The following is a 62,622-nucleotide window of genomic DNA, read 5'->3' as shown; positions in this document are numbered from 1 at the left end:
ATTAGAAATTAATGTATTTATTTATTTAATGAAGTGCTATGAGGGACACTCTTTCAATGCACTATCTTACATGGTAACTTACAACCTAACACTTTAGTACACTTTGACTTAGAAAAACCTGTTGCCAATTTTAAGGTTCGATAACTGTACAGTATATATGTTAAGTTATCTGTGATACTAACATACAGTGGCTCTCAACTTATTTCATCCAACACCAATTTAAAATTTTTTTACAATATTACTGAAAAACTATATCATCGATTGGAAATATTCAAATACCATTTTTAAGAAAAAATGTTTATTATTTAATTTAGAATATTTAAAAATACCGAAAATATTGTTTTAATAAATAATGATCATAAACTATAAAAATACTCCTATTTTAATGCCTCAGCTTATTTCATCCACAAAAAGTAATATCATTTGAGGCCAAAGTTAATACTTGGTATGATACCCTTTCGCTTTTATCACTTCGTCAAGTCTCTTTATCATTTCGTCAAATCTCTTCGGCATTGAACTTACAAGTTTTTGGGTTGTTTCTGGAGTCATCATCCACGCTTGTAAAATAGCCTTTTTAAATCTTCTTTGTTAGAAATAGTATATTGCCGAATATTTGTTCCAATATTTGTTCCAATAAATTTTCAATAACATTCTTGTCCGGGCTCTGGCACGGTGGTGTCATCAGATGTGTGCAGTTCCAAATCAATTAAGACTGTACGATACCGGTGTTATATTTTGGATCGTTGTCTTGGTAGAAGCGAAATGTTTTAGGAATTCCAAGTTTTACTGCCCTCTGGCGTAATTTTTTTTTCAAAACGTTAAGGTACATTGTTTTGTCCATGTTACCATCAATCAACTCCAGATTCCCAAAGCCGGCGGCTGACATATAGACTCAAACCATAACACTTCTGCCGCCATGCTTTACTGTAGCTTTTAAATGTTCTTTTTTGAGCTCAGTATTAGGTTTCCGCCACACGTAAGTAATGCCATCTAAGCTAGAAATATTGAATTTAGACTCGTCTGAGAATATGACGCTGTTCCAGAAGTCTAATTTTTTGTGGTTAAGCCGATTGCTCTGATTTTTTTTTGCTTATGAAGGGTTTTTTTTTAGCTGCTCGACCATTAAAGTGGGAGTGTCTAGTTCTAATTTTGGATTCCTCTTTGGCGATGAAATAAGCTGTGAACTATAATTCAGTTACACGATCGGGGTTTTCTCCTTTGAGCGAAACAAAAACAAATTGTATGTACTTTGTTTTATTTATTATGTTCAATAGGCGTGCCTTTCCTTACTTACATTAAAAACTTAATTGTTTTCTAATTCATTTTCAAGATACAGTGTTTTAAAAATTTAAATGAATGTGAAAAGAGGATGAATTAAACTGAGAGCCTCTGTATATTCTGTAAAAGTGAAGTAAGCCAACATCAGACCATTGCTTAGGGTGATTTCATAGCGCTGAATTTTGCAACTATTAAATATTTTTTGTTCTAACTTTATTTTTTGGGGGAAATGGAGTGAGCATACAAGGTAGAGTGTTTGATTGCATTTAATTTGGAAATGCCAGTACGATCCTTGTCATTCGTATCTCCAAGTTGATACACAGCCTCCACGTGGCACTCTCTAATTAGTTGCAGTTGTCCGTGCGTAGTGAACTAATATGTGAAGTGAAAGCTTCGTCATAGATATATGAGGCTTTGCGTTGGACTTGAAACTGGCTATGTAATAACTGCCTTTAGTCTAAAGACATGCCTTTTTATTTCCACTTATAAACGATAATGTCGACTTAGGGCTATATGCATACGTCTAGCAAGTTGCAAAACTTGTTATTTACAGTCCAGGAGATCCAGGAGATAACCAGGAGATCCTTTTCTTGAAGCTTCATTAGTTTTTTCATTTTACTCAATACGATGCTGGGGCGCAAATAAGGAAATAAAAATTTCGAAAACCAAAAAGTATGTTCTCTTAAACTATTCAGTAATGTTATTAATAAATGTTAAAAAGCCTTAATATAAAAAATATCTATTAAATAATGAATTTGCCACTAATGCTTGCAGATAGTTTATGAGAGAGGAGCATTTGCTAACTGATTTTATATTCTCGAATCGCAAATCGCAAATCGAAGTATCTTTACAAGATAAAATTTCAATTATTTTTAAAGTAACTTTAAGATACATTTATTTTGTTTACTTACAAGCTAATGATTTAATATTACATATTGTGTTTATTTTAAAAGCATCGCTTTTCATTAAATATTCTGTAACACTTAAATGTATTTTATCAAAAATTAGAAAAAAAAATTAAGTGAAAAATTTCAAAATATATGTTAGTAAATCATACACAAGATCAGACTCGTATATATGTAACTATACTTTGTATTTTATGCTTTAGTTAATGATTTTCTCTTATTTTCACTCTTTATAAAAAGGTTGACAAACAAATTTTATTTTTAATAGAGATTTTTTTTATAAATATTTCTGGTACTATCTTTTGTTGTTTAGTATTGTAGTATGTATTTAGTATAAAAGTGATTTATATTTCGTAGGAAAGAATTTTATATTTTTTATTCTTTAAAATAAATATTTTCTAAGTCGCCAGTGTAAAAACGACATCTAAAACTCAAAGCCATTTTTAGCGCATTCAAACAATTTCTAATATATTTTTCAACTAATGCAGAAATTTCAATACCTTATCATAAAAAGTCGCTCATCTCAACAAGATTAGATTATAACTTTTAAATTTTATTGTTAACAGAAATGAAATAAATATAATTATAAGTATAACTTTAATTTTGTTGGCATTATTTACATTGAATTTAAATTATCTTGAAATTTTATTTACTTAGAATTTTAGGTTTTTAGTACGTTGCATGGTTTGCTTTTTGGTTTAGATAAAGATATGTCGCTACAGAATTTAGTTTTATAATATTGAACATGTGCTATATCTCTTAATTTTAACAATAATATTTGTATTACATATTTGAGTAGCCGTATTATTAAATAAAAACAATGCTACTTATAACTTAAGATACTTTTAGCAGTTAAAAATATATTGAAATTGTTGATCGATTTTATACTTGAAATGAAATGCATAGTAACCAAAAATTTAGAATTAACTTATATAGTAATAATTAGATGAACTGAAAATAGTTTTAATTTAAGTGGAATCCTTTTTCTTTAGTAGCCGTTAATAAACGTTCTTTCATAATTTCTTCGGTTGGATAATCTGGTAACTTCAAATAATGTACACAAGTGTTTACTGAAGGATAACTGCCTTCGCCTGCGTCCACTTTTCGTACCACCGTTAGACGGGGATGCAAATTTACTAAACCACCTGGTGGTAAACTACTACAACCTGTAGTAAATTGTAAGAATGCCTTTCGTTCTGGACCAGTCATACTCATTAATACATTAACAAAACGTAAAAATCCAGGGCTGAAAAAGGTAAAAATAAGTTATTAAATTTTAACTCCATTCAAATTATACAAGTTAAATTAATAATAAAACTTAAAACAATAAACACATTTATATAAATATTATTATATATATAAGAAAAATTCTTTTTTTATATAAGAAAAATCTTACTCATATATAAGAAAAATCCAACTTATATATAAGAAAAATCCAATTCATATATAAGAAAAGTCCAACTCATATATGAGAAACATCCAATTAATATATAAGAAAAATCCAACTAATATATAAGAAAAATCTTCCCATATATACGAAAAATCTTCCTTATATATATATACATCCAGGCATAAAAAATGCTAATTAATTTTTTAATGGAATCAGAAAGATTTTTTTTCGCAATTTTTTTTTCTATTTTAATTTTTAATATTTCCTCGTTTATTTTGAGGTATTAAGATTATCTTGAAAAGTTGCAATTATACAAATGATAAATTTAATTAATCTTTTTCAAATGATTCTCATAAAAAAAAAGATATCAGTTATCCTTAATAAATTAATTTATGTAATTTTTTTATAATCAAAAATTGATTCGGTGTGCAATTCTATATTACCATGTCAATTAAGTCAAAAAAACACTAGTCTATTATCTATTATATTGTGTTAACTATCATACAATTTAAAAAATTTAAAAAAAAAAAAAAAAGACAATTTGTACCTGTCTTTATTGTACCCAAGTTTAGGTTCTGTATAATTCAGTAAATCATCTCGTGTCCATTGTGGATGTTGTTCACCACAAATCATCAAACGTGCCTCCGTAGGACTAAATGCCGCTAACTTATTTAATGGAAAAACTTCACAAAAACCACGATGAAACGCATCTAACTGCTTTGCAATGCCATCTTGAAGAATAAAACTGATCAAAGTATCGCAGTATTCCTCTAAATTGTCTATGTTCACATCAATATTAGCTCCATTCGGAATTAGTTCCATACTATTTAAACCATATATGTGTGAACCGGGTAAATATGTAAATGTCAAGGCAAGATCTTCTAAATCAACTTCAGCATTAAGTTTGGTACGCAACTTAAGTGCATGAATTTGTTCATTCTTTTCTTCGTTAGTTAAATTAACTTCACATTCAATAGCTTGTTTGCGGGATAATAGTTCTTGTAGTTCCTTAATAAACTCATATCGTAATGGATCAATTTCTAATAAATTTTCGTACGTTAGCACGCCATCGTACCAGCTTCTTTGATTATAATCAATACTAAGTAATTTTGAGCAAGTATCTGCTAATTCAGAGTCTTCTGATATTACAGAAGTTGCCATAAGGTCTTCAGTTGCAGTAGTACTTTGTATTTGGTGTACTCCATTTGACAGGACTTTATTATGACAAAGCAGCTTTAGGAACGCATTAGATAAAGGTAAGTCAACTAGTCGCATGTCTTGCAAAACTTTGGCAATAAACACGCCAAGGAACCAAAAATATTTAGATACATGATCACATATTTCAGACTGCTGAGGAAGTGGTGCTGGAAACAATCCATGTTCTCTGCGATTAACATAATAACCAACAGGCTTGACTTCGCTCTGATAATCGGGCGATTCTCCGCTTCCAACTTCAGGCATTATTAAAAATTCTTCGCCATTTTCATCGTCACACAGCCACATACACAAGTCTTTGCGTTGAATTTCAGAGGCAACCTAAACCAATGACAAGACAAGAAAAAAAAAATATATATACATATATTATCTATTTCTAAATAAAGAATGAGTTACTTACAAGTGCATAAAACTCAAGAGTTGGTCCTAAGCCGGTACCCTCCTCACCAACAAACTCAACTTCAAGCACGGATTTACGGTTACAATGAACCTTCATCACTTGTATTGCCCATTCAAGCAATTTATCAGTGCGTGGTACTTTAACGCGTTCGTGTTTCAATCGACCAACACGGAACTCATGGTGTTCTTCACGTCGTGGGCTTAAACCAGGCATACGTGTGCGTTCTATTGTAACATCACGTTGAGATTGCAAACAGACAATACTGCGTGATGCACCAAAAGCTGTAAAATTAAAATAGGCTTGGCGAGTTTCGAACGGAAATAGGAAGGGGCATGATTGATTGAGATCTTCGCACCAATTAGGTAATGCGTTGCTTGCGAGAACCAAAGGATCCTGTATTTGTTGTTGTAGCTTATTAGTGAGCTTTTTACTCATAAATGCTTCTGGCGGCAGCACAGCTTCGATACCCAATAAGTCGTTACTGTCTCTTTGGTTAAGTGCATTTAGTTGACTTAATAATTGCAGTACATCATCTACAGTACACGTCACGTTTTCAGATGTTGTAAATTCACCACGCATTGGTGAGTTAGGAGATAAAGTGGAAGCACCACTCTTAGAAGAAATTATCGGTGTATTAGGTCCATCATCGGCATCAGTATTAGCTGTTTCCTGGGGTAAAATTTCACGATATACAATAGTGTATGTTGGTTCCCAAGCTTTACGGAATTTCTCAGTTTTGGTTAATTGAGATGACTGAAGCAATTCCTGGACTGCTCGAAATATGGTCCAATCATTTTGTGACAGTTCAATTTCAACTTCTGGTACTCCTCCAATACCAGGACCACGTAAAGTTAACGCAAGAATTGGTTGCTGAATTGTGGTTTGCTCATTTGCACGTGGCGCAGTTGCGCTGGTGCCTGGGACAGGTATTTCTAAATCAGATGTTTGATTAACATTTGTACGTCCAGGTCGAGGATCAAACGCAGGAATTAAAGCTGAAAACTGTCGTTTTAAAACGAACTCATCATCCCAAGACTTACGTTTTCCCACATTTGCTAAACGATTTTCAAGAGTTTCATCATCCATAAATGTAAGTAAATTCCGTGATACCATTACTTGTAACAAAGTATTCTGTAAAAATATTATTGTTAGAATATACGAGATATTATGATATGTATTTTCTCTTTGTTAAAAAAGTACGAATTGTGAAAAGGAGTTATGGACGAGTTAGCTCTAAAATTATTAGTTTTTTCTGTATTGTTTTGTCGAAGCAACATATATTTTTTTCAATATTGAATTGATTGGTAGCTTCACTAATCAAATGTTAGTGATCAAACATGAAATAATAAGGTCACCTACCACCAATGTTTTTCCATCGATGGTACCTTTTTATAATTCATGATTTTACAAAATATGTCTTTGTTTTTTTTTTTTTGGTTTTATCAACTTATAATTATATATTTTTCAACGTGCTAATTGGTCAATTGTTTTAACAAAATATATAAAGAATATATTTCATTGCCACCAATATTTCGATTATAGCCTATAGACATTTTAAGTGTACTGATACAATACAAATCTCTATAATATAGCAACAAATTCTATACATAGAACAATAACAATCAAATTGCAAACACTTATATGCAGGAATTATATATTTATCCGGAAAAATATTTATTTATGGAAAAATATTTCCATTTATTTGCCTGTCGAAAGTTTATCGATTATTTTATTTTGTTGTTTTTACCGACTTAAATTTTTTTTATTATATCCGTTTGCCTTAATATATTTTATTAACACGCCTGAGTGAGATAAAGTATACGATATGAACTTACACCAACTTCTTCATATTCATCTTCATTTTCCTCATCGTCGTTGTCTTCATCCATGTCGTCGTCATCATCCATATCACCAAGTAGTGTCGGAGCACGACAACTCTCAAGAAAATCTTCCAATGAAACTTGTTCACTATCGCTTGAAGTAGATGTCAAACTCATGGTGAGAGCAGGATTAATTGAAGCATGAACTTGCTGGCTAGTCGCACTTGCTCCGGTGTTCGAACCACCTGCCGCTACGGTTGTATTTGCTAAAAGAAAAAAATACATATTCACATATGCCTATATAATCCTCTCTACTATAATAGCTCTACTTACATGAATTGTTAGACGATAAACTTGGATAACTTTGAGCAGTGCTTAGTAATCCCGAATGAAAATTGCTAGATAATGCTAATTTCACTAAGCTCGTCACTGAATTTGGTCCACGTGGAAAGAATGAACACGTTCCAGAATTTTGATTATTTCGTTCGTTACTATTCATGTTGCTATTAATCATTTGGTTGTTTTGTATAGTTGTGCCTTGCGAAGTACGTCTTCGAGCCATTGCTGCAAATGTTTCTAAAAGTCCGCTATGTGCAGACGGTTCTGTTTGTGATGGTGTTTCTGAAGCTGAGCTAGTTGTAAGATTTGGTACACTTACACTCATTTGATTGGAGACGGAAACACTGACATTAGTACCAGAAAGTGAAGTTGCTGTCGATACAGCAATATCTGAATTACTTTGTTGTGGTGTGTCTGCTGAATGCACTAAAGTTGTTGGAGCCAAAATAACGTTTGTAGCTAAAGATTGTTTTTTACGAGATTCTGTTTGTTCACGCATTGCATCGGAGCAAGAAGGTACTCCGTCTTTGTAGTCATCATGAGAATTTAATTTATTCATATTTGTTCTTTTTATTGACTGATGTACAGATGCACTTATACTTCTCAATGTATCAGTCGACACACTTTCCAATGAAGTAAGGCTATCAGTTTCAGATAGAGTACTCGTTTGCTCTACTTCAGCTTTTGGTGCTGATAATTTTACACTTGGCAATGGTAAAATTTCAGATGAAAGTAAATTGTTGGTTGTGTTGCGTATCATGTCTACACCATCCCGCATTTTATCGATCATATCTATGGTATCTGAAGAGAATTGGTTTACACGTTGACTTGCAGAATTTGATCTTAAATTCACAAGCAATCCTTTACTCAAACTATTGACACTGTTATTAGCGTTCATTTTATTGTTAGCTTCTATGTTTGTTGACTTAGTTTCATCACCTTGTGAAACTTTCCGTATTAAACTAGCGGTCGAAGTGGTTGTAGTAGTTGGTACAGTGGAAGTTGCCGAAATACTTGAGGCTAACGAGCCAAATATAAAGCTTAAACCGTTTTTAGAATTGTTTGAACTGCTAATAGAAATGTCGGATGATATGCTTACATTAGAAGAAGATGTTGCAATATCGTTTAGAGTTTGATTTTCAGTAATTGTAGCCAAATCCGGAGCATTAGTATTGATGGCTTGCATTGAATTGTTAATTGCTGACAAGTCAGATATATTTTCCCGATCACGTACCAAAGTTGAAGACATTACGCAACCTGTTGAATGGCCACCCTTGACATTCGTTTGGCTATCTTCTTTGATGCCTGATGAAGAAGTATTTGTTAGGATTTGGGACTTTGCAGATGAGAAGACATTTTCGGTAATAGCTTCAACAGCTTGTTTCCATGCTAAATTATCAGCTGAGGCTGCTTGATCTGTTGGTCCATCAGTATTACGATTTATTTCAGTTGCTTCCGGTAATGAGGGAGTGGAACTAGATTTTCGTGATGTTAACGTAACTGATTTTTCTTTTTTATTGATACTTATGCCAGAGCTACTGCTGTTTGCAGAAGTAGATGTAGTGATTGAAGTGGTGGATGGAGTTATAGAATTACCACCCTCTAAAACTGATAAATTGTCACAATTGGCTAATTTTATATCATATTTTCCTTCAGCGCCCATACGATAAGAATTACGAACACCATGATCCCATTTCACATCAATCCAACCATTGTGAATGTCACCAGTAACAGTACCTTCACATAATCCATCTTGGTCATCCCAACGCCAATCAACACCTCGTACGACACGAGCTCCTGTAGTTATGTGTTTAAGTTGTGCTCGAATTTGACGGCGTTCTCTTCGTATTTTGGCTTCAGCTTCTTTAGCACCTTTACCAATATCTTCGCAAACACTGACAATTCGTCCATAAATTTCTAAACCACTTAAACTAAGGTAGTGTGTTTGACCAGATGCGTTTCGTCCATTTTGTTGTATGCGTATATGGCGAAAGCCTTGATTTTCATCTGGTGCGCAAACAATTGGCCATGTAGATGTGCTACCAGGTTCAACCAAACTCTTATCATCAGTATGAGTTACCAGTGTTGTCCAAGTAACACCATCCTTAGATCCTTGAAGCATCCAATTTCGAAGTGCTGAACGACCATATCCTCGTGCATGTCGCAGGGTATAAGCGTTTGGAATAATGTAAACTCCTAAATCAATAGCAAACCATGCTTTTTTGTTGTCCTTAGTGTGACAATTTACAGAAATCGAATCACGTGATAAAATATCTTCCAACTTGCCATAAGGTAATGTTTTGCCTTCTGAACTTGTAATTTGTACGAGACCGTATTGTGCCGGATTGACCCAATCGCTTGTTTTGCCATTGGATCCAATAAAATATATTAATCCATCTTCATCAAAATCAAAGTGATGCTTAAATACCATACCTTGTTTATGCTCACGTAGTTTCTTTAAATATAGGAAAGTAGATCTATCCATATCGTACCATTGTTTTGCTACCATTTTCAGCAAATATTTTGACAACTGTCCAATGGTGGCTAATGGTTCCATTTTTAATGTACGACCAGTGCGATCAAAAAGTGATGTTTCACATGCTGCTCTTTCAAGTCGAAAACGTAAACGCTTAGTTAGTATCTGGAGACCGTAACCAGTACCAGGCGCATCATAAACATAAACAGGCAACTTTTCAGTACTTTCTAAAACGGCTACCAGTTTTTGTACCAAAATGTTTGCGGTTGTCTTATTAATATCTTCCTCATCTCTATCCTTAAGCATACATTGCTTAAATATTGAAATTCGTTGTTTTTGCAATTTATTTATTTTACTACGTGACAATCCATTATCCCAATAGTTTTTGGATAGTACAGCTACCAAAGCTTGTACTAATCCAGAAGAGTGCATTTCAAATGCACTAACCACGCCATCTTCTCGTAACAATTGACCCAGTTGATTTAATGAACTACGTAATTTTTCCTGCCAATTCGTTTGGTTACCCATTCGTTGCTCTTCGAGTGCAATTTCGATTTCTTTCACAATCGATGTCAATTTCGCCACAGCACCCCGTGGTACTAATTGAGCAGCCTTAAAGTACTTATTGTATATTTCCCGTGCAATTGTTTTAACTTGTGAACGTTGAACTTCAGTTTTGGTTTTGATTTTTTTCTTCTTATTGATCGACCAACCGGAAGCAAAATCTGGACCAAGTGTAGTTTCAGCTGTAAATGTATGCTTCGTGCCTCGATTGCTTTCGAAAATGAAACCTGGCAAGTCATCTTGCAATATAGTTACCTGATGACCTTCGGTATTATGTATTTGTAATTGATTTGGTTTTTGAGATTGGAGAACCCAATTGCCAACAACCAACCGCAAAACGCTAACTGTTGGTAGTATAGGTTGTGATGATGTGCCCGCGCGTACCGCTGAACGTGCACGAATTAATTTTTCCAAAAACTCACCACGATTTTCTAAATAAATATAAAAACGTTTACTCTACTTAAAAAATCAACATATCACATATTGTTTGTTTTTATGTTTTGGTTTATTTAATATCCATATGTAGACCGGTTTTTTATTTTCAATATAGTGCACAAAAAAAAATTGTCTTTTATATATATTACGACTTGTATTATTTTAAAAAAATTTCATTTTTTTAATTCTTTTTGAAATACCTTACCCTACTTATTTTTTACCATGTACTGAGATTAACGCTTCAAAGTGCTTAAACAGTATTATGTCTTAATATAAATAATATAATAGAATTCAATCGTTTAGATCAAACCTTTTTCAAAGCTACAGCTAATCAACCTGTTCGTACCGCTAATCAACCTATTTGTACCGTTAATCAACCTATTTGTACCGCTAATCAACCTATTTGTACAGCTAATCAACCTGTTCGTACAGCTAATCAACCTGTTCGTACAACTAATCAACTTGTTCGTACAGCTAATCAACCTGTTCGTACAGCTAATCAACCTGTTCGAACAGCTAATCAACCTGTTCGTACCGCTTTGTAAGAAACTTTAAGAGAAAAATTGAAGTACAAGTGATCAAAAACTACAAAGATGGTTTTTAAGAATTCTACTTTAACGGAACACTAAAAGTGTTATGATATACAGTCATACTTCCATAACTCGAAGTCCAATTTTGCAAAGAAAAGGTTCGAATTATGAAGACTTCGAGTTAGAGAATTTTTTTATTCTTTTTTTATTTTTGAAAGAAACTAGAATTACATTTTAAGATATTTATTTATTTGCAATCAAATAAAGAACGAAGTTATAGTCAGGTAAAATATTTAGATATTAAGGTTTGGGACTTTAATTTTTTTTCTTATATTCGGTAAAATGAGATTCCACTTTATTCATACTCTTATAGTGATCATCAGTTGTAGTATGATTCGTTTGCAAATATAAATTCAGAATATTAAAAGAGTCTTCTACTTCATTCTTGGAAGGCTGATAAACAATTACATCCACCGAACCATCATCACTTTCCGTTGCGCTTAGAATTGGATTCAGTAATCTAGAGCTATAGTGCTCAATAATATCGTTATCTGTAGGAAAGCTTGATTTACAAATTTCATTGTCACGCTCAATACAATCGTTAAGAGTAACATTGGAAGTTATTTTATTTACTTTAAATAGCGCTACCAGCGACTGGCATTTGCGCAAAGAAGCAACATAAGAAAGAAAAAATTAAACATGTGGTTTGGAAAAAGGGACTTCACCTAACAGCAAAATGTATTCATACTTAAAACAAAAATTCGACTAATAGAATGCACTTTCCCATATTCCTATCGGCACGAAACAAAATTTTTGTTCAAGTTATGGAAGTTTGACTGTATATAATTTACAAGGGTTCTTTTATATTTATTTTGTTATAACTATGTGTGTAAGAAAGGGCTGAACATGCATAGAACATTTCAGACAAGAAATAAAAAGAAAAGTTCTCAGGTATGGACTAAGGCAAGTAAAGAAAATGTTTCCATTACTTAATATGCTTACTAGTAGATAATTTAATATATTAATAAATCAATTATTAGTTCCTTTAATTGAAAAGAAACCAATAGGACCTCAATGCAATATTGCATAATTTATGGCACTTAAAAGATTATGATGTTCTCACGAAATGGTCTCATGCATCTCTATAATTAACCCTGCTCTATTATACAAACTGCTGCAGTAAAAAATGAAACTTTATTAAACAAATATGTTATAATTAGTATATATACATATAATAAATATGTATATATATTTTACTTAATATATTACACATGTGTTGTCAGTCAACCGGTCTACATTTTTATATTGCAAAGTTAGTGAAATTTTGAATGTTAAGAGCAGACAAACTATATACAATTTAATATAAATATAAAGATAAAATGCTTATATAGTACCTTTCCAAGGATGTACATGTATCTCAAAAAAAATTTCTAATTGTCCTAAGCATTTACGTTTATGTACAACATTTGTTATGTTTCTTAAAAATTGCTTTATTTTAAAGTCAAGATATGCATTAAAGGTAATGATTATAGATGATAACTACATGAAAGTCATAAATTTATGTATCTACAATAGACAGTGAAAGCTCTTTACAGTGGATAACAATGAAACTAGCAATTCTGGGCGCTTTAAGTAGATGAATTGCACGATTAAGAGACATGTCCATTTATGAGAAACTCTTTTTTTTTTTAATTTTTTTCAAATTTTACATTTTTCTGGCTATCCATATTTAAAGTTTTCACTGTATATAAAAAAGTCAACAATAATATATCAACAAAATTATATTAAATCTTAGCACTAATAATTCTGTTGCTTGACTTTTTTCAGAACTATTTCAGTTTTGTAATAAATTTTAGAATGCATTTCTTGACTTGGAAAATTGCAAATTAATTATGAATTGCTAATTTATTATTTATATGCAAAATAAGTTGTATTCTATAACTTATTGCTTCAACTAATTGTCCCTTGTGTGCACATGTGATATAGCATTGCCAAAAATATTGTTAATATGCGAAAAGTTTGTGTGAAAAAAATTTTTTAAATTTTTTAATACTAAAAATTTAGTGTTTAAACAGCGTTGTTACTTATTTAGACGATAAATGAAAATAATTTATTTAAAAAAAAATTCTTATACTAACAGAAATGCTGAGGTGATACTTTGTTTCAAAAAAAAAAAAGTTTTTTTTTTAAAAATTGCAAAATGTTAAATAATATAAGTTTATTTGGCAAATTTTTGAACTTGAAGTTAATTTGTATTTTAATAAAAAAAACAAAAAAACTGAAACAATATTTAAAAAAAAACTAATTAATTAAATAACAAATCAATTTATTTCTTTGCAATTCATTTGAATGTGATTTTAATAATCTTGTATACACCAAGTATTAATGTTTGACTGCTACTCGTATTGCTAATATTTACCAAAAATATAATAGAGGTAAGCAAAATTTTGAACTCTTGGTAACCGTCAAGTTTTTACTCTTTTAAGCACCTATTGTTATTCGACAAAGTTATCATTACCTACCGGAAAACTGGATCGATGTTTGATGTTGAACACAATAAAATGTATATAAACTATTTTATCACTTTGTTAATGTAATTTTTTAAATTCTTTCAATAATTACAATTTTTTTTTTTGTTAATATACACTTACACTTATCGTTCTACTAATAACGAACACTAAAAAATTAAAATAATTTTCCATCGAGCAACTACTATGGGTACTACTACAACACAATGTTTGAATCTATCTTAAATTTCAGTGTAATCCCTATCAGAAAGTCTCGAAAATTTAACATATGTTAAAGATAATCTTAGTTTATTGAAAAATTCATATTGTGAAAGTACAATATTACATGTAATTTAATGTAAGCCATATAGTATAAGCTAAGTCTGTATAAAGTGATCTATAAATGTATCTCCATTTCATTAGGCAAAATATTACCATAAAAACCTTCTAAAATTTATTAAAATGAAGACAATCTTATTTTTTGAAAATCTCCATAATGTAAAAGTGCAAAATATGATTTACCACGAACACTAATTAAGAATTATTTATATATAAAAATTATCCATTTTATGGTTTTGATTTGGCTATTTTATTTTAGTGACAGACGTCAAACATAACTGTCATCCACGTCATTATCTATTTAGTGAAGGGTTTGCAATTTACAATTTGGGTCATTTAATAACACGAAACACGTTAAAATTATAAAATCTTACTACAAAAATGGTGATTCCTTAGTAGTCGTTTGTCGTTTAGTACATATGCCAGTAAAATAAATTTTCCTGTGTGGAGCAGTTTTAACGACTATTATCTCCATATATACTATATCACTATATGATTTGTCATTTAGTGCAGAGGGGTTATATGTCCGTACTTTTTAAAAAATAAGAAATGTGTTACACAATACGCTAATTCGGATAGCTATTGTAAAATATAAACGTGGAAGATGTGTAACTTAATAGGGTGCTTTTACAAGACACACAATACTTCTTGTTCTGACTTTGTTGGTCGAGAAAATTCCCGAAAATGTAATATTACGCGTGTATCGTATTATCGTAATCGTATCGTGTAATCGATTATAATCGCATCGTGTAATGTTGTTGTTGTTGTTGTTGTAATCCGCCATGTCAACAAACACATACCTGTTTGTGAAGTCCCTTTGGGGGTGGTTGAACGGCGCTTAGTCGTCTTCGACGAGTGGCTCTGGGACGTAGACCCAGCCGTTCTTGGAACCGCATCGTGTAATCGATTATAATCGTATCGTATAATCGTTTTTAATTGTATCGTATAAGCGATTATAATCGTATCGCATAATCGATTATATTCATATCGTATAATTGTTTTTAATCGTATCGTATAAGCGATTATAATCGTATCGTATAACCGTTTTAAATCGTATCGTACAATTTATATAATTGTATCATATAATCTAATCGATTTGTTGTCACTGGATTTTTTTTTTCTTTAGAGTTAGTCAAAGCACCATGCTGATGCGAAAGATCTTGTCTAAGATCGAAAATTACCTCGGAAAAAATTCAGTACTTAAAGATATGACATGGTGAACATTTGAATGATATTATATTTTCTTAATAGAAATGGAAATATATTTCTTAATGGAAATGTCAGTGAAACACAAATTCAAACGAGATCACAATTAGGACTATATTTTATTTACGTTTACTGTCAGAACCACAAAATGGATACCTTCGAATAAATCAAAAACTTTTGTGTCTTTCTGTTAATTTGAATTCTAAATGTTTAAACTATAAACTTTAACTTGACCTATTTTAAATAAAATTTTAAAGGTTTTTTCCAAATCTCCAAATATCCAAATCTCTAAATGAATCCTTGTTGTGCATGTTTAATAAATGATAAATGTGTGTGTTTTATATTTTATAGATTTGTTTTATTAGTAAAGTTAAGATACATAGAATTCATAAACTTAACAGTTTAAAAAACATTATTCAAATAAATACAATCAAAACAACATTAACCATCAAAAATAAATTAAAAAACTACAATACAAAGAATAAACAATTAAACAAAAGGTTAAACACATAAACATGATATGAAATTAATGAAAAGCGTTTAAACAAAAAAAAAAAACTTACTCTCACCTTCTGTTGAGCTTGTATCCACGGGTGGACTTTTTCCTATGGCGTAAAAATATGTGTAATGGTTATGAATTAAAACAAAATTAAAATAAAAAATAAATACAAATATTTTTAAATAAATTAACCCAATAATTTACTTCTCTGCTAAGCAGTTATAAAATACCAATCAGTTTAGTAATGCAATTTTCGCATATTGCCATCGTTATCGTTATATACCCAATTATTAAAATCTTATATTAGATTACAAGAAAAGTAACATATACATATTTGAACTCGGACCGTTTAGTTTAGTACAAAAAAAAAAAAAAAAGAAAAATTATAATATAGTAGAACATGCACCGTATTTCCCACATTAACATTATAATATTATAATATTGTATTGCATTTACCGGAAGTAAAATGCATTTGCATCACAAAGTGGAGATTATTAATCATAACAAAAAATGGTACAAGGAATTAGTTTTGTTACTTTTCTTGTGTAATAACTACAATAAATATGTACGGCTCTCCTATACCCTTAAGGGAGTAATTATCTTAAGAAATTATATTTACAATAGTAAGTAGTATTATGAAAGATATAAGTTATAGAAATTTCCAATATTTTATGATTAAAAGCTAGTATCTATAGAAAAAATTTATAATTATGTTAATATTTTATCATTATTTTTACCTGAGCTATCATTTCCATTTTCAGGACTACCGCTTGAATACATGGTAGCCAATTTTCCATCCAGTATAAATCGAAACCAGCCATTGGAACCATTTGATAATTCCAATGCTGCAGCATCTGACCAAACATATAAACAATCACGGCCACGACATATGCTCCACTCACGCCAATGGTAAGCTTTGCCTTGTAGGATTTCTTTAGCATCATCCATTGGATCATCTAGTGGTAAAATATATATATCAAAAAAAGAGAAATATATGTGGTGCATACCTGTACTTTGTTGTGGTTGTTCACTTGAGGAACTAGTAGTAGCATGTTCTTCATTCGTTGTATTCGTAATAGTATTCGCGCTATGTAATGATGTTATTGTTGAAGATAAATCAATTTCCACATTAGAGTCCATTAGACTTTGGACCTTCGAAAATACTCCTAAGCGCGCAAATTGATCAAGAAATTCATCCTGAGTTTTTAACATAAGTTCTTCAATAATAGTTAAGACAACAAGATGACCGTCGTCATCATCCTAAATAAAAAACAAAAACAAAAAAAGAAAAACATATCATTAAATCATCTTCTCCGAGCTTACGTGGTAAGTAAAGATACCACCAATAGAAATCTTAGTCGTACTATATTTAATTAAAAAAAAAATAATAATGCTTACTAATCATATAGATAGTATGGTTTTAGATTTTTAAGATTAATATATGTATTTTGTTAATGATATTAATACAAATTATCATCTAGTCATATAGATACTTAACACACAATTAAATTAAATAATTTAAATTTAATTATTTTATTTGAATTTAAAAAATTATTGGTTGTTATTATTCATCAAGTGAAATATATAAGCGGCGAGACCAGATGGAATAATATATTACTAACACTAATCTACAGACCTGCAAAAAGTAGAATGAATTCATAATTCATTAATTCTATTATATCGCTGATAATAGAATAGAAAAAACAAGGAATTAACTATTTTCTTCACTTTTAGTTACTTAAATAAGGTGTTCAATTAAATTAATTATAAACCATTGTATTATTTCTTATCATAAAAAATTAAAATACTTGCATTGGTGTTATTATTTTGCACACGTCTATATATATATATATATAATGTAATAAACATTTATCTTATAAATTTTATTTCTTCTGGCGCTAAATTGTAACAAGCCTATCCATCCCTAATGTGTAACTATAATTTTTTTTCAAATTTTAAGACATTAAAACATTTAAGTATACAAGTAATACTAACTATATTATAATTAGTGAATATTAAACAGTTTCTATTTTAAATTTTTTAAACATTTTTTTAAACAAATTCAGTTTATTTTCCATCTGTATCTGCATACATAATACTAGTATGAAAAAGCTAAAAATCAACATACTACTCAAAAACCCAGCCTTGTATATATCTAATTATTATATATATATATACATAATAATTACATACAGAACTATATAAATAAACTCTATTAGTATTAATTATAAATATATTTACACAGACTATATTTATATTATTATATTCTTACCTCATTATCTAGGACACTGGCAACTACCTCGACTAACAGTGTACCTAAGTTTTGTCCATTTTGTCCATTTTTATTTACGCAAATTACGTCCAATTTAGGTTGTTCACATAATCCTTTTAATATAGATGCGTGTGCATATTGGACTAACTTTTTTATGAGACCCAAACTTGCACGACGTACACTGCTTAGCATTGTGCTTTGAAAAGTACGACAAAATACTGGTAAAAAGAATTTAAGATATACCGGTGCCATTTCAGGGTCACCACGAGGTTCAACTGGTGTTCCATCATCATTGCGATTTTTATTGACAAGAGAATGACCTGCTGCCATCCATTCGCCTGGTGATTGCAATATAGCTGCAACTTCTCTGTGACCATCATCAGAACGCTCTCGAGCTTTATCCAATGGTGTTTTGCCATCCTCATCTCTAAGATCTGGGTAAGCACCGTATTTAAGTAAAACTTTTGCGATACCCGGACGTCCAAAACAAGCAGCATAATGTAATGAAGAACTGCGTTGGCCTTTGTTAACGTCAGCTCCTTTCTCGCATAAGTACTCAACCATTTCAAGTGTGCCGAATGCTGATGCCCAATTTAATAATGTTTGTCCAACATCATCCATACAATTAACATCTATATTACCAGACTCAATTGCTTCTTGTAATGCATCAGTATCTTTTGATCGTATGCAGTCAATTAACTGACGATGTGTACGTTCTACAGCATTATCTGCTCTACGCACACGTGATGTTAATTGACCCTGTGCGTTTGTAGTACTCGAACGTGTCAACGCTTGACGTCCTTCAAACAAAAGTAACAATAGTAAATCAGCGAATCGCATACAGTCTAGTATGCAACGCTCATCGCCTTTAAGTGCTCGCTCTAAAGCGTCTGGTAATTGAGAACGTAATACTTCATGTGTAATAGTAGCTGAGCCACGGCATAGTGTAGATAACAAAGAAATAGTTGTAGAAATCGATTGGGAAGAGCGTTGGGTATCTGATGTTTGAGATTTTCCAGGTGTGGAAATTGCTATATTCTCACTTATTCCAGTAGAAGTGGTAGGACCTGTATTTGTAGGAGTAGTGCCTCCAACAGTGCTCGTTGTGTTATTATTTTGACCAGCTGCATTCCCCAAACGCTTTAATAGTTCCGTCACAAGACCATATTCAGCAAGCGGAGCTGGATCAACCCATTTGCGCGTAAAACGATCAGCTACTGACGCAAAGCATTTTAAGGCACCATCTGAGACCATGGGATCTTCATGTTGTAGTAAAGTACTGAGACTTTCAACGCAGTCTTGTATGCAGGGTGTATTAGGTTCAACTTTTGTGCAAAGGCGTGATACAACTGCCATAGCTGAATGCAGTGTGTCTTTATGTACTTGTGATCCACAGTCACGTATAAACGACAAAACACAATTGAGGCCACCCCCTTCAAAAACTGCACCTGCTTCTCGGGTGCACACCAATTCTAATACTTTAATACACTGTTCGGCCAAATCGCGAGAAGTACGTGATGTTAGATCTGCAACTACTAATCGATTGCATATTGCTTTAATGGCACCATCAATTGCAACAATACGACGTGTGCATTCTGCTGAGACATCCAAATAATAAGTTATCGCTCGCGCTGTTACTTCCAAAACATTTTCTGGCGCTAATTCATCTAGAAAAATTTTGCACAAAGCAGGCAAAAAGCTGCGAGGAGGACAACTAAAAAAGTATATGGATGTTAAATAATTTTATTAAAAAAATATAACAAGAAACTATATTTAATATATTATTACTTACCTTTCGAAACAGCGATCAACATTATCAGACATTAGCAACAACATACATAGCTGTTCGAGAGCAATCAACTGCATATCGCGTTCATCTCCTTGTCCCATAGAGAGCCACTCTAAGAGTGTCTCAGGATCAACGTCGCCCATCTGAAATTATAATAATAATATGGATATAGTATTAGTCTTTAATTAAGTTTATTAAAAATATTTGTTTTTATATTAAATAATCTGCACTACTTTCCTATATAACAGATCAAATATATAGTCTGTTACTCTTAAAAGTGAGCATTTGTAATTATGTTAATGTGTTATATAGCTTTGAAAATTAAGTCAATCCTTTTTTCAAAAGTCCATTTTATCTGCTTTGAAGCTGACTCTTTCTCAATTAAAAACCTTCTATAATGCTGTTTAACTACTTTACATATCAATGTTCATCACAGATAGTAACACGATGAGAAAACATCATCGTGCTATCCGCAGTTCTCATAATGTTATCTAATTATATATAAAATCATCCGCAGTTTCTAAAAAGACTATCTCTACTACCTCGTATCTTATATATAAATCATCAACATTTCCTAAAAAGACTAACTCTACTACCTCTTATCTTATTATATATAAAATCATCCATAGTTCCTAAAAAGACTATCTCTACTACCTCTTATCTTATTATATATAAAATCATCCACACTTCCTAAAAAGACTATTTCTTCTACGTCTTATCTATCTTATTATATATAAAATCAAAATATTTAAGGTCTTGGGTTATTGCTGCGCCGACTAAATCGGTAATTCATTGCTTAGTAAGCCTCACAATAAATAAAAATTAACTAAGTTTTGGAGGAAAATAGTTTACTGAATTGAACTTATAGGTATTGCATATCTGACCTTCATCAATGCCATAATTGATATGCTCTCGAAGCATAAATAAAATTATAAAATGTTTCAGTGTTTTTTTTGGCTGATTTCCAAGATTTCATAAAATGTAAATATATTTCACTGTTCTCATCATACAAATATATTTGGACATATACGAATTTCGACTGCAAAATAGGTAAATACACACACCCATACACATAAAAATACTCGTAAATAAAATTAAGGTAGCAAAAAATTATTTCTTAAACATTAAATTGGAAAATAAACAAATATGACAATGCAACGCACTTTGAGAAATCAAACAAAGACTTTTTTGGTGCGAATTCTTCTCTGGCCAATCTTTCGAAATTCCCTCTTCTTTACTTTTTGCGCAATTAATTTTTTATCACTTAATTATTGTCTATATAAATTCTCTAAATACTTTTTGCTCTTGAAAGATATTTCCTGTATAAAAACCAACAGAAAATGAACCTATATACAGAAGCATATCAAGGCATATAACACCCTACAGTAGAAGTAGAACCTTCATTTCAGATTAAGGTAGCTATATTCAACTTGACCAACATTTATTAAAAGTATTTCAACTGTTTGTGTGGCAAACATTTCACTAAAATATATATATTTTTGTATTTTTACAATTAAAAAATTAAAAAATAAAAATATATAATATAATATATATACAATATAAAAAACTAAAAAGAAACTTTCCACCCATCAAGAAACTCTAAATGCGATTCAAATAAATAATAAGGTAAACCAGAAGACGTCAGAAGGATGCTAATTCTCAGCTAAACTTTTTTAAATTGCTAGTAACCGCCTCTTAAAGCTGTTGTCTCAAAGAATAACTGATACATGACAACAGAAGAAACTATTTGATTAATAAAGCATTGAAATTATATGCCCGATTTGCAATAACGGAAGTCCAAACTGTGTGTGCCAATTACAGAGCTACATATTGGACTCTTCGCTTATAAAACTCTGAAAACTGTTCTTTATGTTAGACTAAAACAACAGAATATAGTAAAATAGTCAGTTAATATTAAAGTGAATTTACTTCTAATAGATCGGCGACAGATCAAATTATTATTAGAATTTATTTTAAAAAACTATAGGCTATGATCTCGAAAAAATTCTCATGACTAAAACGAGAACTTGTGATACCTAAAAAACTGACAAACGTTTTAAAAACGGATATATAATAGCCAATACCAGAGTCAAAATTCAAAACGATCCAAATTTATTTTCAATAGTGGACTGAAACAAAACAAAGCAGTGTCATATCTACTTTTAGTAATGCACTTGAAAAGTTCATACAAGATGTTTCTAATAAACTTAAGAGGAACAATACTCACTAAGTTATCACAAGTATATATATGCATATACTTAGGCATATGAGAAAAGATAGTTCTTACGAACAATGAAAAAGATTTTTGTATACACAATTTAAAGACGCAGCAACACATATAATATATATCGTTAAAGCCACAATACATACATACCACTTCTTATAAAACGACGTAGCTTGTTAATACTCAAACAAAAAACAGAAAACAAGAAGTTTTGAATAGTTAAGTTTTTTACATACACAACAACAAAAAATTTATTTATTTATTTATTTAACAGGATGTGTTTTTGTTCAAACAATAACCGAACTTAAGATCATGAGTATATGGGCCTTCAAACCAAATGAAGACATTTAAGGAGAATCTTATATACTTAATGTACGTATAAAGAATTAAACAAACTATCAAAGAGCAAGCAGTTATCTAGCATATCAAAGACCTTATTATACAGCGACTCTTGTAAAATTCATCAGTTTAACAGCGAAGCAGATATTGGAAAAGATAAAATGATCAGGACTTATACTCAGAGGACAATAATACATTTAATGAAGTGTAATAAAAATAAAATATAATAAATTAAAAATAATTTAAAAACAAAATTAATAATAATATATTGCGGAACAACCGAGGAAAATCATGATCAAGATGGATGAACAAAGTGATAAAGGATAGACATAAAGTTATTTTTTGAAACGATTGAGATCTGAACTAAATAGATTGTTCTAAATAATGTTGTAATCTAAATAGTTGCAATGCTCCCTGACCTAACCCTGACCCGCTGGGACCTAAAAGCAGATAACATGAAAGGTTTTACAGGAGGAATATATGGGTTAGAATGTAGTGGGTGATGGTTGAAGTTAGGTAGGAAAGGATTAAGAAAGAAAGGGTCGATCAACTCAGATTCGAACGAAAAAATCTGGCCACTTTAAAGAGGTTAGTCTAAGAACGACCGGGTGTACGTATCAGAGCCACCCGTCAATCTTGACGACCTAGTGACATTCAACACCCCCCAAAGGTACTTTACAAGCAGGTATGTGTTTGTTTTAACATTTGTTTATAGAATGCCTATATTTTGAGTCTAAACTGCTAGAAGTACTTGATAGTTGCCTGCACAGATGAGTATTTTTCTTTTATTATACTTATGTCATATTTTTTTTCTACTTGGAAATTGAAAACTTATGCTCAAATTATTAAAACACCAATTAAATTTAAATAAAAACAAACAAAAACCTAATTTGATTAATTTGAAATTTGAAATCGTGAATAGATGTTGCAGCATAGGATTCGGGCAATTTGAACATATTAAAATCATATCTTTGCTATCTTTATGAGCTATAACTGATAGTTTACGGTACTTTAATGGACTATCAGCTTCTTGCCTGACTATTTCATTTTGTACTCTGTATATTTTTGAAAGCACACTAAACTACATAAATCTATAGGTTCCACTCATCGATCTAGACGATTACAGAAGCAGATCCCGGTGAGTGGCAACAACAACAACGTAAATCTATACCAGAAGATCACATAAATTATATAATGGAATTATACATTTAACATTACCAAAAGAGATCACACAAGCAGATCCCGGTAGGTGGGAACAACAACAACTTAAATCTATACTAGAAGATCACATAAATTATATAATGGAATTATATATAAAGATTTTATTTTACAAATTCTTCTCAGAATTCCTGTTAATCAGTCATTCAAATGGGTTTATTCTGTCAAAGTAAATGCCAGTATACGTGGAATTATTTGTATAAAATATAATATTGTTATATTTAACAGAGAAGTGCGTTATCTTTCGCAACTTAACAATGAATGGCTTTAGGATAAAAACTTCTAGAATTTATCATTAATTCCAATATGAAATTAATTATATAAACTGTTGGTCTAATTATAATTTACCAAAATAAGAAAACAGACATTGCCCTTATAAAGATTTATCGATTCTATAACAACCATGGATAACATGATATAATGCGAAAAAATAAAAAAAAACTTTCAGAATATTACTTATTATAATATTATATTAATATTATAACACCAATATTAGAATATTTAAAAGGAGTCAGCTTAAAATGAAAGTTTTCATATCAGATTTTCCAAGTACCGGGTTCTTCTATTTCAAGACAAAGTCTTTTATTTCAAAAACTATAATTCATACTAGTGCTGTTCATATTCGAATTTACGAAGTATTCGAAGAAATTCGAATATTCGAATAGTAAACGAAGTCTTCGAAGTTGGAAAAAACTTCGAAGTTTTTGTGAATTTTTGTTCTCGAAGTCTTCGAAGTTTAAATGTAGTGAAAAACTTCGAAGACTTCGAAGACTTCGTAAGCAAAAGGTGAAGTGAGAGCGCAAAATGCAAACAAACGTGCATCACACAAATTATTTGAGGGTTGAAAGCATTTGCTTCGTTTGAACGGTTTTATGTTTTTTTTGTTGTTATTCTATGCAGAAAATTAAAAACATGTTTTTTTGTTTTATTTTATTACATAAAATTTATTTTATTATTAAATATGTATTATAATATATATTATTTTTAAATATGTTATTATTAAATATTTTTTATATTAAATAAAAAATTCACATTTTAAATAACTTATATTTATTATATATATTTAAAAAATTATATTTGAGAAAATTTTTAATATAATATAAAATATATACGTAATAATATGAAAATATTGATATTGATGGATTTTATTAGTAATGGAATTTTATAAAAGTTTTCATTTTCCTTTTCAATAAAATCACAAATTAAAATCTTGAAAATTAGTTATGGAAAAATGAGTTTTGCTTATTAATGCCTAATTATTTGACCTGTATGAGCTGTGATGATCACGCAGGCAAGCGCAAATTTATTTTTGCATTATAAAATTTTGAATGTTTTGTTGTAGTTACAGTTATTTTACTGTTTATGGAAAAATTTTAAATCCCTTATTCTAGGAAAAGAAATACATAATATTATAAGGAAGTATCTAAATAAAATGTAAATTAGTGTATAAGCAAAATTGTATAAAAGAAATTCCATCAAATTTTCATGTATTTTATATTATATTAAAAATTTTCATAAATATAATTTTTTACATATAAATAATAAATATAAGTTATTTAAAATGTGAATTTTTTATTTAATATAAAAAATATTTAATAATAACATATTTAAAAATAATATATATTATAATACATATTTAATAATAAAATAAATTTTATGTAATAAAATAAAACAAAAAAACATGTTTTTAATTTTCTGCATAGAATAACAACAAAAAACATAAAACCGTACAAACAAAGCAAATGCTTTCATCCCTCAAATAATTTGTGTGATGCACGTTTGTTTGCATTTTGCGCTCTCACTTCACCTTTTGCTTACGAAGTCTTCGAAGTCTTCGAAGTTTTTCACTACATTTAAACTTCGAAGACTTCGAGAACAAAAATTCACAAAAACTTCGAAGTTTTTTCCAACTTCGAAGACTTCGTTGAAATGCGAATATTCGAATATTCGAAGAACTTCGAATTTTTAAAAACTTCGAATAATGTGAACAGCACTAATTCATACTACGAAACTTAAGATTTTTTAATATATAGCTTTTTTTTGGATTGCATGGATTATTCTCTAAGAAAAGCAATTATCATTTTTTAGATATTTAATTACTTACATTGTATTAATATGTCGATTAGGTATTTCACAATTAAACTTTCCTTTCTTTGCGTAATATTCAGTTGATTCTGAAAAATAAAAACATAATATTTAAATATATATATTTTTTTTGCCAAATATATGAATTTTATATTATGTAAAGATATGATAAGATTATTAATTACAATTTTGTTATTAAACTTGCGAACAGCTCAAAAATTTGATGTTCTTGGTTTCACACTTAAGATTTTGATGAAAATCGAAAAAGTTATATCTTAAAAATTGTTTTCTTAACGGTTTGATCTTGAGTTTGAAACGTCTTGATATTCGTCGTTGATCTTAAAAGTTTTAAAATATTCTTGACATACAATGTTTCCAGTTGTTTTAAAGCTCAATTAAGATGTTCTTTTCAAAATGCTCTTTTCAGTTAAAAGGTTCAAAATTCTAAGTTGCCAAAAAACCAAAAAACTTCTTCGAAGCTGATCGGAGGACTGCAACTCATTCCAGTAGCGCACTTTCCTATATGCAATTTGTATTATTTTAATCGATTATTATTAACTTTTTTCTTAAAGACGCAGTTTTTAAAATTTTGAATTACTTAACTCGTGTCTGTTTAGATATATTACTTACTTCATTGAATTCGTTTCTTAAGTTATATATAGCGAATCCTTGCGTAATTCGGAATTTTTCACCTAATAATATTGCTTTTATTTATTTTAATCTGACCATTTAAACCGTAACTATAGGCGTACATAGAGCGTAGCAATCAATTAAATACAATGGAATTTGTTCATGTCATCGCAAAAATAAAACTTGCTGCGTATGTTAAACCTCAAAGATTTGATGGTTGTCTAGAAAACTTTATTAACTTTATTGTATAAATAATTGTCTATAATTAATGCACTTTTTTATTCATATAATTTTTATGTAAACAAAAATAAATAAGTATTCTCCGATTAAATATGGCGTGCATACAATAACAAAGTAATAGTTTTATGATAAACATGTCTGATACTTTGTCATAAATTATAATGAAATAACAATGATTGATCATTTCTAATATTAATTTACAATCAAGCTCACACAAAATATATACTTGTATATGAAATATAAAGCTGTTTCTTCAACGAAACAAAAAAATTAAACTTACAAAGAAATAGACACCTAACACCAATGCTTATTCTTTTTTTAGAATGGTTTCATATTCCCAATGAACTATAGTTTTTATCGATGACGAAAGACATCCTTAACTTTAACTATTTTGTTTAAATAGGGTCTGGGCGAAAAAAAATATAGATACTACTCATTTATGAGATTAACAGGGACTTTGTTTCTTAGTAAAAGAGAGTCCACAATTCTATAATCAAAGGGATTCTGGGATTGTTGTAGTTTAAAAACGTAACCAAGTTTTGTTTAATACTAAAATGGACAGAATATACAAAAAAAAAAAAAAATATTAGTATTTGTTAAACGCGTAAGAAAAGTTTTCACTAAGAAACTGTAGAATATAAGAAAGGCATCTAATTGTCAATTACTACTCATAGCTAAATCCTTCCCGAATAAAGAATAGAGATATAGCAAATATGTCACACAGTTTATCAATATACGATGCTTAAACAGTAATATATCTATGAGCTTCAGGTGTATAAACAAAATAACTGAGCAGTACATTGCGCTCTAAACCCTAAGCAACGCTTCCTCTCTAAACCCTGCTACACTCTATTTAGTTTGAGTTATAGAAAGTTCGAGTTATGTAAGTTTGACTGTATATCACAAAGGTTATCGAAGTATGATAACGTTGTGCATAGTAGTAGGTATTAATGAACAAAGCAAACCATAGTTACACTGTAATATAATTATGAGTTCTGATTATGTAAACAGAATGATTGAGCTGCACTTTGAAGTATTTGACAACTATTAGAGTGAACTTCTAAAAGTTCTGGTCCAAAAAGGGTCAAGTCTACCAAAAGAGACAAAACAAGCAGATCCCCTCGGAATACAACAACAACAACATCTGAAGTTTGTAGAAATATGAAAAAAGTTAAGACAGTACTTATACGAAACCACAATATTGGACAAATATATAAGTCTCTTCTCACTAGAACCTGTATTATGAATACTATTATGCTAAAACAAGGTTTCATCAGAAGTTTTGCTATAATGGATTTGGCAATATATGTAACTTAATATATGTAATCATTACATTTACCTAGAAATTCCTTATGGACAAGTAAAGCTTTAAACCATATGTTAAAATGTAAGGTGTGTTGAACGAAAGCTGTCATATGTTTCATTGGAAATACGAAGATATCAATATCAATAAATCAACTGCGTAGAATTAATGTAAAATTAACTCAATCTACTATAACTGTGTATAACTATTTAAATAATATCATGCTCTTAAGAGTTAAAACAAATTACAATCAATAACAACACAGCAATGACGACGATGATTATAATAATCATAATGATGATGATGATTATGAAGATGATGATGGTGACAACTTAATAAATAAACCATATGCAAAATTACAACAACTAATTCACACATAAATAGTAAATGCATTTCACTTCACTTTAGAAAAACACATGCGAATATTTACAGATAGATTATATACAGGCAGATACATATATATGAGCACAATGTCCATATCTCAACAAACAGAAGTATGCACCTGTGTTTAGTACATTTATGCAAATTTACAAATTGATACTGCATATTAACTAACCAAGGCAAAAAAGAGGTGAGATGCACTGACATTAAGTACACACACTTATCGGAGAAAAATTAATGTAGTACACACAAGAGATTATTTAATAGTTAATTAAAATGGATGGCACCATATTATATATTGCATTTTAGATACAAATTTCGAGTTTGTAATTTTTATATAGTACATAACTGTTAATACCGAGAAAGAAACTTAAATTCGCTCATGCAAATCGTGACCACTTTTTGGTCGCCATTATTTTCTGATCTTTTTTAGTGATTCTTTTCGTAACAGTACAATAACCAAAAATGAATAATTTCGCACATACCCTAAAATAAATTATTTTACAAAATAATATTAACCACACTCAATTATTCTACATTGTTTTTGTAGGCGCTAATATTAAAATCGATTGAAAATTGACATGAGCACAACTAACAAATGATGAAATGTGAAAGCCCAATACTTTTTTTAGTAAGACAAAGAGAAAATGAACTGCTGAGAGTCAAGAGTCAGCGCAATTTTGATTCACTGAAAAAATGCCCTTAAATAACATTAGATGCAAATTAAAGTAATGCGTTTTAATATATTTTATCTATTTTAATTTTGTACTTACCAATTATACAATTTTCAACATCTCTACCAATACGTTTTATTTTATGTTCCTCCGTTTGGCTCTTTGAGGAGAGCGTACTTTTGAATTTTTTTCGATACCGAGATATATGAAAATACTGCAAATTTATAGTTAAATCAAAATCATTTCCGTTTTTTTTTCAATTTTAAAACAAAATTTATAAAACCTCATACATTTGTAAATAACTTTCTTTTTTATGCCAATTTTTCTAATTTATAAAACTTTATAATAATCCATACAGAAATTTTGGATGACTTTACACCAACAGAAATTTTACACCTCTTCCCCGAAATATAGAAAACCGACTAAAATGAACGGAAAAGTGTTGCTCGCGCTACCGCGAGCATGCTATGTTGAAAAAGTAGTAAACGAAACATACATTTTTTATTCCCTGTTTACACATAGGGCAAATAATATTAAGAAAAAAAATTTTTTTTATTTTATTATTTTTAAATTAAAGCAATCTAAGATTATATGTACGATATTTATTTATTGTAAGTTATTTCAATAGTGACTAAGTTTTACACATACAGTATGAAGTCGATTAATGCAACTAATCGAATTCGAGAGTGTTGCAATAATCAAGGTGGTTGCAATGATCGAGTTTAGTTCACTTAAGGCATCTCAAATTTTTAAATCAAACAAAGCGACATTAACACAAAGTTTATTAGAAAATGATATAATTACTTATTTCTATTTATAACAACATAATTGCAATCATAGTTTATGATAACTTATTTCAGTTTGCTTTTTATTGCAATTAAGAGACATTGTAACGCCCTCATTTTTCAAATTTTTAAGTATTACAACTTTTATAAGAAGTATGGAATTTTCCTCAACCCATTGTATGCATGCGTTAAGTACATTTATTGCCACATCATTTTTGATTTTAAGTGTAATTACTTGGTCTCAGTTTCCGAGTCAGAATCAATGTCAAGTTGTTCAGCAAGAGACACATTTTCCATAGAAAATTCATTGACTCAGTCATCCATTTCTTGTTGAGAAATAACGTCTGAAATAATTTCATGATAATATTTTTATAAACCGAGAGTGTGTTCCCAAATTCTTATGATTTAGTATAGGAGAGCAAATAAATAAACATAAGTGACAAATAAAATATTAAGAATACAAGAGAGGCAATTAATTAGCAAAAGTTGCATTCTTCGCGGTAGTCAATTTTCTAAGTTGCAATATCAAAGGTATTACTGATAAAATTTAAGAGGTTCCCATAACCGAGGAGTTGCGATATTCGAGGGATGCATTAATCAAGATCGTACTGTAACTTGTTTATATGACAGTAACAGTTTTATTGTCTACTAATTTCTGCTAAGGTGTTAAAGTGTGAAATTGTAAAATGGAAATATATTTTGTGTTTGAAGCAGTGTTGGCTAATTCTTTTAATATCATCCCCAAAGTAGTATATATGATTAAATCAAAAATTGCTAAACTATTATATATATTGACATTTCATTTGAATCATTTGGCATTTTAGTATTTTATTAAGTTTAGCATGTTAAATTAGATCGCACATATATTAAAGTGTTATACTGTCAAATATATGCTGAATGATTTGTAAGTAATTTGTTAAATTGTTATATATAAATTATTGAATGAATTGTTACTAGTTTAATTAAATTTAATTTTTTGAAAATCACATATATTGAGGCGGACAATTTAAGGAACATTTAAAAATTAATAAATACAATAAAAAAAATATTACATGTAATCCTAGATTAGTGTTGCGTACGAGTGAAGCATGCTATTTAAGAATCGCGAAAAGGTCATTTATAATTATTCATCATAATTAAATTATAATTAAACTAGTAACAATTCATTCAACAGTTCATATATAACAATTTACCATTTTGCATAAAAATCACTCAGCATATATATGACAGTATAACACTTTTATATGTGCGATCTAATTTAACAGGCTAAACTTAATAAAATACTAAAATGCCAAATGATTCAAATGAAATGTCAATATATATAATAGTTTAGCAATTTTTGATTTAATCATATATACTACTTTGGGGATGATATTAAAAGAATTAGCCAACACTGCTTCAAACACAAAATATATTTCCATTTTACAATTTCACACTTTAACACCTTAGCAGAAATTTAGCAAAAATTGTGAATATTTTGTTTATTTGTTTACTATGTTACACTTATAACATAATTATTTTATCTCAATAATAAGTTAATATAGGAGTTTTCTTTGACAAATTTGCACCGTTATAGTTTTGGGGCACTCTATTTAACGACAAAATTTGGTGAAAATAGCAATGCTAATCAAATTTTTCCACATTGTTATACTTATATATTGATATTTCTCGATTGTTGAAAAATAGAGTTTTAAAACAGCAATACTATACTTAATAAATGAAATGTGTTTGTATATTTCTTCTTGTCTTTAATCACCAATGACACCATGTGGTCCTGAACAGTTCATTGAATACCACATATTGAGAGTAGACCTGTACAACATTAATGCTGACAGTAGTGCTATTTAGATTAAAAGATTTGCACGTAACATTTGATGTACTAATATCGAATTTAGTATGGTACATAAATCAATAAGGACATGAGACTGAATGGTTTATAGAACTTTGGCTGGTCCAGGGTCTTATTTCCTGACGTAATAAAAAAATTACAGTCCTCTCTAGAAGTGCGAGATATAACCTGTAGTAAACCAAGCTCCAAGTAGTTCCATTGATGGGTACTCGTGCATTTCAGTAGTAATACAGAAATGAACCATCATCGCCAAGCGCTTTAAATGATTAAAATGAGCTAATTTTTAATATCACTTTGTCCTTGTAAGAGATATCACTAGATTGTGCATATTACTGACTCGTGAGAAAATAATCTTGCCTGTCAATGGACTTTGAGCTCGAGGATTTTTTTACGACCAATTATAAAGAAACTACTAGTTTTTTCATTTGTCATACTCTAGGGTAAATAACCATAAGTAACATGGGATTGAGAGAGATAGTGAAGTGCCGATTGAGAGAGATAGTGACGGTCAACTTTTCACAGGCTGTCTGATGACTTTGTGTGCACAAATTGGACCATCTTAATTTTTTAAGAAAATTCACACCGGATTTTGGGGTTGCCAAATTAAGGTTTCCGACTTTGGCGCTGCAGAAAGTAAGACCGGACGTTGTTAAGAGCACTCTGTCGGTGTTGGAATAAGATGATTCAGCAGTTTAGAAAATCGAAGCAACAAGTTCGATCATTTTCTACCTCCTCATGGAAAACGAAGGTCTGCCTAGGTCGTTCTTGATTCACACCCCAACGAAACCACGGTGATGGAGGGTTTCAGCTCAATAGCTGACAGATGTTCAACATTTAATGATGATATTTTGGACTCATTTGAAGATAAAACCTTCAGAATGGTATGCAGTTAGCCTCTACAAAGCCCATTAGTCGTAAGAAATCTAAAACAAGAGCCCGACAGCTATTCCGATTTCGCATATCAGAGACTAATTAACCATGGCTATTCATCCCTCGCCATATGCTGGGTGGACCTGAGTTCAAGATTTTATTTGATCTCCGGCCCATTAGAATTAGCTAGCATTTATAGTTGAGACATGAGCATGCCATCGCGTTAAGGATGTAAACAGTACGTATATACAAAATAATTGTTGTATAATATGTAACAAAACAAATTTTTTGAATTAGCAAAAATCACTTGAGTTTGTATGTAAGATGTACATTAGTTTCATCCAATCAAATCAACAATTTCATCAAAGTTTTACATACTTTATTTAAATTATTCGCGAACGAAAAAGTAAATAAATGCCAACATCTCAGCAACAGGACTTTTGCGGTCAAAATTAATTCAGCTATGTTCAAAGGATTTCCCATCTTAGTTGGTATTCCTCAAAGCTGAATCATTGTCCATTTTATTTTTGATAGTAATATATCAGATATTTCCATTCTTCTTATTCATCCACACAAGGTTCAATTTTCCTATTCTTTTCACTTATTTCGTAATGGAAATATTATGCTCAACCTTTCCGAAATTTCAGTGGGTGCATCAATTAGATGTAAAGAGTGGACAAAGAGGTTCATAGACGGCATTGTTATTATAAAAGTCGGCTCTGCAATAGGGAACAGATATCTAGAGCGACATTTATATAGGACAATTTATAATAAAATTACTGCGATGTAATTTTAGGTGTTATGAAAGACATAACACCTAAGACAGTGGCCGCAATATTTTATGCACCTTGGCTGTCATGATTTAGCACTTAACAATAATCACCTCCACCAGCACATCTAATTTGAGTCTAAATTATTTAAATCCTTGATAAATTTTCGAGCATTCTGTAGTTTGAATCATAATAAGCTCGGTTACAGTTAGTCTACACTAAGTCTTCACACTCATTCATCACTTCAGGATGACGCAAAATTTTTAATGCAACTAAGAGAACCTTTTTATAAATATAATTACTTTTATTCACAAAGACTCAACGCTCTGATTACGAAGTTTATCACTCCGGAAGATAAGATATCGAGAAGATGAAATGAAGCATCATTGAAGCCACTAAAGAAAACCCAATTGACTGATCAGATAAAGAAAAGTAGGTTTTAAAAATATTCTACAATGTGAAATGTGTTTATTTTTTTACCTCTTGTCTTGACTATACCATATTGGGTGGTCATGTATATTTATGAGTCTTATATTTCTAAAAATTTGATGTTACTTTGTCAATTCAAATATTGTCTATAAAGCGATTACTATTTTTGAGCTAGTCTCCAAATCTGTTTTAGAATAGATTTTGTAATCAATTTTAAAAACGTTTACCCACAAAAATTGACAGAATTTTAAGATTGGTGTTAGTTGATGCTTTAACATACCTAGTAATATTTTGTCCGTTCGTCTGGTTGGCTGGAAACCAACTTTTAGAAAGAGTTGAATTTATAGTATCATGCAAACAGTTTTGATATATATTTGATAGATACTTCAAACAAATACTCTGATGTTTTGGTACACAAGTTAAAAAAAAATAAGCACTCGCCTTATTGTTTATATTGTTTAATATTATTCTTATATGCTTTGAAACGGTCAAAGTTGCTTGCTCATATACATATCAAGTCATGAGATCACCTAGTTTTCCGAGATATTCGAAGTCTTAACTGCAATATACGTTGAAGCATAGTTTACAACAGGATTAATTAACGGTTATACAAATATATATTCCCCCGACTCAAATTGCCATTGCGAGGAACGCGTTTTGAGATCATAGAGGCCATAAAAGAGAATTCGCTGCGTGAACTAAAGGCCATACCTTCGGCTTCCTATAAAACTTGTGTGGAAAATTGGATTAAGCGTTGGCATGCATGTATTGCCGCAGGAGGAGAGTACTTTGAAGGCGATAATAAAGAAAATCATTAAAAATTAAAATTTTGAGTTTTTTTTGTAAATTCTTGTTCTTTTTTGATCATAAGGTATATTACAAAAACAAGTAAACACACATAAAATCGTTTTTTTTTGCTTTTTTTAAAAATAAATGGTCTGGGGTCCATTTTTTTTTGTTTTCAAAAATAGGTTACACACATGGAGTTTTATTTTTGTGTTTCATAAATAATAGTTATCTTGAGTTTTTTATTTTTGAAGCAAAAACAATAATTATTTAAAATAAAAAGAAGAGTCTATGAGTTATTTGTGCGTGGAAAGGAAAAGGCACATAATAATAATTATTTTAAAGAAATGTAAACTTTTAATTATTTTCTTATCAAACGTGAATGATAAGACTTATTAGTTGATTTTTATATCTTTAATTATAACTGTTACTGGTCCTTCTAACAACCATTTATTTGCAATTATTAGGTCTTTATCTTCCTGATGCTTAACTGTAATAAATGTTGTGGACGTATCCACATTTTCTATGTTCAGTCCTGCATAGACATTTGCTTATACCTTAGATTGTATGTTGGGATCTCAAATCACTGAGAATAATATAATGATAGATGTTCGAATCACATTATAGTTCGTTTACAATCCTCGGAGAAGAATGCAGCAACGGTATGAAAAGTAAGCAGAGGATGCGACAAAATAACTACATTTAATGTTGTTTCTATAGCTTATGCTTGGTGCATCCATATTTAAAGTACGAAACTGTCTGGCTTTCATAACATTTTCGAAACTTTCTGTATATCAGCAGACAATTCCTAGAAAAGTTGAGTTATCACCGTTGAAAATTTAAATTCCCCTCAGCCTACCAAAACCTCAGATTAGGCTAACAATCTAACAGTTTGTTCCGAAGAAAGGAAAAAAAGTATAGCTATCCATAAAATGAATTTTATAGCTTGCGGAATGTATATAGGCCTTCCCTTTGGTGCTATTATTATTATTGATATATTATTAGTATCACTAATAATATATGGTACATCACTCGACTGCATTTGGGTCATCCCAATACATGCATAACTGCTTTTGCTTAAGTTTTTTTTCCATTGCTGAGGATGATCGATGTGCCAAGTATCGCTGAGTTGCTTTCTAATAGAATATTCGCGCTTGTAGTTGCCTTCTTGCGCTTTTATGAACCTCGTGCAGACGAAGACACAGGTGCTGCGCCGGTTCGGACTTCAGATATGCCATCATTTTATTGATACAATTGTTTAAGAGGTCTCGCAGATTTACCTCAGGTCTTGCGATATAAGTTTCCTAACTAGACCTTCCTCCGCAGTTTATTGAAAATTTGCTATTAAGCTGTATAAATGAATTCGACTGAATCTTTCCGCTGTAAATTTTTGACATATAGATTGCACTTAGAATATAGTCACATAGCAGAAATTAGCTTTTGAATTTCCTAGAATCCCTGCCTCTGTCAAAAAATTTGCATTTTCAACTATCAGAAATAGCCACTGTCAATATTAATCTGTTTTAAAACACGCCATGTTTGCTATCATGATTTTATATCGACTTTCTCGGATATAAATCAGCTGCGTTTTGCAGAAACAAGCTCTCTTAAGTAAGTAAAAGTTATGGCCAAACAATGTTAAAATTACCTCTGAATGAACACTCTGGCCACCGAAAATTACTCATTCAAAATTTTTATATGACTGTGGTGAATTTTTCCCTTTTTTCGAGTTAATGAGATAATTAATAGTAATTCATAATTGGCACAAATAAGGCAGTATGCCAGTCCGAGTAAATTGAGGTAAAGTAAATTGAAGTTTCCTAGGTAAATTGAAACGTTGAAATTTTCCTAGGTAAAGTAAATTGAAATTTTTTGCACTGCATTTATGTAAACAATTATTTATTGCACTTATTTATTATTTTTCTGTTAAAAGTTTTCAAATTTATTTATTAAACATCTTATAAAATTTTCACAATGATAATATCTACTTTACCTAATTTTTACGTAATATGCCCTACTCGAAATTCTAGTAAATACCAACATTAGTTGTCACACCAAAATAATTTACTATTTTCCTCAATTTACCATCAATTTACTCGAATTTGCGCACTATCTAAATAATCAGGGTTTTGCGCAAGGTTATACGTAAAATTTTCTAATTTCTTCTTGTTGACATACACTGAATGTACTTTTGTTTACATTACATGATGAAAACATATGTTTTGAATACAAGTTTTTTGAAAAAAACCAATAACAAATTTTTCTTTAATGATCACAGGAAATTTAAAATTACTCTTAAATTTCTATTTTACTATCATATAAAAACTCTGTTAATTGCACATATTCAACAATAATACCCTAAAACGTTTGCATTATTATAATTATTTCTTTGCATCCATAATGTTTTTACATATTTTTGACAAAACAAAAACATATGACCACATACAATGATATTTCGGTATGATCACTTAGGTCGTGTGCGAGTTAGGCTAAGTTGATGCTAAACCAAATGGGAGATTTTTTGGGATTTTTTGCACTGCACACATTTTGCCATTTATCAACACGTATCGACACATCACTACATTATCGGCACAACTTAGTATTTCGTTCATTTAGAACGCAACTTAGCCTAATATGGCGTTTACACTGGCTGAAAATGGCTCATTCTGAATGAGTCATTTGAAAGTGTTTACATTCGTTGTATTTCATTTTTTCTCATTTCAAACAGCTGATTTCACAACTTGCATGTTGATTTAATTTTTGGTCTGTGCCAAAAAAATGTTACAGGAAGGTTAAATATACCTTCAAACCTTACAATATAAACTGAAAATTTGTTTCTAGATTCGATTTATTTATTTTTGGGAAGTAGAAGTTCCAAAAATTGGTGCATCGTTTTAAAGAAAATGCAACCACCAAACATTTGTTTACCTTTTTTTGTAAATATGTCAAAACAGCTGTTTCAAACTGTCAAAATGCCATGAAGAGCTTTCATTTAGGGTATGTTCAATAGATTCCTTTGCATTTGGAACATATGTGGAATGCATTCGAACGTTTTTCATACAGAATGTGAGAAAATTGCTCATTTTTGTGCTTGAAATTTTATATGCAAGAATGAGCCATTCGATACTCATTTTCGATTTTTGACCAAAATGAGCCATTTTCGGCCAATGTAAACGCCATATAACTCGCACACGACCTTAGCCTAACTCGCGCACGACCTTAAATGTATCTTTTGAACTTTTACTTATTGTTTTGTCATGAAATATCTAACTGCGTCTATCAAGTCAGTGTACACAGGAACGGACAATTATAAATTAAACTACCAAGATATCTGATATTACTTTTACTTGTTTTGTTTCACATAAAAACAAGAAAATGGTAAGAAAATATGAAAAAAATAAATTTAAAGTAAAGGAAAAAGTTATTCTTTTATTCTCTGTTTTATTTCTTTCAATATGTCTTAATTTATTATATTTTTAACACTAAATTTCAGAATAAATAATATATGGGATTCACATTCAATTAAAAAACATAGAATACCACCCAATAAACAAAAAATGTAACGAATATCATCGTATTTATAATGAACGCCGCATGTTTTATGGTAGATCGTTTAATACATGTATATGAAAATAGTTAAAGAATTATATAATATCATATACAACAATTTAAAAATATTCTATTATAAAATTATTACTTATTTTTTATAATTTTTATTCTTCACCTGACTTAAGTTAGAAGTACTAAGGTCGTGTGCGAGTTAGGCTAAGTTGATGCTAAACCAAATGGGAGATTTTTTGGGATTTTTTGCACTGCACACATTTAGCCATTTATCAACACGTATCGACCCATCACTACATTATCGGCTCATCTTAGAATTTCCCTCATTTAGAACGCAACTTAGCCTAACTCGCACACGTCCTAAATAATAAAAATAAAAATTAAATGAAAAACCGTGACTATTATTAATGAAAATAAGAATATTGAAAACTGAATCAGCCCTCATAGAGGTACTAGGTATATCGAGATACTCCTATATTAAATAGTTTTACATTGTAAAGGGATCTAGGGAAAGACAGGTAATCGTTCTATATGTTGAATACAACAAAAACTACCCGTAATTGATGTATTTAAAATTATGTGATGTATAATAAAAACTTGCGTTAATTGTTGTTTTTCAAAATTAAAAAATATTAATTCAAACAATAGACCATAAATAAATTGTTTTCATGTTGTTCAGTAATTGATCAATATTATTTTAAAAATTCAAATTTTACTTTTGTTTTTTTTTTATTATTAAATGATACTATCAATACATTTTTTTGCTCAAGATTATATATCTGAAATTTTATATTCAAACAATAATAGACTTGTGATGTTTTCGATTGATAACAAGTCGCACTTTTTAATCTGTGAAATCATATAAAGCAGCTGTTAAATTAAGGGTAATCTTGCTACTCTTGCAAATATCTGAAGTGTTATAAATTAATCTCGAATGTTATACATTAATTTCAAGTGTTATACAGATTTACCAATCAAAAATGAAAATTGCACTAAAAGTGAATCTCGATTAAAAAAGTTACTCCAGATTTACGTGGTAATTGAAAACGCCATTAAATATCATTAATTGTAAAATTCAATAGATGTGAAAAAATATTTTTTAGTTTCTAATAAACCATAATAATTTAATTTGAAATTTTATAAAATTTAAATAAAACGACTGTAAACAATATATTTGACCAAATAAAAAAAAATTTCTTTTCTTCTGTAATTTTTGCACTAAAATGGCAATAATTAAATAGTTGTTTTATATTACATTTTAATTGTAATTATATTAGAAGTTATTTAAAAGTATTTTATATAAGTTAGTTTAATTTTGTTACTTTTTTATATAATATAATAGTTGTAAAATATCTTTTACAAGTTCAATTTATTTATATGCTTTATTATTATAATTTGAAAAAACCAAGTAACTAGCGTCGTTTGTACACAAATGCATGCACCCAATTCTTTAATATGAATTTGTTTAAAATTATTATCTCATTAAACGTTTGTTCTTTTGTTTATTTTTAATTTAAACAAAAATATGCAAAAATTAATAATTCGTTAGAAAAAAACCTTTTATAAATTCGTTATGAAAAATTTTACGTGTTTGCGATTGCAGTAACTTTTTATACTTTTTTAAAATGCGCTGTTTAGCGAAAAAAAGTACTTTTGCGTTTTTTGGTATACGTTTACGATACAACTCTGTAACCAGCGATTTCGCGTAAATAAAGAAAATAAAAATAAATAGGAAAAACACAAATCATCTATTTTGTCAAAAAATAGTTCTAAAAGTTTTATAATAAGGAAAAGGCGGAGTTAATGTAAGTTTCTTTAACGTTTCATCACTTTTAAATTTACATCTTATTTTTCATTTGTTTTTTTGGCATGATTTTCTAGAAATTTCTTTTGTACAAAAATAACAACAGAACACGGAAGTCAACAATATAAACTTTTATTCAAGGCCCCAAGGACGTACTACTCCATAGTGCTTGATGTCTTAAAAAGTAAATAAAACCTATTGCTTTGTATAAAGACACCAACATTCCAATTGTAGTAGGATTGAAAACCTCAAAATGGGAACCGAGGAACTCGGGTCAGAATTGCAAAAGTTGAAAATTAATCCATCACATGCACCATTACGTCAATTAATGCACTGTAACATACCAAGCTTATTAAATCCATTTTACAAGATTGAATCTAGTGACAGTTTACATTTGCAAGACGAAAAAAGTGCCATACTCTATCCCCACGCACAACATAGTCAACACAAACAAAAACGATGTTGGCGCAGATGTCGTCCTCGCCATAATTCCGAAAGTGTGGCCGATGACTTAAAAAATGGGGGAAATAATATTGTTGATACAACAAATATGGAAAAATTAAGTGTAGTACGTGATGTTCCAGGAGTGCAGCGCTGTAGTTTTAAAAAAACAAATGCTGTAACGAGCGGAAAGCGCAGGACTGTATTATCCCCGCCGGTACTGGATGCATTGCATAACAAGTTCAATATTCAATCGCAAACTTGTTATCGTCGTTCATTGGAACGATCTCTTGATAATGAAGAGTGTATTTTAGGTAATGACACTGGTCAGAAGACTGATTCATTACACAAAAAAAATGATATCTACGATTTTCGAGATTTAATAGTAGGATGCGAATCGTTACTGCTACGCAATGCCGATTTCAATCAACAATTCAAAAAGATGAATATAAATTTGCGTAATAATTCAAAAATATTTACAACAATACAAAAATCGAAAGAAACAAATAGCAATACAAAATCTAATAATGGTTGTGATAGTAATAGTAGCATTGATAATAAGCATATAGTATCAATTAATAGTATTACTACACGTACGACTTCACCATCGCGAGCAAGTACATCATGTTCCCAACAGGCTGGCAATGGTGCCAATACTACAGGAAGTACTGCCATCGATGATGTCACTGTGGATGAATTAGCCAGTTATTTCGATACCTTCGTACATATACCGAAAAAAATGTCTCAAATGGCTGAGATGATGTACATATGATATGGAAATACAATGAATATCCCAGCAATCACTGTGTTTTTAAATTTATAATTAGCTCAATGTTTGATAGCCGAATGAACAATAATGTTGATACGAATTTACAAAATTTGAATTACATTTTGAATTAAAATTAAGGATGCAGAAACGAAAATCTAAATCTTTGTATAAATACATGTATATAGTTTTTATACTTGGACCATAAAAACTAATAGAACTAATAGAATAGATCTATTTAACATATGTTAATTTTTTTTTGTAATATTTATCAATTTTGTTAAATTTAATTAAGCTTTGTCTCTTACAGTCTTCATTTTGTAATTCGAGGCTTATAGTTAATAAAGTACATTTATATTGACTTGTAACCAAATGTCGAAAATATAACACTTGATCATAAGTTAAGTTAAGCAGTAATCATTAAATGAGATAATCAAATATTTGCGGTATTTAGTGACAACAATCCAAACAGCAAAACGAATTTGAACATTTACCATAACCTAACAACTGGAAAAACATTTGTTAAACCAAAATGTATGGTGCACTGCCTTCATTAATGATCTTAATGGAAAACAGACTATTTAAAAGAAATTGATCTTATTATAATCGGAACAGAAGTGCAATTACCGTATGGAAATATCTAATATATGCACGTGATAGTACTGACAAACCGATTTATCAATTCCCAAACAAATAGAATAATGGTACGAGATAGAACCTTATATACATATGTTATATAGAAAAACAGAAATAAAATATAATTAGTAAATCTGAAAGAAATGTTTAGTTTAATCATTATTTGGAACTGGTAGGTGCAGTTGAAACTGTTTTAGCTAAACTACGTTACTACTTTATCTACAATGTTGTGCTATAATCACATATCACATAAAATTCATTAAATATCAATTTTACAATTAGCTCAGATAAAAGCAGCTTTGAGTGATAAATCGTACTTTCATAGTTTAGTACGAAAAACAACTGAAAATAGTAATTTATCATATTATATCACCATCTTTTACAAGACAATCTATTTGAATCATCCCAAAACAAACTGAAAAGTTTGGTCATTTCAGGATCGTTGTTCTTGGCAATTACAACTAGGTTTGGGTCAAAGTTCACTTCACAGTTTTGGCACTAATTTCGAATGTTCATGATTTTCGGGTCTATAGCGACATTATATAAAAAATGGACATACCTAGGATTTCCTGTACTTTGGAAAACATAATAAAGATGATCAACTTTAAGTGTCCATATCTATTGACCTTATATAAAAATTGGACATACCTAGGATTTCATGTACTTTTGATCACTTAATAAATATGATCAGATAGCGAAAGAGACTGATATAAGCGCCTAAAGACGCATATGGTAGATATAGCCAATAATCGCAATTTTAATCAGAAGTCTTAAAATATAACAATATAGTGAAGCGAAGGAATATAAAGAATCATTTTCCGTAAACGAAATAATTGTAACCAAAATACAAAATTTCAACCAAACGAGTATACGGTCATGAAAGCTGGTTTGTGGGGACAACATTTCATAAATTTCCCTGTTATCTCAGATTGGGACACTCAGGACACCCTGAGTGTGTATTAAAAGATATTTTTTATTGCACTTTATAAAAGAGGTTTCGAATAGAAGCTATTTTATGTTTTTAATTTAAAAAATAAGATATAAATCAATATCATTTATTTTTTTGTTTTAACACTTCAACTTGAAAATTATTCAATGGAAATGAAAATCTTCAAGTTATTTAATAATTAGTTTCTGGAAGAACAAATGCGTCCCTTGCTCCCAGCATTTCCGTATTTTTACGAGAAATTCAAGTACATACTTACAAAGAACTTCTCTTTTGCGTTATGTAGTTGGCCTCATAAATAAGTCACTTCCCACCAACACTTCTGTGACTTCATCAGTAACGTTAGTCCTAAAATTAATTTCTCCGCAGTTGTAAGGCTTCATCACTAGCATAAGCTTTCGTTATGTATTCACATTAACTCTTTCTGTTGTTCTATATAATATAGCAATATTTTTTTCTTATTTTATATATATATATATATATATATATATATTTTGATTGATTGTAAAAACTGTATCAAAAATACCAATAAAAGATATAATTATAATGACTAAAACTTTTGTTGTCAGTTTTTCAGTTTTAAAATTAAGGATATATTTTCTCTGGGTTCCGCTAAATTACGCCTGCGCCAACGGTCGAATGGTGTGTTGCTTTCTAGTCTACATTTACCTATTTTGTATGTTACGTAAAATAAATTAAATAAAATTGAATACAATAAAATCAGACAGTTAATATTTATTATAAAATAATATATTTTAAAATTATTATATAAAATAATATTTTTTACAAAATTCTAAGTAAAGATATTAGATTATTCATGTGTAGAATACATACGTTAACTCTTATATATTTCTCACTGCTGTAGCGTACCGAGTAATAATAAATAGTTGATCCATAATTTATGTAAATTTTTAATAACGACATTCACTGGAATCCGGTCAGTTGGGATGATATAAATTTTCTCCATTCAGTCAAAAAAATTTTATATTAAATTAGAACCATATATTGAATTCAGAAAAGCTGAAGCAAGTGGAAAGCGACAATGTATAAATCATTTAAAATACTATCGATTCAAAATAAATTATAGACTATTTATTTTATAAAAATAAATAATTAATTCGAATATTTCTTTCATTTATATTAATTTTAAACTTAGTTACTTTAAAAAAATTTGTTTTTACTACTGCTTAACTTCAAAGGATAAGATATAATATCTACTTTAACCTCCTGGTCTCTTAACTGATTGAGTTTTAAGTATATGCAGGACAGAAGAGCACATATACCAAATATTTCCATTTAAAATATAAATTATCACACGTAATTGAAACACAATTAACTTAGTTTTGTTTACATTACGTATATTTTTCTTAATAATTATAATTGAAATAACATGATATCGAAAAAATTTATAATACATTTATGATAATAATTATTAACTACTTATTAGTGTAGTCTTGTTTATGTGTATGTATGATGTGTACCTATTGGAATTGCGATTTGTGTCCTCTGAGTTATATGCTTACACTCTCGTATATCTAATATCCCTGAAATCTGCTGCAATGTACTACAATCATTTATATAAAGTATCTAAAGATATTTAAAATACCCTGTTGTGGCGGCATAGTTCCAACTTTCTTGGACTTATGGCGCAAGCAAAGGTGGGCAGAGAAGGAAATGTCCCTAAATGTTATTTTTTTATTATTCTTCGAAACTTTACTCTAACTACGGTCCCGCAAAAGATTGTTAAAAGAACAAAATTATAATTTTAAGACGTGTAGGACCTTATGTTTGTATCTTTTGTTACACTCCTAATTAATTATTTTCTGGGAGTGGTCAATAAAATAAAATTAATCCTAATTTGTGTAATTAATTTTCATATAATGTAATTTATTTAACTATTAATAACGTACATGGGTGATTTTGGTCGGTTATATAAACACTCTCATTATAAAGAGACTTAAAATTTTAAAAATTTCATTCGGTACTACTATTGATATAAATTATAGCTTTTAATTTTTTAAATAGGTTAAATACATTTAACTATATGAAGTATATTTTATATTTTTGATTATTTAAACAGAAATATTTTCGCCAATTTTATAACAAATCAAATAATCAGATATCTCGAACCATAGAGTCCCATAAAACTTCATATATGTATATTTTTTTATATATATATTACTCACAATTGTACATATAAATATCGAGAAGTTAAAAAATCTTAATAGAGCTGTCTGTTTTGATCTAATTTGGGTGTAGTTTAAATACATTTCTTTTGCCCTTGTTTTTGTCTTATATTATATATAAAACGGTTCATTGTTAGATATATAAAGTATTAAGAAATATAACTATTTTATGCTAAATTTATTTTAACAAATACTTTGCCGAAATTACATCGAAAATACAGTTCAAAGAATTTGTCTCTTTTAATGCAGAAAGAAAGGTTTAAAGTTTACCACGTACAATTTATCAGCATTAAATATAAAAAAATTTATTCATTAATCGGTTTAAAGCCGAGACCTAATGAAGTGCCTGAACTACCCATTATTCAAACTAACAGTACAACCCACCTGTTTGGCGGCACTGGAATAATTTGACAAGGACGAATATACATATGTAATGAACTACTAAATAATTAGAGTTATTCAACACTAAATATGAGATGTTTAGTAAAGTATATATAATAATAAATGTAGCTCAGAGACATCTATCCTCTATTAATCTAATCAGTAACGGATTTTTCTAAAACAACGGATTTATCTAAAGCACTATATTTTCTTTACCACAAAAGACTTTACTATGGATACACAAAATCATTTGATTATAATAAAAGTATTTACAAAACTAACAATTTTAAAAGGAGGAACTTGTAAAGACAAGGAGCTGGAAACCTGCCTTGTCAACACAAAACAAATTTAAGTTGTGTCAGCAACTTTTGAAGCCAATGTGACTAATTTTGGGTTGTGCCTACATAAACAATCTGGAAATAAAATACTGTATTATGACCCACACATTAGACTGAGTCAAAGCAGAGTTTTTTTTGTCTCAAAATACTAAAGCTGTCAGGTTTAAGATTAACCTAAATAAACAAACACTGATGAGCATTGCGAACAAGTACAAACATCCTCTAACAATGCCTGATGATAACCAAGAAGTTATAATTGAGAATATCGAGAAGCTCTGCTAACATGGCTGTATGATAACTAAAGAGGAGAGGAATTAAAACCGATATTACTGAGCGTGTTAAAAATGCATAAGGTGCTATTAAAAAGCTTGTGAATAGTTATGTCTTCGCAAAAAATATCAATGGGCTTACACCTTTAAATTTTTAGCAGCAGTGTCGAACCAGTTCTACTGCTCCGATTTCTTGGACAAGTTTATACAAGCGCCTGAGTATTGCTTTCAAAACAGAAATGAAAAACAAAAAATGGACTTCAAAAGAGGACAATAATATCGCAAAAATGGCTTGTTAACGAAACCTGCAAGGTTGCTGCAATAGGCTTGACCCAGTTAAAAATAGGAACGACGCGGCATCGCCAAAAGACAGGACTTCTATTATACAGACGTCAATCAAAAAATACTATTTAGAGTTTGGTGGAAAAGTTTTTCTTTATATATATAACACGACAACGATTATGTCTTCTTTGTATAAAAGAAAAAATATATTAAAAATGCGTTATTATGTTAAGTATGGCAAGTATGGTTGCAATAACATTCACTTTTTTAGGATGATAGGGTATTAAATGATTTCACAAGGACAATTCACCGTACTGGAGAAGCACTAAAAATTTAACTTAACGGGTTCTTAACAGGTTATAATATTCGGATGGACTTAGTACATTACGAGCCCTATTTTCTTATTTTTTTAAGAAAGAAATAAGACGTGGTTAAATGGGCACGGTAATGTATTTTATTGAGGAAATTAGAAAAATTTTGTGCATTCATGACAACTTTAAGGCTACAGCACAACATCCCGCAAATATTATTACTAAAAATTTACTGTTCTATTCCTAAAAGTACCTATCGACAATAATATTGCATGTGTCATATGGAAAGAATATGAAGATATCGGGGTAAAGAGATCACCAAAACATATATGGGTGTATAAAATCCTCTTTTCTCGGAATACTATATAATTTGTAAATTTTAATTAATAAATGGAGGTCACAAAACTTTTCGTGCCAAGGCCTACTATACTGGCAAACACCTTAAATATTATGAGAACCCGTAGTTATCCGGTATAGTAGTTGAACTTTCTAATTGAGAGAGAGTGTAAGCAAGAAACAAATGATCTGAAGGCAGTACTATGAATCAATTAAAAGTCGACATTTTATCCACAACAAATTTATAATAAAAGGTTTTTAACCAGTCATATATTACTGTACATAGCTCCCTATGATTTATTATAAATGTTCAAGACTGACACAGCTCCATTAATTTAAGATATTCAGTTAGTTTTTCTTAACATTTAGCTCTCTTTCATCTATTCAAAATTTAATACAGGTCTATGTTATGCAGACGATTTATAGATTATCATAAAATTTTTTAATTTAAAGGAGCTTTAAATGTAATGATCGGTGATCATTTAATCGTCTGCACTTAATAATATTGCACTTAGAGTTGTAAAATAAATTAAGTCAATCTCTCTCTCTCTCTCTCTCTTCATTTATTAAAAATAAAGTCAATTACTTCATTTATTAAAAAAATATAAAGTCAAATCACTTCATATAATATAAATAAAGTTTATCGCTTTATTTATTATAAATGTAGATACAAAAGGAGGGAATTTAGAATCCAACCTCATAAAAAATTTATATGATATATTCAGAAGGACCAAATATAAGGTTTTGGTTCTTTGTTCAAGAATTAATTAAAAATTCTTTCTTATTTATTTAGCGAAGATATCGTGGGTTCTTTTCTTATCAAATGCTTATTAAACATAATTGTTTTTTAATTGTAAATAAAATGCAGTATTACTTATGTTTACAGCACATAATATTACATAGTTTTACTCTGTATCTGTACTGCCTAGACTTCTAGCAAGATTTTTACATACACTCGCAGTTTTTCAATACATATGCAAATTTCTGTTCACAGACAAAATTCGGATATAATATATATTCGTTTAAACATAAAAATCTTAGCAAAATTTAGCCAGTGTAAACACCAAATTAATTTTAAAAGAAATCTTATTTAAAGCAGCTTAATAGCTGAAGGTTTGACTTTAAAGTAAAAGTAATTTAAAAGCTAAAGTTAATTTAAAAGCTTTATTCGTGAGCCTCTATAGGTGTGTAAAATGAATGCCATAATAACATATGTTATTATTTAATTTTCATCAACTTTTTAATAGTTTATTAAATTTAATTTAAAACTGTATTTTTGTTTGTTTTATTTTACTTTTGCATCATTGTTCGCTAATTTCATTGACTTTGTAGAATTATTAGTTTAAATATATGTTCACAAAAATCGTAGGCTCACGTTCTATAATTATAAGATGTGAATAATATGAAATAAAAATAAAGTAATACTCGCGATCCTGACAGAATCTTGATTAAATCGGCATTCACACGGCATTTCAGTTGGCTTAATCGTCAAACAACCGCTTAAGAGAAAAGTGAAAAGTGAAAAATATAATTTTATCAGAAGAGAGTGATATTAAAGAACAGACCTATAGAAATCGCATAAAAAGCAAAAAAAAAAAACTAAACATTTTTTCTGAAACTGATTTTCGTAAGTTGATTTGAAAACAACAAACACATGGATAACAACAACAATTAAATTCAGATCAGCAGTTAATGACGATTAATTCGTGTCGTGTGTATGGGCTAAACATTTTTTCTGAAACCGATTTTCGTAAGTTGATTTGAAAACAACAAACACATGGATAACAGCAACAATTCAATTCGGATCAGCAGTTAATGACGATTAATTCGTGTCGTGTGTATGGGCTAAACATTTTTCCTAAAACCGATTTTCGTAAGTTGATTTGAAAACAACAAACACATGGATAACAGCAACAATTCAATTCGGATCAGCAGTTAATGACGATTAATTCGTGTCGTGTGTATGGGCTGTAATTCACAGAAATTGAAATTTAAAAAATCTTAATCTCAATCTTCATAAGGGATTTTCTTAGAATAAAGTTACAACTTTTAGTGTTAATTTTTTAACGAGAGATTAAACAAGAATGTTTTGTGTTTTGTTTGATGTTGTCGTCGTTGCGGTTTATGTAATTCGATTTATTAATATTTATTTTTGTTTAAGTACGAGGTTTGCAAATTATATCTATTTAAAACAACAATATTAATTAATTAAAAACATCGATAAGAAATATTAACATTGAGTTATTTATCATAAAATTCTAGTAAAATTTAATGAATACATTTAAAAAACATTTTTGGCAAAAATAAAAACATTTTTTAGTTCAATGTTATTATTCAAATAATTATAATTACAAAAAAACACACATACATTTAGAAAACATTCACAATATTTCTTGATTGCTCTTTACTTAAAGTTTTTAAAATTTACTTTTTATGGAATTGAAATACATTTATTTAAGTGACAAACCCGAATAAGACTTAATAATAAATATATTTATAGTAAAATCTAAATACAATTTATAAAGTTGCTTCTTCTTCATCTTCATCTTCATTATCTTTATCTTTATATCTTTCTCTTTATCTTCTTTTTTATTATCTCGCAATTCTTTTAATTATATTTTAAATATATAAACTTTGCATTTAGACAAACACATTAATAAATACAAGTAAAATTTAAAATTTTTCATTTATATATTTCAGTTATAATAATTATAATTATAATAATGATATTAATAACACTAAGATCGTAAAATTTATATCAATTTTGTAAATATCTCAAGAGTAAAACATTAATTAGACTAATTCCAATTTAAATGCGCCACTAGCTTTCTTAATTAACATGACAATGTACGAAAGTACCGAGGAAAACATTTTTATTTATTATATATTATATATACTATTTATTTATAATTACTCTGTTCTTTTAATTTAATTAAAAAAATTTATAACTCGATGATAGATTCTAATGCAATGACATTCTTTTTCTAATTGATTCTTTTTTTTTTTTATAATTATTAAAAACTACTTTGACTGTTTGAGGTTTAAGATCCATTTTTTGGGTTATATATCTATATATGTGTATGTATGTAGTGTGTTTATTAAATATTTATGTTTGTGTTAAGGCATCCTATTATTTGTATTATATAATTTTATGGTATTAACAATATGGGTATACAAAATAAAAAATTTAAAAAAATTATATACGAAAGCTCTTGTTGTAGTTAATTTTGGGGGTCCAAAAAACAAAAATATTTTTTATAAGGAAGTTACTTTTACTCTTTTAACAATATGACTGTAATCTATAACTAACTGCATACAACAAATAAGCACAACAGAGGTAGGTCACTGAAAACTTCGAAAAATCCTTTTAAAGCGGACATACAATAAAGAAGTGTAAACGATGTGAATATTTAGATTAGTGTGACCCAGAGATATTGCACTGGAATAATCAACTCGAAATGGAGCAAGGCTTGTTATCAAACTTTCAACTTTTAATTATTCAGTAAAATAACTTTAAAACCATAAAGATCAATTCGTCGAAACAAGAGAGAAGATATATACGAACAAGCATGTCACCTTAATTGAGGACTTGATGAATAAAGCATATTAACATTAATATATTCTTTCAATACGAAATAACAAAGATTATAATATAATATTATATATTATAACAGAAAAAACAAATGTTTTTTATTCCATTTAAATTAAACATCTCTGCAATGATTTAAGGTTCCAATAAACGATCAAGTACTGCTCACCCCTCCTAACAGGGACACAAAAAGTTAGTTTCCTGTTTGGGTTACAACAACAATTACTAAATACGAGTTAAATTTATTAAAAGGGTTTTGAGAGCTGAATCATTTAAATGATTGAATATTTTATGAAAATTAATTTTAAGCATTTTTCTTCACCATAATTTAAATTTAGAAATTAATATATTCTAACTTTAGTCATTTATATTAAAGTTTTTTAGTTTTAAGTCATCTAATGAATAAATGTATTAATAACAATATTTAAAGTAATAAAGTCATACATTAAAATCGTATTAACTACGAAGTGAACCCCTTTACTTCACTCAGCCATGTAGTCAATGTTCAAGTTTTAAGAACAATAAGTGACAATCAAAGCAAAGCCTAGAAGAAGAAAAAACGAAATTCGGAAAAATAATTAATTTCGAACTGGAAATGAGAGTACTAATTTCTTTAAAAAGAATTGGAAATGAAAGTACCTTTGGAGTTAAAAATTTCTTTAAAAACCTTTGAATAAAGATTTTTGACTTCGATAAAATCTCAAAAAAGCTTTTACGAGATATCGTGTTGAAATAAGATAGATAAAATCTCATTTGTTGTTGTAGTATTTTTGTTATAGTATGTATAATGAGGAATAAAGATAAAAAAAACTTAATTTAACTTCTAAGGTATGTATTTTCTGATAGAATATGAAATTTTTTTTTGTCAAAATCTGCATATATCTCTGTGAGAATTTTGTTTTTCTTGCAAATCAATTTCATGTTTTCAATGGGGATGCAAGTTTTGGAAGCACAATGTTTAAATTAATTTTCGAATATCTACGATATGTATTTTGAACTCTTTTTCCGAAGAAAATTAATTATATAGATTAATAAATTGACAGATCAAAAATTATTATATACTAAAAAATCTTACATACAACTACAGCAATGTTTATCGCTACGGACCTAACAGGTCTATGCGTGGTCTTGTTTAATCAGCTTCACCCATAGCATTCTTAATGCACAAAAGGAATTAAAAAAGCATAAATTAAACAAAATTTCAGTTCTCTTTACAAATTGATATGAATAAATTTCTTGAAATATGTCCTTTAAGTAATAATTTACTAACATTTATTATATTTCGTTCCGACATCTCTCATTCAAGGCGATTAAGAAAAATTAAGACAATGTGAAAACAAACTGAACCACTCGAACCACTTGGATACTTCTTCCCAGTAAAGTACTTCCCTGCAAAAGCAGGTTAAAACTTTGAAAGACGGTCATATGAATGGAGTGATGTTGTAAGTGTAAATCAAAAATTTTAAGACATTTTGAAAACGATTTCCATACTTAGCAACACGAAAATTGGGTACTTCTTCCTAGTAAAGTACTTCTCTGCAAAAGCAGGTTAAAACTTTAACAGACGGTCATATGTATGGATACCAACTAAGCTTTATATTTATTTGCAGACTAAAGACGACCAGATTTCTATCAGTTAAAACAAGACAATTTCAAATCAGAGCATCATCCCTAACACCATCCCATACTTTTTTTTTTGCTTGCTTTCATACACTATTTGAAATAAAATACTAATAATTCAAAAAAAGAGTGCTGTAATATAGCACAACATCACGAACAGCAGAACTGTCTCGAAAAAAAACGGAATCATTGCAATTCCGTTAGTTAATCACGAATTTCAAAGATAGATAATAAATCACTTCCACAGACGTAACACTTTCTTTTAAGCGTGAGGTACAGTTCTTGCATAGTTTCAAAAATTTGAAAGAAAGATTTCTGAAAACGGGTCGTTTCTATGTTCGTTAGGTTTAATCAGACAAAAAGCTTGAATACGGATCATACTATAAGTATACATATTACAAGTACATATTTGCTTCATCAAACTATTTTTAACAATGCACAACCAGGAAAGTGTTGATATGCAAAATAGAAGTATGATATCAATTTTTTGAAAATTAATGAAGACTGATAACAGTTAATATATTGTATAGAGCAGCGTTTCTCAAACGCCTATTGAGATGCTACCGCCATTGCATTAGCACCCTAAAGTATTTTATTTTTAGCGATATTATTTTTTAGGGAAATATTGAAAAACACATGGAATGTATTTGCAAAGCACATTGAATATTTTTCCGATTCAAAATACGTATTGGGTTAAAAAAGAAAACACTACTATAGAGTAAAAGTTAGGTAAAAGTCATTTATGCTTCTATGAGCAGCCAGAACCACTCAACTCTGGATCCCTCCGAAGACGATTTACAATAACAATAGATATTCATCGTGACAATTGCGAGCTTTCGTATCGTTATCTGATTGATTTAAATTAGTAATTTTAATTCACGAATATAATATACATCAAATTTTCAAAAAAGTTTTTATATACTTAACAATTTAGATATGTCATTATAAATACATAAAAATATAGTGCATATGTAAGTTTAAATAAGGAGATTGGGCGTGTAGATCAGGTTAAAGTGCCAGTTAGGCTAGACAGGCCTAATATCGTGATATATTGAGTAAAATAATAATTAGGAATTGTGATTAGTTAGTTTGATAGGATTAAAGTGTTAAATATAGATCAATTGTGTTTAAGTTAATTTCGAAGTATGTATACATGTATGTAGTCAATATTGATAACATTTTTTTTCATTAAACAATTATTAACGAATACATTTTAAAATACTACTATTAAAAAAATGTTTCAAATTTTTACAAAATACAATTATAAGGTAATATATGGTAATTAAAAAATACAATCAATTCTTTTATTTTCTTATTTTGTTGAAGATCATAATTCTAAGCATTTTGGAATATATACACAAATATAATACTTACAGAAGATTAAATTATACGATATATTAATTTAATGTTATTATTACGAGAGATCATTGAGCAAATATACATCGAAATTTATAGTTAACAAATAATACAAACACGTAGTGTTTTTTTAAAAAAATATTAAAAATGTAAACATTCTCTTACAAGTCGCTTCAAATTATGTACAAATATTTCAAATATATCATTTAAAATGTTTCCAGCTTAAAAATAAATAAAGGCTGAACACACCGATTGATTAGAAGATCAAATTGAATGCAAACATTAGTTTGGTTTAATATGCTAGGGACTTAACTTATTAAACTTTTTTTCGGCAAATTTTCTTCAGAAAATTTACCTATTTTATTTTTATTTATTTAATTGTCTAAGAAATAATATTAAAAATTGAAATAATTGACTGCACTGCCTTAAGGTAAGTTTTTTTTTATTTTAGATACTATTACATATGATATACGATAGATATAAGTTATTACTACTAAATATAAATTGCTCTAATTATCTCTCGTCTGTCGCAAATGCAATTATCAATGTCACTTTGACGACAGATATTTGCATATATATTACAACATGTTCGCTTATATATAATTAAGAGAAAAATGGTGCATTAAGAAAATATAGTTCAATTAAACATTTCATACATAAAATCGATTTGAATTCACTACACAACATATGCACAAATTTATATAATATAGTTCTCATGCATATTGCGTTTACATATATGTGCCTTACCAAAATCAAAAAAGTTCTCTAAACGTATAACGTTTGCTTAAATAATATTTTAACCAAAATCTTTTAAGTATAATTGCTAATCAAACTTGATGCTCACATAGTTAGACTGTGTACAAAAAAGAAGATAAAAACCTTATAACACAGAGAAACATGAAAAATACTTAAATATTTCTTGTTTATAATCTTAAAAATATCTTGATATCTCATCCATATTTATATATTTTTTCTATTGTTTACGTAGAATAAATATTACAAAACAACAAATTCCTGATACTTTTACTTTTTCATGATATTTTTAAAATTACAATAAACAATAAAATATTATTGAATAATATTGAAAAAATAAAAACGATAAAATTAAAAAATGTATTTAAATAAAAAGCTTGCGAAACAGCAAAACATTTACACTGCCTGATCCGGTTGTCGTTCTTTAAACTTAAGCGTTTCTTCAAATATGAGAGTTTTTAGTGTCTCTCTTGGAAGATCATCTAGTTCCATGCCAATTCTAAAAGGCACCTCAGCGACGGGCTGACATATGGAAATAAAAAAACATTATTACAATTTTTATATTCATAATATATTACGATCAAATATAACTATATTAAAATTAATAAATTTTATTTTAACCGGGCTTAAGGTCGTTTATTTAACACTTAAATTGTTGATAAGTTACACTAATTTTATTAAAATTACGAATATATTTTAAAAAAAATATTTGTATCCTGAAGATGACTATAGAATATATACTCGAAATATTGGTTTAAATAAAAAGAATTTTTTAAAAACAAAATTTTTCTTAAAAATAATATTATTTAACTATTGACCAATTTGCGCGTTTCATTGCAAAGCATTTATATGATAAATATATTTTAATAATATATTGGTAAAGAAGTTTCGAAAAGTAGTGAACTACAACAACAAAAATTATTTTATATTAATTTAATAATTTGAATTTATTTCATATTGAATAATATATTAAAAATTTTAACAAAAATTTATATCACTCATTAATTATTTAACTGTTAAATAACCGATTTTAAGCCTTGTTAAAATAAAGTTTATTTATATTTTAGAATTAAATATAATAAATACAATTAATTTACGAATAATCAAACTTGTTTCATGTTGTAAAAATACAGATATATAACATTAATAAATACTTATAAACCTAAAATATTCAATATTTTTTTTAATTTTTAATTAATTATATAAATATATATTAAGTTGTTAACAAAAAAATTACAATGGTTTTATGGTTGTTCTGTTTCTTTCATAATTGCTATTATTTTTATTCTTCTAATTTTTTCCAGTTAGTGGTTCTATTCTTATACTCTTTTATATTGATTATCCGAAATAAAATAAAATCGTCGTTTGCTTTTTTTTCAACAACAACGCACAAATTACCCACTGTATATTAGTACTAAGAATAAATGTGTGCATTTTTGAAAAAAGAAGTACTGATCTTCAAAGGACGATTAGATAAAATCATTTCGATCGTGAGTGGTAGAGGAATATTTTTATAACCAAATATTTGAGAGATAATTAGGCAGCACAAAAGATCAACTATGGTTGTAGTGCTCTGCTTCGTTGGGCGCTGTTACCCTGTTTATTCTAGGCACACTAAATTTAGTCCAAGTGATTCTTGAACTCGCCCCATTGAAGTGGACTTTAATTTAAATCCCATCTATCCTCAAACCTATTCTTGCCACACTACCATTATCTATCCACATCCTAACCCATGTGTATCCCTTTTTAATTCGTTTCAAATTATCTGCTTTATAAATTCGTGTGAGCTACAACAACAACAGCAACAATTTTAGAAGGTTGTGATATATATAAGTATCAATTATATAAAAATTATATAAGTAAGGCAAGAACTTGATTCCACAATGGGAAAAACCTGCCATGGCTTTGTCACTGTCATGGCTTCATAAATGGTTATTGACCCATACATACGATCTATTGTCACGGTTTATGTGAGATATGCCAAAACAAAAAGGTATATACTTAGTCTTACAGACTATAATCTATCTGATGGAATACTTTATCACCATCTGCAAACTGATAAGTATATAGGTAAAAATAAAAACAAAAACTGCACAATTAGAACTATGTATAACTAAATGGAAATATAAAAATTGCACAATTAGAACTATATATAATTAAATGTGATGAAAATATAACACACAAATGAACAAATTTAGATTAATGAAAAAATTAACCTAAAAGAAAGATTAAAAAGAATATCTAGATTAACTACTGTATATCAAATATCCACTAGTTTATACATTCTGGAACCAATATGATTGATGATTATATTAATTATTGATGTAATTTAAAAAAGCAAACCAAAATATTAGTTAAATTCAATTTAAATAATTTAAATAATATAGAAAAATTTTTATTATATATATTTATAAATATAAATATATTTATTAGATTTATATAAATAAAAGGTATTGTAAATTATATTATTCTATATAATAAAACAATGTGCATTATTATAATATTCATATATTTAAATAAATTGTGAAATATAATTTTCAAAATGAATTCTTTGTTATCAAAGTAACTTTAGTAGATATATTAAAAACTAAATAATTTATGGGTGCGAGAGAACTATTAAAAACTTTTGATGACGAATAACGCGTCACAAAACTATTTCTCTATTTTAAGACCTTTGCTTCATACAAAACTAATAAAATTTCTATATAATTACCCAAAGAAAATAATATTCAAAAGACCAAAACCATCTTATTTTACAAGAAAAGTTAAGTTTTAAAAAATAATATATTATATTATATAATATATATATTTATTAAAAATTAAATTCTCTACGAAAAGAATAGTACTGAAGCTTTAGCAATTAAAAAATAGTAATAGTAATTTTAATAGTAATTATAATTTTCATAAGCTATGGATTATAGGTTTGCTCCAAAATTAAAAACAAGACAAAGGTTTATTTGTTATCTTCTGAGAAATCAGAAAAAAAAACTCAGAAAATATGTAAAATTTCAACAACGAACATTTTGTTCAGCTTTGATTCGTTCGGTTAATAACAGCGCTAGTCATTTGAAGCGTGACAGGTTCAGAATTCTAAGTCAGACACTTGTAGTCCAACAATTTTATTTGGTTTTATAAGTAAAACCAACGAATATTTTAAAATATCACTAATGATGAGTATTTACCAATAACCAAAACAGCTGCAAAAATTTACTTTATTAAAATTAAAACTTTATTAAAAATTTTGTTGTTGCAATTCACTACTATTCAAAAAAACATTTTATTTGTAAAACAGCTTTTTTTCTTTGCAACTGAACTAAAGAATTTAAAAAACTAATTATCTTGCTTTGTTTATTGGACTAATTCAATTTAACGAATATCTTGAATAATTTGTAATGTTCAATTAATTCTTTAAGGAACAAAATTAAAAAGTGCAACGCAATTTTCAGCATTGGAATATAAACGGAATATAAACTACTACTAGTCTACTTATAAAACTTATCAATACATCATTTATACACATATCTATATATGTAAATAATCATATATAATGTGTTATATCTATATTGTTATATTATAATTATATAAATTACCTCATCACCAGGATCATAATACTGCTCCAAATAAGGATGCGCCAATGCTTCTTCAACAGGTATTCGGTTATGAGGATTAAATGTTAACATCTTACCAAGTAAATCTAGTGCAAGTGGATCAGCAGTAGGAAACAGCCGTGACCATGGCACCTTTGGTTTAAACGGCAATGATTCTAAATAATTGCGTGCCTGTTAAGAAAAAATCAAGAATTTTATTGTTTTTACTAATAAATATTGTTTCTATATAAAATGAAACTGAAGTAAAAATTAATATTAATGACTCATACGTAAGAGTTTAATTATAAAAATGAATGTCAAATATGTTTAACCATTTTTTGTAAGTAATTTATTTTCATTGCCATAACTTCGTTAAAACATTCAGATTTACGATAAGAGCTGAAATATTTTCTGAACACTTGTGTTGTTACAACTATAAATATTACACACACATATTATATAAGTAGCACTTAATGTCATTAAGACATACTGAGTATATATAATACAGCAAAGTTAATATATATATTGACATACTTCACTATATTTTTTTGTAATTCGCAAATGTTATTATTTTGTTAATTTAATTTTTTTATGACTTTTAGTCATAAAAAATAATAGCTTATGTGAAATATACAATAAGAAAATATTGACATACGAACCTTTTCATTTATAATACATTCTAAATCTTCTTTAGAAGGTGACCCTAAAACACCCAATATATGATTTAACTGATCCAGGTAGTGTTTTCCAGGAAATATAGGCCGATTACTAAGCATTTCTGCTAAAATGCAACCCACTGACCATATATCTATGGATTTTGTGTATCCCTTTGAATTGAGCATAATCTCCGGTGCTCGGTACCACCGAGTGGCAACATATTCCGTAAGGAAGCCCGTGTGATCGTGTTCAGGATCGGCAACTCGTGCCAAACCGAAATCGCATATCTATATAGAATAAACAAATTATAAATATATTAAAATGTTTACGCACAAAGCTATAGTATATTTGAATACCTTAAGATCACAAGTTGTATTTAACAAAAGATTACTGGGTTTTAAATCACGATGCAGAACGTTTGCTGAGTGAATATATTTTAAACCACGCAAAATTTGATACAGAAAATAGCATATATGATCATTGCTTAGCCTCTGTAAGAAATAAAATATTGCTTATGTTTATGACAGTAAAAAATTTAAAACTCACCTGAGTTTTGAGTAGTTTATAAAGATCAGTCTCCATTAAGCACTGTACAATATATACATCCCTCATTTGCTCTATGCTATCCACGCGCAATATATCTCTTATATCAATAATCTATTTTTATAAAGGATAGTAATAGTGAATATTTCAAGCTAATAAGTAAAAGAATAATTACGTTTTCATGCCTGAAACGTGTTAAGATTTTAATTTCGCGTAAAGTTCGCTGGCAATATGTCTGATGCTCAAATGGTGATATCTTTTTAATAGCAACTCTCGTATTTGTTAAAGTATCTAAAGCGGATCTGTAATTGAATTTTATTATTTAATATATATATTAATTATATGTTTATGTATATTTTATTTTATACAAGATTACAATAACTTATAGGTTATAATTTTTCTTAGAAAGTATAATTCATTTCAGCTCTTACTTCGTATTCTAAACTTTATTGCTAAAGAACTTTGAAGTAGTCTTTATGTTATTGTCCACATTTAACAAAAAAATCTAACTCAATTTTAAATACTCAAAGCGAAAGTGTAATTTTATAAAGTTATAAGAGGGACCATTGAACAACAATATATTACATTTTACAATATACAATAAAATATATTGTATATTCACATTCACATTGGTTCCAAGCACAGTCAGGTCTACGTGTCAGAACCACTCGTCAATTTCGACAACCAAATGCCGTTCAATGCCCTCCAAAGGAATTTCACAAACAGGTCCCCGTGGGTTACAACAACATTTTACAACATTGTATTTTGATATTGCGTCATTATTATTTTTTATGGAAATTCATTATAACAGTTTTGGGGGGCTCTCTTGAAATTCGCGAATGTCACACGTTTCTTAAGTAATGTGTAACGTTTTAACATGTCTGTAAAGATTCTATAGATTTATCAGATCAATACGTGGTTTCGTAAATGCAGCGTTAAGCATAACAGTTGTACTTTATAAATTTATCGTAATTCCAATTAATTAAAAAAAAAAATTTTTTTTAATACAAAAAAAGAATTCAAATCTATTAGAAAATCATTGGTTTATATGGTGACTGACACTTATGTTGCATTAACGTAGGTATGTTTTTTAACTGAAACATATGTTTATACATTATTTATATAAACTTATAAATCAATATAGAGAAAACAAATAAAACCAACACTGATGTTTAATTTTAATATATTATAATAAATTATTATACTATGTAAAGATATTAAATATTGGTTGAATTTTGTAGCATTTTTTCACGAAGTAATTTATTTATATATAAAAAGAAAAATTTATATCGTCGCATATTGAATATAAAATTGTTTTCCAAATTTAATTTAAAAATATACAAGAGATATATTTCATTTAGTCATACTATTAATATTATTTATATGAAATATATTAATAAATAAAAGGACATGCACACACAATCAGAAAAATTACTTCATAGCATGCGTAGTGTTGTATATCACTAAATTAGTATACCGGCCTAATGGAGCGTTTTGTCTTATAATATAGACCAAATAATTTGTTCTTATTAGAATATGAATAAATGTAAAATTTTCAACAAATATTATCCACTTGTGATGAACAAATTTTAGTTAAAGTTTACTTATATGTGACACAGCTGTGTGCACGCAGTGCTTTTTTGAAAAATCAATGCACGAATTTTCGTTATTTTTGAGCTGCCGGTGGTTTTGCTAAGTTGTTAGCATTTTATTGTTTACAATTAACAATTGACAATAATTTCGCGCAGAAAATACATAATTTGATATTTTTTGTGTATTTTAATGTTTTGCTTTTTTCTTGCATTTGAACACACCCATTTAATACTTACACGACCATACCATATGCACCCTCGCCAATATATGTTAGGTCCCTGTAGCGAGGTCCGACCTAATAAAATAAACGTATTTGTTAATAAAATGAAATAATTGGTTTATATATATATATTATAGATACCTCAAATAATTGTCCTCGTATTACTTCCGCATTGGGATTTGCAGCTGCAGCTGACACAGCGGCCACTGGTACAGCTGTCGCTGATGCCACAGTATTTCCAGCGGTGCCGTTTCTACTGGAAGATTGTGAAGCAGCTGTTGTTGCTGCGTTTGCTTCCGCCATCGTTCTATGATTGACTTGCAGCACGTAGGCAGAGTCAAAGTAGATCCTTAATTGTTAAGGTCTATATATGTGAATGCACGCTTAACACTAAATTAAATAAATGCTTCAAGTTATAAAAACTATCAAATTGCAACTACAATCAATTCCGTCTGATGTGCCAACAGGTATCCGAATGATAGTGAGAGGATTGAATAAAGTGTGAGAGGTGGTGAAAGGTGTTGGCTGCTGTTTGCAATATTCACAGGAAACACCCTTGATTTGTGCTTTTGTCCAAATTTAGAAACCGTATTGACAAAAATGCGCTACACCGATTGAATTTATAAATAAATTGTAAAATTAATGTTGTATATTTTATTGATCTATTAACCGGAAAATACACTTCTTAGCTTTCATCTACCGAATGTTTTTAACTTATACGTTTCTACTATGGTGCTAACAGTTTCGTCACTGAATACATTCCTGCTCTGCCGCAGCGTTGCCTCTCTGCTTAAAATTATTTTATACTTTTTGTCACTTAAAAATGCACAGGATTGTGCTGCTTAAATAGGGTTGCCGCTACGTATTAAAGTTACTTGTTTGAGAATTACTCCCTTTTCTATAATTTATATAATATTCAAATTTAATAATCACTGTATAAACAAATTATGTGTAAAAAAATAACGAAAACAAAATATGAGTCACTAGTGACACATACTTTATCCAATGAAATTAGACGCCACCACAGCCAATATTTGTAAATAAAACACACGACATAGGCAACACACTCCTTTAATGCTTATATATATACTAACACATGAATATTTATTATGTCGAAAAATTATAAGGCAAATAAATGTAATCAGCTGACTAGAGAAAAGTAATAGGCTTGCCACCTTATCCATATAGGTGTAACTAATTCCATTATACACACATTACATCAAACGCCAAATTATAAATCAATTTAAAAAATACATACTAATTTTAATTAACATATCATCAATCAAAATAAAGATAATAATAATAAAGATAATAACTATTACAATATTTTTAAAGTTTTAATCATCAGTCTCATTTTTTTTAATAATGACAAAAAACATCATGCGATTATTGTTGTAGAGTTATTGCCACATTAAATTTATTGCCATTAAAAGACAAGGTTGAATATTTTCATGCCCGCGACATATAATATGAAATAACTGATATGCCAACATTTGTTCTTAAATTTGATACAAAAGTTTGTGGTTTGTGTTACATGCGTAAAAAAGCGTGTCGGTTTGTATTTAAATAAAAAAAGAAAATTAATAACAAAGTATATAATATTGCTACAAAGCAATATATAATACTTTCATAACTTGCAATAAATGAAAGTCGTGTATTAAAAATCTTCCATTTATTTTTATTATAAAATTATTTTAAAGTTTTACACAATTATATACACCAATATGGTGCAATAAATTTTCTAAACCAAAGGAGTGTACACAAAAAATATAAAATACTTATACCCTATATTTCAAAGCCAAATGCAAGCTTAAATTTGTTACCAATGGACTCTGACATGATTGTAGTTAAATACCGCATTTCTTCAACAGGTATTACAACTTATTACTGAATATGATAT

At 29.0% G+C, this 62,622-nt stretch overlaps 3 protein-coding genes across 9 annotated transcripts; 1 reads left to right on the top strand and 2 right to left on the bottom strand.

Moving 5' to 3' along the window:
* Positions 1 to 2,350: 2,350 nt before the first annotated feature.
* LOC119687860 (E3 ubiquitin-protein ligase Ufd4) lies at positions 2,351 to 29,578 on the bottom strand. 7 transcript variants are annotated; one of them, XM_038102383.1, is made up of 15 exons: positions 29,349 to 29,578; positions 29,158 to 29,272; positions 26,461 to 26,689; positions 26,016 to 26,349; positions 25,850 to 25,919; positions 19,968 to 20,107; positions 18,176 to 19,889; positions 16,911 to 17,163; positions 16,641 to 16,835; positions 15,968 to 16,009; positions 7,342 to 10,818; positions 7,024 to 7,274; positions 5,189 to 6,319; positions 4,121 to 5,109; positions 2,351 to 3,429 (listed from the first exon to the last, which is right to left on the bottom strand). In XM_038102383.1, the coding sequence occupies exons 6-15, from the start codon at positions 20,105 to 20,107 to the stop codon at positions 3,147 to 3,149; spliced, it is 8,475 nt and encodes a 2,824-aa protein (XP_037958311.1). In that variant the 5' UTR covers positions 25,850 to 25,919; positions 26,016 to 26,349; positions 26,461 to 26,689; positions 29,158 to 29,272; positions 29,349 to 29,578; the 3' UTR covers positions 2,351 to 3,146. The 7 variants fall into 7 exon arrangements, with proteins under 7 accessions (XP_037958311.1, XP_037958306.1, XP_037958310.1 ...); XM_038102378.1 differs by having other exon boundaries at positions 2,352 to 3,429; positions 16,641 to 16,859; XM_038102382.1 differs by having other exon boundaries at positions 2,352 to 3,429; positions 15,974 to 16,009; positions 16,641 to 16,859.
* A 10,144-nt stretch (positions 29,579 to 39,722) lies between these two features.
* LOC119689887 lies at positions 39,723 to 41,886 on the top strand. Its single transcript, XM_038104815.1, has 2 exons — positions 39,723 to 39,913; positions 39,990 to 41,886. Exon 2 carries the CDS (start codon positions 40,166 to 40,168, stop codon positions 41,123 to 41,125), a length of 960 nt encoding a protein of 319 aa, XP_037960743.1. The 5' UTR covers positions 39,723 to 39,913; positions 39,990 to 40,165; the 3' UTR covers positions 41,126 to 41,886.
* Positions 41,887 to 53,820: 11,934 nt separating this feature from the next.
* LOC119689210 (mitogen-activated protein kinase ERK-A) lies at positions 53,821 to 61,823 on the bottom strand. Its single transcript, XM_038103988.1, has 9 exons — positions 61,720 to 61,823; positions 60,864 to 61,620; positions 60,739 to 60,797; positions 59,085 to 59,211; positions 58,913 to 59,023; positions 58,723 to 58,857; positions 58,369 to 58,653; positions 57,713 to 57,901; positions 53,821 to 54,644 (listed from the first exon to the last, which is right to left on the bottom strand). The coding sequence occupies exons 2-9, from the start codon at positions 61,023 to 61,025 to the stop codon at positions 54,519 to 54,521; spliced, it is 1,194 nt and encodes a 397-aa protein (XP_037959916.1). The 5' UTR covers positions 61,026 to 61,620; positions 61,720 to 61,823; the 3' UTR covers positions 53,821 to 54,518.
* Positions 61,824 to 62,622: the final 799 nt, after the last annotated feature.

Source organism: Teleopsis dalmanni, chromosome X, assembly GCF_002237135.1.
Source record: "Teleopsis dalmanni isolate 2A chromosome X, ASM223713v2, whole genome shotgun sequence".
Taxonomy (NCBI): Eukaryota; Metazoa; Arthropoda; class Insecta; order Diptera; family Diopsidae; genus Teleopsis; species Teleopsis dalmanni.
Note: the sequence above shows the minus strand (reverse complement) of the source record. Positions and strands in the feature narration are given on the sequence as shown.

Excerpts from the sequence above, each read along its gene's own strand:
- LOC119689887 (XM_038104815.1), top strand. The coding sequence starts at position 40,166 with ATGGGAACCGAGGAACTCGGGTCAGAATTGCAAAAGTTGAAAATTAAT.
- LOC119687860 (XM_038102378.1), bottom strand. The coding sequence starts at position 20,107 with ATGGGCGACGTTGATCCTGAGACACTCTTAGAGTGGCTCTCTATGGGA. Across the intron at positions 16,860-16,910 it reads ACAACCACAACAAAGTACAG|ATGATCCAATGGATGATGCT; the intron begins GTATGCACCACA and ends TTTTACCACTAG. Across the intron at positions 16,010-16,640 it reads AAATGGAAATGATAGCTCAG|GAAAAAGTCCACCCGTGGAT; the intron begins GTAAAAATAATG and ends TTTACGCCATAG.
- LOC119689210 (XM_038103988.1), bottom strand. The coding sequence starts at position 61,025 with ATGGCGGAAGCAAACGCAGCAACAACAGCTGCTTCACAATCTTCCAGT. Across the intron at positions 59,024-59,084 it reads CACGTTTCAGGCATGAAAAC|ATTATTGATATAAGAGATAT; the intron begins GTAATTATTCTT and ends TTATAAAAATAG. Across the intron at positions 58,654-58,722 it reads ATACAACTTGTGATCTTAAG|ATATGCGATTTCGGTTTGGC; the intron begins GTATTCAAATAT and ends TATTCTATATAG.